Source organism: Chrysemys picta, chromosome 20, assembly GCF_011386835.1.
Source record: "Chrysemys picta bellii isolate R12L10 chromosome 20, ASM1138683v2, whole genome shotgun sequence".
Taxonomy (NCBI): domain Eukaryota; kingdom Metazoa; phylum Chordata; order Testudines; family Emydidae; genus Chrysemys; species Chrysemys picta.
The window spans coordinates 3,800,507-3,869,775 of record NC_088810.1 but is presented as its reverse complement, the minus strand read 5'-3'; the positions used below and the strand labels follow the sequence as shown (position 1 = coordinate 3,869,775).

Genomic DNA, 69,269 nt, shown 5'->3' with positions numbered 1-69,269 from the left:
ACTCCCCACCCCCTAGTGGTACCTTGGAATAGCTGGGGGTCGCTCCTGTTAGCTCTGGAGATGGTGATTTCCGGAGTCCTCACTGGAGGTGAAATACCCACGGCAACGTATTAGATCAGAGCATGCTCGCCACTGACCCCATGCTCCACAGGCAGCACCGCCCAATGACCCCCCCCACCCCTACCTGAAGCCCAGCACCCTCCCCTGCCCCCCTGCAGCACAGCGCCCCTAATGACAACCCGCCCCCCAGGACCCTCCACTGAGGCCCCTCCCTGTGCACAGCACCCCCTAGAGCCTTACACTGCACGTGCACACGCAGGGCCCGGCTGGCCGATCCGTAGGAATTCTTCGCCCAGCACCGATACTCCCCAGCATCCCCTCGGCTGAGATTCAACAGCTCCAGGCACCCGGCCCCTCCCTGGCCAGGGCTCAGGGACCCATTTGTCCTGGCCCAGCTCAGGGTGGCCTCGGGTTTGCTCACAGCCTCACAGCTCAGACTCAGGGAGTCGCCCTCCTGGGTCTCCAGAGACATGATATCGCCCTCAGCTACCAATGGAGCCAGCACTAGAAGAGACAAGCAAGCGAGTTTGGTCCCCGCAGAGATTCCCCACCTAGGAGCCAAGACGCAGCCACCTTTGGGGTGAGCCACGGGTGCTCTTTATACAGGGACCCTGCGCCTGGTGTGGAGACACAGCCCCCCTCTGGGGTTGATGCACAATCTCAGTGCCAGGCCATGGCAGCAGCAGGTCTCCGTTGCAGACATCGGTCCCTAACCCATCTCCTCCCCGCTGCCCAGCGCCCCCTTAATGCCAACCTGGGGTCCGGAGACAGAAAGAACTGGGCCCACTGCTCCCACCACCCTCCCCACAGCCCTGCGGCTTCCTCGGGCTCTCCCCTCCAGGGACGGACCAGCCTCGCCTCGCTGAGCCTGGCGCCTGGCCCTGAGCGCGGGCAGAGCGTGACTAGGAGGCACTCATTGGTTCCCGGGGCTCACAGCGCGGCCTCTCACCGGGGCGTCCGTTCCTGGTCAGAGTCCCGGTGATGTTGGGGGGCCCGGGTGGGTCTGTAACACAAACCAGACAGGGGGGATCAGGGGGACTGGACAGCACCGGAGGGGGGGTCACTAGTGATCACTGAGACTAGACATGGCCCCTTGCTGTGAGCTCAGCTGGGGGACAGGAAAGTCCCTGATGTGACACAAGACCCATGGGCGGGGAAGGGAAGTGACAGACCCGACCGAGCCCAACCCAAGAGGTGTCCGACGGAACCCAGGGGCCGGGTTAGAGCCGCACCGGGGAACCAGAACCGTGTGAAATGGAAACCCAAGGGACCAAAACCGGTGAGTCAAAATTTGGCCTAATTTGCAGAGTCATTAACAAGGGGCTGGGCTGTTAAGGCCTGGGTACTGGAGCGAGCGTCACCATCTCAATGCCACCGTGTGCTGGGTGCCCGGGCGTTCAGCGTCCTGCTCCCCAAATGTCTCCTCCCCAGGGCAGGTCGGGGCCAGGGGTCTAAATAACCCCACTCCCACCCCCGCCCCAGACCCGGCCACCAGACATCAGAAACCCCCATCCTGGGTCCTTTGCCTCCCCACCCAATTCCCCTCCCCAGCCCTCTTCTTTTGCCCACAGGCTTGGCCTGCCAGGCCTGGATATTTTGCAGCCCGACTGTGCCCAGAGGGGTGGCTGAAAGCAAAACCTGGAACAGCCGGACGCTGATACTGGCTGGCCAGGCCTGGCAGGGTCCATCCACGCTGCCCTCAAAGCCCCACGGCACCGAGACTCAGAGCCTGGGTCCGTTGGGTCAGGCTCGCGGGGCTCGGGCTGTGGGTCTCTGATTGCAGCGCGAACATTTCCTCCGAGGTCTGTGTAGACATTTGGGATCAGGCTGGGGCCTGGGCTCAGACATGGGGGGGGGACTGGGGGGTGGGTTCCTTCTAAATCTCCCTCCGGCTGAAGGGAACAAGGGCCGTCCTTACACTGATGCCTGATTTGATCCTTCAAATCGCAAAGGCGGCCGCTGATTTCCCCTCTGGCCTGGATCTGCAGCGCAAGGGTCACGGGCCATTTAACGTGGGTTTCCCTGGGGCAGGGTGGGCCGGGGTCTCTGGGCACTGAGCCCGGAGCATGTTTAGTGCCGGACAGTGACTGGGTCTGGGTGTCATTAAATTTCTGCCCCATATAGAGCATCCACCAATCCCGGCAGAAAAGGGAGGGGATGGAGGAGACGTGGTGGGACAGCCCGGGGGGATCTCAGGGGGAACTGGGATCACTGTTGTGAGGGGGGAATCCCAGCAAGGGGGGACTGGAATTGGGGAGGTTGGATACCAGCACAGGAGGATTCTGGGGCAGGGCAGGGCAGGGGTAGAAAAGATCTCAAAAAAGAATGGCTTGGGGACCTGGGGATGTGGATGGGAGGGGGGAGCCATAGCCAAGGGGGGCAGGAAGGGGTGAAGATCCCGAGGGAGAAGGGGCTGCAAGGTGTGGAGGGAAGGGGCCTGGAGTAGAATTGGCTGAGTGTGCATGGTGGGGGGTGGGGAGCCCAGAGGTGGGGATCCTAGCATAGGGAGCTTGGGACCGGTGTGGAGGGGCTGGTTGGGTCACTCACAGCCAACGTGGAGCCGGATGGTTCTGCTGGTGGAAGGTCCCTGTGCTGAGCTGTAGGTGACGGTGCAGACGAGCTCTTTGCCATTGTCTCCCAGGCCGGGCGTGAAGCTGAGCTCGGAGCTGTGGGCCCAGGTGCCATTCGCCAGCTGGGCTGAGACGTTCCGGGCTGTGTCGCTGAACGGCCCCATCCAGGTGACTCGGGGAGGGGACCCGGAGCAGCGCCCAGGGGCCGTGCAGGTCACAGTCACTGGCTCCCCGGCCAGCAGCATCCCTGGCACCCTCTGCGCCGGCGAGATCTGGATCTCTGGCTCCTCCGTGAGCCCTGAGACACGAGGAGAGGGAAAAGAATCACCCAGGGACACGGGGCCTTTCCCCTCTAGAGAAGCGTCTCCGATCTGGCCCCAGGGTGGGGACTGGCTGACTCAGGGGGGGCTGATAAGCAGTGACTGCGGCTGCTCTTACCTGGCACGGAGATCTCTAGCATAGGGTAAGTGTGATCGTTATTGGTGCGGTAACTGTATTTAAAGTCTCCTTTCTCGACTCTAAGGAAATATCTCCCCGCATCCGTCCGTCGGGCGTCGCTGATTTGCAGGGAGCAGTCGCTGGGCGCCGGATCCCCCGTCAGCCGGAACCGGCCCTGGGTGTCTTGCGACATGTTCCGGCTGGGGTCACTGCTGGCCACGGGTGGATCATTGTGCACATCGGCCAGATCCTTGTACCAGTATCTGTAGAGCTGGGCCCGGGGATTGTCGGTGTCATACGAGGCTGGATATGTGAAGGTGCAGGGAACAAGAACACAGAGACCCTCCTGCACTGACACCAACTGTGGCACCGTCAGGGTAAATCCGGGCTGCTGGGACAGGGACCCTGCAGGGACAGACAAGGATTGAACTGGGACCCATAGAGAGCAGAGACCAACCCTGAGCTGCACCCCACAGCTCTGCCGGTGCCCCTCACTCCCGACCTACAGCCCCATGCGAGCCCAGCCCTGGGTCCTTGACCAAATCTCACTCCATTTAGTTTCCATTCCTCCCTCCATTGAGCCCCCTGCCCACTCGCTGTCACTCAGCGCCCCCTAGCACCGCACTGGGGCACTGGGCTCCCCTCCCCCTCTGGCCAGTCTCCCTTTCAAGTTCTGGGACAGACCTGGCCCCGCGTAGTGCAGGTTCTGCCCTTCCCCCTGCACTGGGGCTGCAGGTGCTGCTTACTTACCTCTCCAGAGCAGGGCGAGGATCAGGAACCTCAGCATGGCTGCAGGGGGGGCAGCACCCCATCCTCTCCAGGGAGTGCCTTGAGATGGGTGGTCCCGTTCCCCAGATTCCTGCTGTGGCGGCAGGGTTCTGCCCATGGGTGCGGCGTCCGTCTGGGACAGACCTAGAGACAGATGGGGGGTGGGTACTGTGAAAGCGGAGGCTGTGCGGGGGACGACATATCTGCCTGGGGGACCATCAATATTGCCGGGATCTGCAGGCATCTGATCTGAGGCTGCTGGCAGCGCAGTGACACCCCAAGTCACCAGACGGTCCCAAGAGATCGTAGGCTAAAAAATTCCATAAATTGGCAAAAAAAAACCTCTGTGATTTTTCTCTCAGAATCATGTGATCAGCCAGAAAATCCCAAGCTGGTGACAGAAGATGGTGGGAAGGCAGTGCTGCTCAGTGCCTGCTTTGCTTCAGTCTCCCCACAAAAAACAACATGCGAGCGGGCGACCAGCGAAGTTACCTCGTACAGCAAAGGGGAAGAGTTGCAAATTTGGATAAGGAAAGAACATGTCAGAGAAGTTCAGACCAATTTGAATAAATTCAAATCAGTGGGGCAGGATGCTGTTCAACCCAGAGTGCTGAAGGAATTAGTTGAAGAAATCTTGGAGCCACTCATGGATGCCAGGAGACATCCCAGAAGATGGGAGAAGGGCTAACAGTATGGTCATCTTTAAAAGGGGGAAAAGGAGGAGCCAGGGAACTACAGATCAGTCAGCCTGACCTTGACACCTGAAAAGCTACTACAGCAACGTATAAAACCTTCAATTTGTGAGGACAAAGGGGTGGTCACCAGGATGGATTTACCAAGAACAAATCCTTCCTAACCAGCTTGATTTCCTTCTTTGACAAGGTAACTGGTTAGTAGCAGGGGGAACGCAGTGGACATATATACATGGACTTCAGGAAGGCTTTTGACACAGTCCCACATGACATTCTCATAAGTAAGCTGGAGAAGACTTCTGACGGAATCCAAATGTGAAATTGCAGAACTACTAATTGTGGTATGTAACCTATCATTTAAATCAGCTTCTGAACCAGATGACTGGACGATAGCTAATGTGACACCAATTTTTGAAAAAGGCTCCAGCGGTGATCCCAGCAATTAGAGGCCACTAAGCCTAACTTCAGTGCCGGGCAAACTGGTTGAAACTATAGTAAAGAACAGAATTATCAGATGCATAGATGAACATGATTTGTTGGGGAAGAGTCAACATGGTTTTTGTAAAGAGAAATCATGCCTCACCAATCTACTATAATTTTCTGAAGGAGTGGACAAGGGTGACCCAGTCAATGTAGTGTACTTAGATTTTCAGAAAGTCTCTGACAAGGTCCCTCCTGAAAGGCTCTTAAGCAGTATGAGCTGTCATGGGATAAATGGGAAGGTCCTTTCCTGGATCAGTAACTGATTAAATGATAGGAAACAAAGGATAGGAATAAATAGTCAATTTTCACAGCGGAGAGAGATAAATAGTGGTATCTCCTAGGGGTCAGTACTGGGACCAGTACTGTTCAAGATATTTATAAATGATCTGGAAAAAGGGGTAAACAGTGAGATGGCAAAATTTGCAGATGATATAAAACTACTGAAGGTAGTTAAGTTCAAATCTGACTGCGAAGAGCTACAAAGGGATCTTACTAAAATGGATGACTGGGTAACAAAATGGCAGATGAAATGCAGTGTTAATAAATGCAAAGTAATGCACATTCTGAAACATAATCCCAACTATCCATATAAGGTATATAATATAGATACAAATATTTACTCTTTCTAATAACACAAGAACTAGGAGTCCTGAAATGAAATTAATGGGCAGCAGGTTTAAAACAAACGTAAGGAAGTATTACTTCACACAACGCACAGTCAAACTCTTTGCCAGAGGATATTGTGAAGGCCAAAACTATAACAGGGTTCAAAAAGAACTGGATAAATCCATGGAGGATAGGTCCATCAATGCCTATTAGGCAGGATGGGCAGGGATGGTGTCCGTAGCCTCTGTTTGCCAGAAGCTGGGAATGGGCGACAGGGGATGGATCATGTTCTGTTCATTCCTTCTGGGGTGCCTGTCATTGTCCATGGTCAGAAGTCAGGATACTGGGCTAGATGGACCTTTGGTCCGACCTAGTATGGCCGTTCTTATGGAGAAATGTGGGCTCGGTGGAACTACCCTTAAGTGGATACGTAACTGGTTAAACAACCACAAAAAACGAGTAACTGTTAATGGAATGATGTGGGATTGGAGGGAGGTCCCAAGTGGGGTTCTACAGGGATCTGTTCTAGGTCCCGTGTTGTTTAACATCTTTCTCAATGACCTGGATGTAGGACTAGAAAGCAGACTGATAAGATCTGCAGATGACACAAAGCTGTGGGGGTTGCCAACACTTTGGAGGATGCAGCTAAAACTCAGAGGGACCTCGATAAATTGGAGAACTAGGCTGTAGATGACACAATGAAATTCATCAAGGGAAATGGAAGGTACTCCACTTAGAGAAGAAAAACCAAATGCACAAATACAGGATTGGGAAGAACTGGCTTGGCAGCAGCACTGCTGAAAAGGAGCTGGGAGTTGTGGCGGATCACAGCTATGACATGAGTAAGCAATGCGATGCTGGTGCAAAAAAACCCAACAAATGCAATTTTAGATTACATTAACAGAGGCTGAGCATACAAGTCACGGGAAATGACAGTACCGCTCTACTCGGTACTGGCTAGGTCTCAGCTGGAGGATTGTGTCCACTTTTGGTCACCAATGTATAGAAAGGATGTAGAGAAACTGGAAAGGATCCAGAGACGAGGGATGAAGATGATCAAAGGGATGGAATGCAAGCCCTAGGGACACAGCCTGAGGGAACTGGGTTTGGTTAGTTTGGAAAAGAAATTGGCAGGGTGGGAGGGGACATTATCGCGGTTTTCAAATACTGGAAAGGCTGCCATAAAGAAGATTGTTCTCTCTCACCCCAGAGGGTAGGACGAGGGACAACTGTGAGCAATTGGACAATGGACCAGACGCACATGGAGGTCATGAAAGCACCTTCACTGGAGGTTTTCGAGAGGAGGCTGGACAGTATTTCTCTAGAATGAGTTAGTCCAAAGAAATCCTGCATCTTGGCAGAGATTCGACTAGGTGACCCCTGCGGTCCCTTCTCACCCTGTGGGTCTGTGATTCCAGGATTCGCTGAAAAATCCCGAGATTTAATGTGAAGGTCATGACATCGGCAACCCCCCCCGTCCGAAATTCACTTATAAATCCTGAGATTAGAGATTTCCTCTAAGAATCATGTGATTGGCTGAAAAAGGTTTCAAAATCCTGAGATTGGCTTTTAAAATCCACAGATTTGTGCTTTGCCTCCGAACACCCCATTGTTTGCAGCCCGTTGGCTCAGAGCCCCCGCCCCCAGTTATGGTGTCGCCCCCGCATGGTGAGGGGCTGGTTCTGCAGGGACCGAAGGGAACTGGATGTGGGTAAATCATCCCGGGGGGGTGTCTGCTGCAGAGAGCTCATGGCTTCCCACTCTGCAGACAGGGTGGAGCGCTAATGCTGCCCTCCCTGCCCCACAGCTGCATTCCCCCTCCCCCGCTCCACCCTGCTCCTTCTGCAGCTGGGACTCTCCTCCTTGTCAGTGTTACGGATCCTCCATCCTCTTCATTCTTGTGAGAATGGTAGGAACCACTCCCTCCTTTCCCCTCCTCGCATGTGAGTTGGGCCATTCACACCTTCCCCCCGTCTTTACCTGTTAAAATGGTACGGGCCTCTCACTCCTGCCTCCCCCTCCCCCATCCACTGCTGTGGGCTGGGTGGGTCTCATCTCAGATCCCCCATGACCCATGCACCATCCCCTGCCAGAGCAGGGTGGGATGGGCCCCATTGCCCAGGGCTGGAGGGGAAGGGGCCAGCCCCAAGAGATCCAGACTCCATCGGCATCCCTGGGGGGATGCCCTGCCCCCACAGAGTATCTGGGAGCCCCAGGGGGTCTGTGCCCCACCCCCACCCCTACTTTTGCTGACCCAACTCCATGGGGGGCAATGGAGTGAGCGCAATTGTACTATGGGTGATGCCCTCAAGTGTTCTCGGGAAGGAGGCTGAGAGATGAGATCTGGGGAACCCCCTGCTGTACGTGGCCACCTGAGCCAATGCCTCCAGTGTGGTCCCCATGGTGGAGAAGCCCTGGGGCAGGACTCTGCTCGGGCTTGAGGAGCGCAAGCACAGCTGTGGGGGAGCCGAGCCCAGGGCTGGGATAGCAAGCGGCTGCGGGTCGGGATTGAGGGGCACCCCAGTCTCCACAGACCTTCCAGCTCCCTCCCCCCTATTTCCACTCACCCCTAGACCTGCAGGGGGGGCTCAGCGCCTGGCTCTCCGACCCTGCAGCCCGGGTTCCTCAGGGTTTGTGACTCGGAGCCTGGGGAAGCAGCATGCACAGGAACCTGAAAGTAGAAGTGGGCGCTGGCAGGGGCCGTTGGGGGGAGATGCTTTCTCAGAAACCCCAGAATCAGCACCCGGCCAACTTCCCCTCCCTCTGGCTGGGGCTGCCAGCGGCTTCCCTGCAACGGGGGCAGGCTGCATATTGCTTGTGGGGCTGGAAATAGAACCCAGGAGTCCAGACTCTGAGCCCCCTGAACCCTCACTCCCCTCCCAGAGCTGGGATAAAACCCAGGAGTCCTTGCTTCCAGCCCCACTACTCTAACCTGCCAGACTCCCCTCACCTCCAAGAACCAGGGATAGAACCCAGTAGTGGTGGGGCGCCCAGCCCCTGCATCGGCTCTAACCCTTTATTACAGCTATCTCCAGTTACAAAACAATATTTGAACACTAGCAGTTTGCACCTCTTATCATATTGTACATGCTGCAGATCCTAATCACTTACCCGGAGCTGAGATGCGTTTGCCTCTGGGGTGGGGCGGCTGCAAAGAGCGCACTGGCGGCCGCTCAGAGAATTCCTCCTAAATACTAAATCCTAAAATACTGAATTAACTTTAAGAAAAACAAAGAAATATGCACAGATCCATGTCAAAATCATTGTCATTCAATTATTTAGGGGGTTTTGCTGACTCAATAATAAAAATAATGTTCAGGTCTCTCTATTCTTTCCTGGACATACACAGACTAGAAACACAAATAAGGGGCTTTGAACATTCCTGTCTTCTGTTCTTGTTACTATTTTTTCCCATGGGTGTTCCAGCCCGGGGGCACCCACAGAGTTGGCCCTGAGCTTTTTACAGCCTCCCAGCTAGCCCCTAAGTCTGCTGTGAAAAGGGACAAACATACACGGATCCTTTTTCCCAGCAGACTTACTCAGCCCCGGATGTGCAGGGGACAAATTAAGCCCCAGATGGGGAGGTCAGTAGGGAGGCAGTGGGGGCCAGGGGTGATATGGGGATAAGCCTGGGGCCAGAACCTACTGCTGCGTGGCCAGGGTCCAGGGCCAGAGCCCACCGCTGCGTGGCCAGGAGAAAGAGCCCAAAACCCATGGGACGGGGCCCAGGGACAGACCCCGGGGCCCGGAGTTAGAGCCCCAAACCCCACAGCCGGAGCCCACCACCCCAGGGCTGAAGACTGACACGACCACCCCTGGGAAGGTGGGGAACTCACTTGCCCCTGCTCCTCCAGTGTTTGTGTCTCCAGAGGGTCAGGGCCAAACCCCTGCTGGTGGCCTCAGGGGAGGGGCCTCTGCTTTGACCCCCCAATAACCACCCAGGAGGCTCTGGCCACAGTAAAAGCCGCATTTGAGAAACACGGCCCTAGAATGTCTTGCTCAACCTGGATCCGCTGGCTGGAGATCTCGGTGCCATCAACGCAAGGAGAGAGATTGTCACAGATACAGGCCAGCTCCCACAGACAGACAGCTTCTGACCCCACTATGGTGGGGACTGGCTGTGGGATGGGGGAATTGGGACATGGGTATTTCCCCTCTGGGGTCTCTTACCAGGGGAAACGTCAGCAGATCGGAACTGGTCCATTGAGCGCAGACGTTTGTTTTCTGACTCTCGGTTCCTCAAACGCCTCCCAGGTCCCGGGTCACTGAGGACTCCCTAGTGATGAGAGATGGGTCAGCGGGTCTCAGGAAAGGCAGATGGATTCCAGGGTCCGCTGACTCCAGCCTTCGATTTAAGAGCTGAGATGCAGCTGAATCTGGGGTGGGGCGCAGGGGTTGTTTTTTTAAGGGCTCCATCACCCTGTGCTGAGCTGCAGAAGTGTCTGGGAAAAACCTATAACTAAAAGAAACGCAGCGCCCCCTAGATGCATTGAGGCCAGCCCTGACGGCCAGGCCCTCCTGATTCTCCCACTCTGGCCCAGTCTGCCCCAGGCCAGCGGCACATCAGCTCCGCGCCCCTGCGTGTGGGCATCAGTGGCTGTGCTGGGAGGCTGGTTGCTAAGCAGATCTCGTACAACAGGAAGTTTTCAGTCGGTGAGTTTGCTCCACCTCCAGTGATCAGCCCCACTTTGGGGCTGGGCAAGAGCCGCGGAGAGCAGGGGAGCGGGTGTGATGAAGCAGGATTTTTTGTTTTATTTTTTCAATGGTTTGCATGCAGAGGGGTTGGGATTCAGTTTCCCTGGGTGTTACTGGTTTAGCGAGGTGGTGGGAGAGGGCGTTTGATGTTACAGGGAGCCAGCGAATGGACTGGAGAATGGATACCACAGCTACTGGTGACCGGGAAGCTCAGCTCGGGAGTCACAGCCGGTTCTGGCCATTGGGAGGACAATGGGCTGTGGAGAGAGAACCCTGGAGACCTGACCAGCTGGTTCCATCCAGAGGGGAAACAATGACAGATAGATTCATAGATTCATAGACTTTAAGGTCAGAAGGGACTATTATTATCGTCTAATCTGACCTCCTGCGCAATGCCGGCCACAGAATCTCACCCACCTACTCATTTAATTTCAAGTCTAAACTTCCTGATGGCCAGTTTATATCCATTTGTTCTTGTGTCCACATTGGTTCTGAGCTTAAATAATTCCTCTCCCTCACTGGTATTTATCCCTCTGATATATTTATAGAGAGCAATCATATCTCCCCTCAGCCTTCTTTGGGTTAGGCTAAACATGCCAAACTCTCCTTTCATAAGAAAGGTTTTCCATTCCTCGGATCATCCTAGTAGCCCTTCTCTGTATCTGTTCCAGTTTGAATTCATCCTTCGTAAACATGGGAGACCAGAACTGCACACATTATTCCAGATGAAGTCTCACCAGTGCCTTGTATAACAGTACTAACACCTCCTTATCTTTACTGGAAATACCTCACCTGATGCATCCCAAGACCGCATTAGCTTTTTTAACGGCCATATCACATTGGCGGCTCATAGTCATCCTGTGATCAACCAATACTGCGAGATCCTTCTCCTCCTCTGTTACTTCAAACTGATGAGTCCCCAGCTTATAACAAAAATTCTTGTTATTAATCCCTAAATGCATGACCTTGCACTTTTCACTATTAAATTTCACCCTATTTCTATTACTCCAGTTTACAAGGACATCCAGATCTTCCTGTATGATATCCCAGTCCCTCTCTGTATTGGCAATACCTCCCAGCTTTGTGTCATCCGCCAACTTTATCAGCACATTGCCAGTTTTTGTGCCAAGGTCAGTAATAAGAAGAATAAATAAAATTGGTCCCAAAACCAATCCCTGAGGAACTCCACTAGTAACCTCCCTTCAGTCACTTGTAGTCTCCCCTTTAACCAGTTCCTTAGCCACCTTTGAATTTTCATATTGATCCCCATCTTTTCCAGTTTAACTAATAATAATAATGCCATTCCTTACTGGAACACATTTACAAAACTTTTCTTAACATGACATGAATATATTGTCTCATACTATAGAATTAGAATTTATAATAATTTATCAAAAATAATTCAATTTAAATTAAAAAAATCCGATTTTTTTTTTAAATCATTGATTTTTATCCATCCTGTTTTGTATTTTAAGCAAATACATAGCTGTGGGTGAGAAAGATGGTAAAGTTAAGTTTTGTAAAATGTGTTTTCCCCCAATCAGGCATGTACAACTCTCCTGACAATGCTGTAGTCAGAGCTACAGGGACACCTCCACCGGAACAGCCAAAGAACCAGGAATCTGCTTTGAGACCTTTAACAACACCAACGCAAAACAGCACAGGAGTGCAGATGAAGCATCAGGGCAGTCCAAACCTCCTATACATCAAACTCAAGGACAAAACAAAAAACTCTGGTAAAAACCAACCACGCAAACACAACTCCAGTTCCTCAGCGGTCACCACCACACAGAATCTGACCTGCAGGGTGGTGGTGATTCTCACACAGAGTCTGATTTAGAAAATCCCCCAGAAGACTCTCTAGAGGGGTCCCCGTCTGCTCCTGATGATCCTCGCGGAGGATCCTCGAAGTCTGACTCTCAAGTAGCATCTGACGTAGAAGATGTCACTGATGGTCCCATAGAGGAACCCCCAAGTAACCCCGAAAATGCAGAGGTGTATATGGAGAGTGAGACGTTGGCAATGTGAATTACCTAGATTTGGGGGGTCAATGTATTGTGAGGAATTTTGTTTTGTCAATCTTAAGTGAATAAATTCAGCTCAGCAGGTTGTTGAAGCCATGCCCAGGGGGAGACAGTAAGTTCTCGATGACGTTCATGGCAGGGTAGGCCCTGATGATTCTGTTCAGTTACGTTTAGAGAGCAGTAATTGAACTAACCCTTTGTTTTCAGTCAGAAGAACCAGGATTGAGCTGTCTGCTGAGGATTTCTTAAATCAGACCTCAAAGCTGCTACAGAGCAGTAGAGAGAGGCATATCGATGAGACGTTGCGCCTCGGTGTTACGGTTGTAAAAAACAGGGGTGGGGGCCGTCGTAGAGTTTTAATTCTATCCTCAGTAGTCAAATCGTCCATAAAAAGAGACAGTGTTTGGTAGATCTGACTTATACCGGTACCAATCTGTGTTTTGCGGGTGGGCTCTTGGCTGTCATGTCCGACCATAAACATATGGACGTAGAATTGTTAGCAGGGGTGAGAAAGTTGCATGAGAAACTGGGGTGGTCTGATCAAAAAAAGGTTCTGCTCAGGGACGTAGCAATGTTTAAAAAGCATTTAGGAGTCAATATACAGGTGGTGCTGTATGTGGTGAAAGGCGGATGGGGCATTTTTAAAACGAGGAGCCCGGTGTACCCCAAGACTTTTTTCATCCTGTTGCACGATGAGCATTACTATGGGGTTCTGGATGTGAAAAAGTTGTTCGGGGTGGAAAATTATTGTGAGTTTTACCACGTGGCGTACAGTCAAAACCACCCTTGCAAGTATCGCTGCTGCCGCTGCTTGAGCGTAACGTGCTCGGACGGCGTGGCTGTGCTGCTGAGGTGTCCTAGCTGTAGACTGTATTGTCGCTCCAAAGAGTGTTTAGACAGACACGTCGACTGTGCATTGAAAAACCAGTGGAATGCCTGTCTAAAACTTTGTGTGATCAGTGTCAGTCTGACGTGGATGAGGGGCACAGGTGTAAAGGGAGGCTCTGTAAGCAGTATCAGGGTTTGATCACCGGTGATGGAGACAGCCACCTCTGTTTTATGGAGAGCATTAGAAAGCCCAAATCATCGGAAAAATGTATCTTTTATGATTTTGAATGCACGTAGGAGGTGAGGCTGCACATGCCCAATTACGTTGTTGTAATGTCCCTAAAGCTGGACAAATCCTGGGAATTTAAGGGCAGTGAGTGTCTTTCTACCTTTGTTAAGACCTTTCTTGGCAAAGAGTTCCAGGACTGCCCGTTCCTAGCACACAGTTCCAAAGGTTACGATGCGCACGTCATCGTTAGACAGTTACCGAAGGAAAAGATGTGCACTCTGAGGCAGGTTTTCTAACCATTTCATCATTCTCCTGCCTCCCCTCTGAGCCCTCCCCGATGACTCAATGTCCTTCTGGAACTGCGGGCACCAGAACTGGACACAGGAGCCCAGCAGTGGTCGCACCAGGGCCAGATCCAGAGTGAAAATCACCTCCCCGCTCTGACTCCAGAGCGCACTGTTGATGCACCCAGGATGGCCACAGCTGTTTTGATTGCAGCATCGCACCGGGAGCTCATGTTCAGCTACTTATCCAGCATCACCCCCGAATTGTTGTCAGAGTCCCTGCTGCGCAGGAGAGCGTCCCCCATCCTGTGAGTCCGGCTGACACCCTGTGTTCCCAGGTGTACTTGTTGACATTTAGCCCTATTAAAACACACACTGTTTGCTTGTGCCCAGTTTACCAAGCGACCCGGAGTGCTCTGCAACTGTAACTTGGTCTTGTCATTATTTTCCACTCCCCCCATCTGTGTGTCATCTGCCAACTTGATTAGGGCTGATTTTATGTTGTCTTCCAGGTAGTAGAAAAAGGTGTTAACGAGCGTTGGGCCAAGGACAGTTCCCTGTGGGATCCCCCTGGAAACACGCGCTCACTGCTGATTCCCTGGTGACAGTTACTTATGGAGATCTAGCAGCTAACCACTTAGCCAGGTACGACGAGGCCCTGAGCTCAGCCAGGGTTTCAAAAGCACTATTGCAATACAAATCACACGCACGCATAGGGTCTTACAAGTCCTCCGTCCTGATTTTCACACTGTTGCTAAAGGCAATGGCAGTGATGTAATATCCATCGCCGTCCGTAGGGAGTTTCACTTGGCACCACTCAACATTTTGAGTAAAAAACTAGAAGGATGCGAAATTACTGTGACCCAGATTTAAAACTGGCTAACTGTTAGCGAGAATGAGTTCTGTGAGTCCGTGACAGCTGGGGGCTGCCCAGACACAGCAAGAGACAGGCCTTGCCCCAGCTGGGATCAGGGCTGTCAGGATTCCCTCCCCACTCTGAACTCTTGGGTACAGATGTGGGGACCCGCATGAAAGACCCCCTAAGCTTATTTCTACCAGCTTGGGTTAAAAACTTCCCCAAAGCACAAATCCTTCCTTGTCCTTGGACGGTATCACTGTCACCACCAAGTGAGTTAGACAAAGATTCAGGAAAAGGACCACTTGGAGTTCCTGTTTCCCCCAAATATCCCCCCAAGCCCTTTCACCCCCATTGCTGGGGTGTCTTGAGAATAATATACCAACCAAATAGGTAAACAAGGTGAGCACAGACCAGACCCTTGGGTTTTAGGACACTAAAAAACAATCAGGTTCTTAAAAGAAGAACTTTATTATAAAGAAAAAAGTAAAAGAAGCACCTCTGTAAAATCAGGATGGAAGGGAATTTTACAGGGTAATAAGATTGAAAACACAGAGGATTCCCCTATAGACAAAACTGCAAAGTTACAAAAAAACAGGAATAAACCTCCCTCTTAGCATAGGGAAAATTCACAAGCTACAACAAAAGATAATCTAATGCATTTCCTTGATTTACTTACAATTTTTGTAACCTTTGATGCTTATTTCAGGTAGGGTTTTAGGAGAGGTTTTTTTCCTGCCCTGGTCCCTCTCCATCCTGAGGGAGCACACATAAAGAGCACAAACAAAACCTTCCCCGGCCCCAGATTGGAAAGTATCTTCCTTCCCCATTGGTCCTTCTGGTCAGGTGCCAACCAGGTTATTTGAGCTTCTTAACCCCTTAGAGGTAAAGGAGGGATTTTATGCTCCCCTTAGCTGTATGTTTATGACAAGGGCCCTATTGTGCCAGGTGCTGCTCAGACACAGCGAGAGACAGGCCCTGCCCCAGCTGGGATTGGGGCCGTGTTATGCCCGGCCCTGCCCAGAAACCAGCTGCAATCAGGGCCTTCCAGGGGAAAGGCAGATTTGAAAACTGATTCTTTACTGGACACAAATAAGTCAGAGTTGTTATTGGCTCTTTGTTGAAAAAGTAGCAGTGACAAAAAATGACACATGAAAATCTATTTCAAGTAACAGCTTGTGAACTGGACATTTGACAGTCAGATGCTTTTGGCTTTGGAATGAACAAGTTACCTTCAATAGAACATTGTTATTAAGAAGTTATAATCACATGGCACTGATTGACCTAGACAGAGACCAGGGTCCCTTTGTGCTCCGCTTGGCTCCCGTTAGCTGTCTCCCCGGCCTCGGCACTGGGGGGTGTCGTCTTCCGGCACCGCACTCTGCAGGGAATCGTATCAGGATTGATGCATGAGACTTTGGGGCAGGGGCGTAGAATAGCCCCATGGGGAGGGAGAAAGGGGGACACCAGTGTGGGAGGCTAGAGTGCAGGGGACTTGGATAGGACAGGGAGAGGGGTTGAGGGGAGATCTTACTGGGGGTTGGGGAGGCTGGAATACCCCAGGGGAAATGGCGAGGGATCTCAGTGGGATCTGGGAGGGGCAGTTGGGGGTCAGGGTGGGAGGCCTCAGACTTACTTGATCACATAGAGCCCGAGAAGGAAGAAACCAATGGTGACCCTGATCCCATAGGCCATCACACCAGCTCAGAAGCTGCAAAAACAGAGAGCATGTGGCACGGCTGGAAGAGAACCCAGGAGTCCTGGCTCCCAGCCCCACCACTCCAGTCCCAGAGCTAGGGATAGAATCTAGAAGTCCGGGGCCCCAGCCCCCAACTCCCAGCCCCAACATCCCTCCCTCAGCTGGTTAAAGTATCCAGCTCAGGAGGTCATCTAGTTCAAGCCCCTGCTCAAAGCAGGACCAATCCCAACTAAATCATCCCAGCCAGGGCTTTGTCAAGCCATCACCACCTCCCTAGGTAACCCATTCCAGTGCTTCACCACCCTCCTAGTGAAATAGTTTTTCCTAATATCCAACCTAAACCTCCCCCCACTGCAACTTGAGACCATTATTCCTTGTTCTGTCATCTGCTACCACTGAGAACAGCCGAGCTCCATCCTCTTTGGAACTACCTTTCAGTTAGTTGAAAGCTGCAATCAGATCCCCCCTCATTCTTCTCTTCTGCCGACTAAACAATCCAAGTTCCCTCAGCCTCTCCTCATAAGTCATGTGCTTCAGCCCCCTAATCATTTTTGTTGCCCTCCCCTGATCTCTTTCCAATGCTTCAAAATCCTTCTTTAAGTGTGTCCAGTTTTGGGCCCCACACTACCCCACATAAGGCCTCAATGTCGAATAGAGGGGAACGATCACATCCTTCGATCTGCTGGCAATGCCCCTACTTATACAGACCAAAATTCATAGATTCTAGGACTAGAAGGGACCTCAAGAGGTCATCGAGTCCAGTCCTCTGCCCACCTGGCAGGACCAAATACTGTCTAGACCATCCCTGATAGACATTTATCTAACCTACTCTTAAATATCTCCAGAGATGGAGATTCCACAACCTCCCTAGGCAATTTATTCCAGTGTTTAACCACCCTGACAGTTAGGAACTTTTTCCTAATGTCCAACCTAGACCTCCCTTGCTGCAGTTTAAACCCATTGCTTCTGGTTCTATCCTTAGAGGCTAAGGTGAACAAGTTTACTCCCTCCTCTTTATGACACCCTTTTAAATACCTGAAAACTGCTATCATGTCCCCTCTCAGTCTTCTCTTTTCCAAACTAAACAAACCCAATTCTTTCAGCCTTCCTTCATAGGTCATGTTTTCAAGACCTTTAATCATTCTTATCGCTCTTCTCTGGACCCTTTCCAATTTCTCCACATCTTTTTTAAAATGCGGTGCCCAGAACTGGACACAATACTCCAGCTGAGGCCTAACCAGCGCAGAGTAGAGCGGAAGAATGACTTCTCGTGTCTTGCTCACAACACACCTGTTAATACATCCCAGAATCATGTTTGCTTTTTTGCGACAGCATCACACTGTTGACTCATATTTAGCTTGTGGTCCACTATAACCCCTAGATCCCTTTCTGCCGGTGTGAACTCCTTCCTAGACAGTCTCTTCCCATTCTGTATGTGTGAAACTGATTGTTCCTTTTTAAGTGGAGCACTTTGCATTTGTCTTTGTTAAACTTCATCCTGTTTACCTCAGCCCATTTCTCCAATTTGTCCAGATCATTTTGAATTATGACCCTGTCCTCCAAAGCAGTTGCAATCCCTCCCAGTTTGGTATCATCCGCAAACTTAATAAGCCTACTTTCTATGCCAATATCTAAGTCGTTAATGAAGATATTGAACAGAGCCGGTCCCAAAACAGACCCCTGCAGAACCCCACACATTATGCCTTTCCAGCAGGATTGGGAACCATTAATAACAACCCTCTGAGTACGGTTATCCAGCCAGTTATGCACCCACCCTATAGTAGCCCCATCTAAGTTGTATTTGCCTAGTTTATTGATAAGAATATCATGCGAGACCGTATCGAATGCCTTACTAAAGTCTAGGTATACCACATCCACCGCTTCTCCCTTATCCACAAAGCTCGTTATCCTAACAAAGAAAGCTGTCAGATTGGTTTGACACGATTTGTTCTTTACAAATCCATGCTGGCTGTTCCCTATCACCTTACCACCTTCCAAGTGTTTGCAGATGATTTCCTTAATTACTTGCTCCATTATCTTCCCTGGCACAGAAGTTAAACTAACTGGTCTGTAGTTTCCTGGGTTGTTTTTATTTCCCTTTTTATAGATGGGCACTATATTTGCCCTTTTCCAGTCTTCTGGAATCTCTCTTGTCTCCCAGGATTTTCCAAAGATAATAGCTAGAGGCTCAGATACCTCCTCTATTAGCTCCTTGAGTATTCTATGATGCATTTCATCAGGCCCTGGTGACTTGCAGGCATCTAACTTTTCTAAGTCATTTTAACTTGTTCTTTTTTTATTTTATCTGCTAAACCTACCCCCTTCCCATTAGCATTCACTAGGTTAGGCATTCCTTCAGACTTCTCGGTGAAGACCGAAACAAAGTCATTAAGCATCTCTGCCATTTCCAAGTTTCCTGTTACTGTTTCTCCCTCTTCACTAAGCAGTGGGCCTACCCTGTCTTTGGTCTTCCTCTTGCTTCTAATGTATTGATAAAAAGTCTTCTTGTTTCCTTTTATTCCTGTAGCTAAATTGAGCTCATTTTGTGCCTTTGCCTTTCTAATCTTGCCCCTGCATTCTTGTGTTGTTTGCCTATATTCATCCTTTGTAATCTGTCCTAGTTTCCATTTTTTATATGACTCCTTTTTATTTTTTAGATCATGCAAGATCTCATGGACCACCTTGGCTTAACTTTTGCCACATTTTCTATCTTTCCTAACCAGCGGAATAGCTTGCTTTTGGGCCCTTAATAGTGTCCCTTTGAAAAACTGCCAACTCTCCTCAGTTGTTTTTCCCCTCAGTCTCGATTCCCATGGGACCTTACCTATCAGCTCTCTGAGTTTACCAAAAATCTGCTTTCCTGAAATCCACTGTCTCTATTTCGCTGTTTTCCCTTCTACCCTTCCTTAGAATTGCAAACTCTATGATTTCATGATCACTTTCACCCAAGCTGCCTTCTACTTTCAAATTCTCAACAAGTTTCTCCCTATTTGTTAAAATCAAGTCTAGAACAGCTTCCCCCCTAGTAGCTTTTTCAACCTTCTGAAATAAAAAGTTGTCTGCAATGCAGTCCAAGAATTTATTGGATAGTCTGTGCCCCGCTGTATTATTTTCCCGACATATATCTGGATAGTTGAAGTCCCCCATCACCACCAAATCTTGGGCTTTGGATGATTTTGTTAGTTGTTTAACAAAAGCCTCACCCACCTCTTCCACCTGGTTAGGTGGCCTGTAGTAGACTCCTAGCATGACAACACCCTTGTTTTTTACCCCTTTTAGCCTAACCCAGAGATTCTCAACACTTTTGTCTCCTATGTCCATCTCTACCTCAGTCCAAGTGTGTATAATAGCTAGATACGGTGCTCCTGTCAGCTAATCCTTAAGTTATTATCTGTAAAAACCCGAGAGTTTTCAGGTGCTTAAGTAGTCCCTGGAATCATGTTTAAAGTTTCCCTCCCCACTCCAAATCCGAACTGCTGGCCCCACCCTGGGTGATCCAGGAGTGGCCAGAGGGCTTCAGGAGGGCCATTTGCCAGCTGGGCTGAGACGTCCCAGGCTGTGTCAATGAACAGCCCTTTTCAGGTGATGGGGAGGGGTCCCATCCCGGAATAGCGCCCGGGGGCCGTGCAGGTCACAGTCCCCATCTGCCCGGCCTGCAGTATCCCTGGAAGCTCCTGTGCTGGCGAGATCTGGATCTCTGGCTCCTCTGTCAGCTCTGAGACATGGGGAGAGAATCACTTGGGGACACGGGGCCTTTCCCCTCATGAGGTGCTGGCCCAGATCTGACTCCAGGGTGGGACTGGCTGGTTCAGGGGGGATGATTAGCGGTGACTGCGGCTGCTCTTACCTGGCACAGAGATCGCGAGCATAAGATCAGTACCATCAGAATTGGAGACTAAATTGTATTTCAATTTTCCTTTCTTGATTGTAAGGAAATATCTCCCTGCATCCGTCTGTCGGGCATCGCTGATTTGCAGGGAGCAGTTGCCATGTGCCGGATCCCCCATCAGCTGGAACCGGCCATGGGTGTCCTGCGACACCTTCACGCTGGGGACACTGCTGGCCTGATCCTTGTACCAGTATCAGTAGAGCTGGGCCTGGGGATTCTCATCGTTGTACCGGGCTGGGTATGTGAAGTTGCAGGGGACGAGAACGCAGAGACCCTCTTGCATGGACACCGACTGCAGCACTGTCAGGGTAAAGCCAGGCAGCTGTGACCGGGACTCTGCAGGGGACAGAGAGGGACTGAAGTGGGACCCACAGAGAACAGAGACCAACCCTGAGCTCACCGCACCCACCTCTGCCTTTGGCCCTCTCTCAACCTGCAGCCTCTTGTAGTCCAGCCCTGAGCTCAAATCCCGCCACCACAGCTCTGCCGGTGCCCCTCACTCCTGACCTGCAGCCTCCTGCTAGCCCAGCCCTGCCCTCAAACCCCACCACCACAGCTCTGCCGGTGCCCCTCACTCCCGACCTGCAGCCCCCTGATGGCCAAGCCCTGAGCACTTGACCAAATCTCCCTCCATTTAGTTTCCATTCCTCTCTACATCAAGCCCCTGCCTGCTCCCTGTCACTCAGTGCCCCCTAGCACCACACTGGGATATTGGGGTTCCCTCCCTCTCTGGCCAGTCTCCATTTCAAGTCCTGGGACAGACCTGGACCTGTTTATGTCGGGTTCTGCCCTTCCCTCTGCACTGGGGCTGCAGGTGCTGCTTACTTACCCCTCCAGAGCAGGGCGAGGATCAGGACCCTCAGCGTGGCCACAGTGGAGGCAGGACCCCCTAATCTCCAGGGGACACCCTCAGCTGGAAGCTTCCCTTTTCCAGCATCCTGCTGTGGCAGCAGGGCTCTGCCCATGGCTGGGGCGTCCGGCTGGGACAGACCTAGTGACAGACGGGGGGTGAGAAGTGTGAGAGCGGAGGCTGTTTGGGGGGGACAGATCTGCCTTGGGCAGATCGTGGGCTAAAAAAACAATCTAGAAATTGGTGAAAAAATCCTGAGATTTTCTCTAAGAATCATGAGATCGGTTATAAAATCCCGAGCTGGTGACAGAAGATGGTGGGAAGGCAGCGCTGCTCAGTGTCTGTTTGCTTCAGTCTTCCCACAAAAAACAACATGGACAACAAAGGGGAAAGGCTGCAGATTGGGATAAGTAAAGAACACGTCAGAGATGTTCCGAACAATGTGAATTAATTCAAATAATTGGGGTGGGACGCTGTTCAACCTAGGGGGCTGAAGGAGTTAGTTGGAGCCACTGGCAATAATATTTGCAAACTCCTGGATGCCAGGAGAGGTCCCAGAAGACGGGGGAAGGGCTGACAGAGGGACTATCTTTAAAAGGGGGAAATGGAGGAGCCGGGGAACTATAGACCAGTCAGCCTGACCTCCGCACCTGGAAAGCTACCAGAGGAGGATTGTGGTTGCAGAGGTCCAGGTGTGACCTCACCTGGCAACAGGGACTCTGGATATTGCGGAACTTAGCAACCATCCAGAGGCCCAGCCCATCATGGGAGCCAGCCGGTTCTGGCCAGTGGGAGGACAAAGGGAGGAGAAGAGAGGGCCCTGGTGACCTGGCAAGCTGGTTCTGGCCATTGGGGACAAAGGATGGAAGAGAGGGGGCCCAGGTGACCTGTTCACCTGGGATCGAAGACAAAGGGTGGAGGAGCGGCTGTGGGGGAGGGCATATAGGGGGCTCGGCTGGAAGGAGGTCGCTTCTGGACTGGGGACAAAGAGGGGCCTGAGATACCGGAAAGGGGTGAGACCCAGCTGGCCGGTGCTGAGACTGTCCAGGCCCGAGGGCCCTGAGAACTGCCTGTGCTGGGTTCAGACGTTCCATAAACCTCCTGTGTGATGCTGGCTGAGAGTCACTGCAGGGTAGAGATCGGGGGCCGTTACTTCCTGTGGGGGAGCAGGCCCAAGGGGTAAAGAGCTTGGGGACTCCCTGAGGGGGCCCATGGCAGAGCCAGGCTGCTGAAGGCTCAGAGGTGTGGTCCCAGGAGGGGGCGGGGCCAAGGGTCTAACCCCACAGGGGAGTGCACCACCGAGACGGGCTGTCACCCTGCAGGGGGTTCCTCCCAGGGGCAGTACGGAGCCGAGAGACCCGGCCTGGGAGTCCGGGACAGCTTGGGGTCCCTGGGTTGTAATTGCGGCACACAGTGAAGGAGCTCGAACCCACCAAGGCATTCCGGGGTCGGGACTCAGGGAAACCCGGAGGTGGAGGAGAGGCTGAGGGGCTGGACGTCTCCAGGGGATGTCAGAGACCGGAGATGTGATCACTGCAGGCAGAGAGGGCAGGGGTGCAGGGCCCACAGACACAGGAAATCTTGGCCCAGGACAATCTCAAAGGGTTAACATGGCAGAGGGGAGACAGCGGGTAACGTGGTTCCGAGTTGTGACCAGCCCTGGGGAGGAAGCAGCCACCCACCACCCCATGGGCAGAGCTGGCCAGGGGAGGGAGGGTGGCAGACGGGTCCCCTCTGAGCCCAGTGGATATGTCTGCCTGTACCCCTGGGGCAGGCCCCTCTGGCCCCCAGTGGGAGCGGACAGGGGTGGTCAATGGGGAGACATTCCAGTGGTGGAGAGATTCTGGGAGCGACAGGCTCTTGTTGGGGTGGGGCAACCCCCCCAGATGTGAGGGGCCGCGTGACAGGGGGCCATTCCCCTGCGCAGGGCTCAGATCCCTGGGCAGACACAGGAAGCAGGAGGGAAGAGCTGCCCAGCTCGGGGTCCCTGCCTGTCTATAGCCAAACCCCTGGAGCTGAGCACGGGGAGGGGAGATGCTCCCACATGGGGGAGGTGTCTCACGCTGGCTCTGATGCTGAGACCAAAGCCGCGGGCTCGCTGCCTGCCCTCACTGGGACAGTGCAGACTGAGCGGAGCCCGGTGGGAGCTGGGACCCCAGCTGAGCGTGGGCACAACCAGCAGGGCAGGACGGCTGTCAGCCAGGTTGACTTGCCCAGAGGTGTGAGTGGCGCGGGGAAGGGGAAGCTGCTGGCTGGGTGCTGATGGGGACAGAGAGGCCTGAATCTTGGTCCTCCAGACAGTGGGGAGACAGGAGAAGAGGCGAGGGCAGTGGCAGGGCAGAGCCCGGTGAGACAGTTGTCACCTCATCCCCATTGAAGTAGATGGAAGGCAGGTCCAGGGGCAGTGAGACATGGACACGGAGGTGATGCTGGCATGGCAGAGGTGGTGGACCCGGACCAGATAGTACCCAATACATGCCTAACCCTGAAGGGGGTGGTCGGACCCCAGTTAAGGTGCCTATAGTGAGGATCCATCTGAAATGCAGGGGCAAGGAGAGCCCCAAGGAGTTTGGGGTGCAGGATCATCTACCTGAGGAGGTGCTGATGAGGGATGGTTTGGAGAAATGGCCAGACCGTGCCCTGAGTAATAGAAGGATTTCTTCTAGCAGCAAGAAGTTGGTCAAGGAAAGTGTGGGTCCCTTACTGAATAAAGGAGGCAACCTAGTGACAGAGAATGTGGAAAAAGCTAATGTACTCAATGTTTTTTTTGCCTCTGTCTTCACGAACAAGGGCCCTGGGCAGCACAGCATGGGGAGGAGGTGAGCAGCCCTCTGTGGAGAAAGAAGTGGTTCAGGACTATTTACAAAAGCTGGACGAGCATAAGTCCATGGGGATGGATGCGCTGCATCCGAGGGTGCTAAAGGAGTTAGTGGATGTGATTGCAGAGCCATTGGCCATTATCTTTGAAAACTCATGGCGATCAGGGGAGGTCCCGGAAGACTGGGAAAAGGCTATTGTAGTGCCCATCTTTTAAAAAGGAATGAAGGAGGATCCGGGGAACTACAGGCCAGTCAGCCTCACATCAGTCCCTGGAAATATCATGGAGCAGGTCCTCAAGGAATCAATTTTGAAGCACTAAGAGGAGAAGAAGGTGATCAGGAACAGTCAGCATGGATTCACCAAGGGCAAGTCTTGCCTCACAAACCTAATCGCTTGCTCTGCTGAGATAACTGGGTCTGTGGATGCAAGGAAAGCAGTGGATGTCTTATTCCTTGACTTTAGCAAAGTATTCTTGTTGGCAAGTTAAAGAAGTATGGGCTGGATGAATGGACTATAAGGTGGATAGAAAGCTGGCTAGATCTTCGGGCTCAATGGGTAGAAATCAATGGCTTCATGTCTAGTTGGCAGCCAGTTTCAAGTGGAGTGCCCCAAGAGTCGGTCCAGGGGCCGGTTTTGTTCAATATCTTCATTAATGATCTGGAGGTTTGCGTGGACTGCACCCTCAGCAAGTTTACAGATGACACTAAACTGGGAGGAGTGGTAGATACATTGGATGGCAGGGATAGGATACAGAGGGACCTAGACAAATTAGAGGATTGGGCCAAAAGAAAGCTGATGCGGTTCAACAAGAACAAGTGCAGAGTACTGCACTTAGGATGGAAGAATCCCATGCACTGCTACAGACTAGGGCTCGAATGGCTAGGCAGCAGTTCTGCAGAAAAGGACGTAGGGGTTACAGTAGACGAGAAGCTGGATATGAGTCGACAGTGTGCCCTTGTTGCCAAGAAGGCTAATGGCATTTTGGGCTGTATTGCCAGCAGATTGAGGGACGTGATCTATTTGACATTGGTGAGGCCTCATCTGGAGTACTGTGTCCAGTTTTGGGCCCCACACTACAAGAAGGATGTGGAAAAATTGAAGAGAGTCCAGTGGAAGGCAACAAAAATGATTAGGAGCCTGAAGCCCATGATTTAGGAGGAGAGGCTAAGGGAGCTGGGATTATTTAGTCTGCAGAAGAGAAGAGTGAGGGAGGATTTAATAACTGCTTTCAACTATCTGAATGGGGGTTCCAAAGAGGATGGATCGAGACTGTTCTCAGTGGTAGCAGATGACAGAACAAGGAGTAATGGTCTCAAGTTGCAGTGTGGGAGGTTTAGGTTGGATATTAGGAAAACCTTTTTCACTAGGAGGGTGGTGAAGCACTGGAATGGGTTCCCTAGGGAGGTGGTGGAATCGCCTTCCTGAGAGGTTTTTAAGGTCACGCTTGACGAATCCGTGGCTGGGATGATTTAGTTGGGGTTGGTCCTGCTTTGAGCAGGGGGTTGGACTAGATACCTCCTGAGGTCCCTTCCAACCCTGATATTCTATGATTCTATGATACCTGGTGTGTGGGCTCCCTTCTGAGGGCTCCAAACACCACTTTGATCTCTCCTCTCTCCACGGTATAATAACAGAGCTAACTTTGACTCCATTAGGAGTCTTCTTACATGCTGCAGAGCTGAACTCACTGTTTCCTACGTCTAAGCATTAGATCTATTTTGGGAGAGAGGTTCTGAGTGTGCCAGCACTCCCCTACTGAGAGCTGAAATCATTAAAGAGCTGAAGTTACTAAGAGCTGTGTTAAGTATGGGGGGGGGGGGGGGGGCTGAAGACAAGTTGATGAGTGGCTAGCAGGACGTCTGGTGAAGAGGAGCGGCTGGCGGAGAGGCGTGGCTTGCGGATAGGAGCAGATAGCAAGGTGGCTGGTGGACAGCAGAGAAAGAGGTAGGTTTACAGCTACATAAAAATACTGAACACAATCAATCCAGCATTTCTCCAAAGACTAAACACTTGCTCACACACTAAGTTTATGTCTGGCTTTGTGTAACTGCATCATCCGGTGGTTCCCTCCAGAATAGCCTGTTCCTCCCATCCCACCTCTCTTATGAAGGATTCTATGCCCAGAGCCCACACCTGGACCCGAGGGTCCCAAAATTGGTGTGAGCCTGGGTAGTTCTTTGCTTCTTTGTCCCCTGCATGTTCAGGCCACTGACAGGATGGGGGGGATCTGTGGGCCTTGGTTCATTGGGTAAAGGAGACATCTTCTGAGGGAAAGGTGTCACTGCCAAAATCCCTTACCCAGAGGTGTTGGGGGAGGTGCAGAGCCACTTCGGGATGCTGGGGTACCTGGAGAAGGGGGCTGCTCCTTGGGCATCGAGGACGTGTGAGCCAGGGATGGGGGCTGCTATTATCTGCACATCACCAAGGGGAAATTGTTCAGCACAGCTACCGAGCGACACAGCCTGCACTCATTGTCACCGGTATCCCACCTCTGCCAGTCAGTCCCCCGCCCTGGGGCTGGATCCAAGCCATCGCCCACAAGAGGGGAAAGGCCCAGTGGCCCATTCCGCGCCTGGCTAGTGGCTTGAAAAAAAAATTGTCAACAATTTTTAGCAAACAGAAAACCGATTGGGTTGAAACAAAAAGAAAAAATGTTCAAATTTTTGGTGAACCAAACATTTGAAAAAAAAATATTGGGGCATCAATCTGAAAGCATAATTTGATAAATTTTGAGGGAAGCAAAAGTCAGGGGGAAAAAATCTTTTCATGTAAAACTGAAAATGAAAATTAGTCTCAACATTTTCAGCGAACTAGACGGTCAGAAATAGATTTGGATTGAGGATAAAACTTTTTTTTTCTTCAATTTTTAGCATTTGAGATTTAATTAAGAAAAATCAAATTACAGGAAATTTCAACCCATACAGTGCTTTTGAATAGATAGAATGAAACGTTTCTTTTTGATAATGCCTAAAAAATATCTTTCCATTTTGGGGAATTTGGGGAGTTTTTTCACCAAATGAACAATTCAGCAAAATCGACCTGGATTCACACAAAGTTTTGGTATTGCCGAATTTGCATTTTGCACCAAAAAAAGTTTCTCTGTGAAACTTTCTCCCTGCGCTGGCTGGGAACAGCTGTCAGAGCTGCTGGGTTGGGCGTTGTCTTGCAGGGACAGGTAACTAGCATCAGCTGGTCTGCTCTGTTCTCTAGAGGGTCTCATACTGTGATTGTCACTGGGGTATCTGGGTGCCTTGCGGTCAACTCAGAGCAAACAAAGTCATAACCATCAGGGCAACAAACAGATCATCTACTGGTCTGTAAAGATGTGGCCTCTGGCGGGACACAACTGAGAATATCAATTCAGGATCAATTGCTTAGAGCAGGGCAGTCACAGCCCAAGGCTGGGTATCCTTTATTACCAAGGCACAGCAAACCAGCCAAAGAGAGAGGACTTTGGGTTCACCCCACTGGCTAACCAGAAATCATACACTCCCTCGGACACTCCAGTTTCCCAGTATCACCACCAGCACCGCTCTTTATGGGGATGGCTGGTTATTTAAACCAATACCCCAGTAAAAGAAAAAGGTTCTCCCAATCGCAAAGGACCAAGCCCCAGACCCAGGTCAATGTACAAATCAGATCTTACCCACAAATCACGCTGTTGCCAATCCTTTAGAATCTAAAATCTAATGGTTTATTCATAAAAGGAAAGAAATACAGATGAGAGCTAGAATTGGTTAAATGGAATCAGTTACATACAGTAATAGCAAAGTTCTTGGTTCAGGCTTGCAGCAGTGATGGAATAAACCGCAGGCTCAAATCAAGTCTCTGGAGTCCATCCCCAGCTGGAATGGGTCATTCAGTCCTTTGTTCAGAGCTTCAGTGTAGCAAAGTCCCTCCAGAGGTAAGAAGCAGGATTGAAGACACAATGGAGATGATGCAGCTGCCTTTTATAGTCCTTTTGTCATGTGGGTTCTGCTTCCTTTGTTCCAAACACAAGCTACCCAGCACAGTAAACTTTAGATTTCTGTCCCTAGGCATGTCCCTGCATGCCTTGCTGAGTCACAAGGTGTATCTGCCTTCTCTCAATGGGTCAGTTGTGTAGCTGATGGTCCTTAATGGGCCATCAATCAGGCTAGCTAGTGCTGATGCCAATTTGTCTGGGGTGTCACCCAGTAGCACGGCACAAGTTTGAAACACAGACAGGATAGAGCCAATATTTATAATTTTAAATACAAAAACGACACCTGCATACAGAAAGCATAATCATAACCAGGAAATCCTAACCTCCTCATAGACACCTTACTTGACCTCCTTTGTACAAGATTTGATGCCACTATATGACCTTGGTTGCAACAATGATCTGTATGGTCGCAATTCATATTAATAACGTCACATGGTCATATAAATATTACAGGCAGTTTCCACGTGCTTCGCAGGCCCATGGGTCTGATTCAGAGGGTTAGGGAGGGGGCAGGATATCAGGCTAGATGGGCCCGTTGGCCTCACCTGGGATGGCAGTCCCCCCAGCTGAGGTCTCATCCTCCATGTCCTCAGTCCCGTGAGATTCCAATTTCTTGTCGGCTCTTCGGGGGATGAGGAATGTCCTGTTCTACACGCCGGACTCAGGCACCCTGGATTCCCAGGCTCCCTGCCGGTCCTTCCTTCTGCTTCCATGACAGCAACAGGGTCTCCTGGGAGAGAGAGATTCATGGGTATTTATGTGTCTGGCAGTCTGGATAGATAGATAGAGAGATAGATAGATAGATGGGTGGGTGGGTAGGAACATAGTTGGGTGGGTGGGTGGATAGACGGTAGGTAGGTGCGTATGTAGGTGGGTAGATTGGTGGGTAGGTATATGGGTAGGTGGGTAGATGGATGCATGGGTAGGTGGGTCAGTAGCTGAGTTACCATCTGTAATAGAGCAGGGTGAGGTAATAAGCCAGGAAGAATCCAGTCGCCACGAAGACGAGTTTGCAGCTGAATTCAATAAATGCCAGAGTGAGGCCAGCTGATGGAGCTAGAAGAAGTTGAGAGTCTGGGATAAATCCCTGCAACCCCTGTCCTGAGCCAGCCACCCCCACCCTGAGGCCGTGTTGGAGCCAGCACCCCCTAGAGGGGAAATTCCCCAGCCCCTGAGCCACCCAGCGCTGCCCTGGGGTCAGATTGTAGGTGATGTTCTCTGAGAGGAAAGGTCCTGTGGCCCAATCCCCGTCCCCCCCTAAGCCAGCCAATCCCCACCCTGGGGCCAGTTCGGAGCTCGCGCACCCTAGCAGGGAGGGGCTCTCACCTGTGTCTGGTGGGCTCAGCAGTACAGTGTACATCCTGTGGGTGTTGAAGCCGAGGCAGAAGATCTGGGGGCCCCCATCCCCACTCCCCGTCCAGCTCAGGGTGCTGATGGCCTCGTCCCCCTGGGCCCAGGAGCTGACCTGCAGGGCCCCCCCATGAGCTGTTCCCAGCCAGGGGCTCCCCGTCCACCTGCCACTGGAGCCAGGGCGGGGGTTGGGAGCGCAGAGAGCAGCTGCAGCTGATGTTGGGCCCCCTACGCTGGCAGGATGCGTTCAGCCTGGTCCCCAGCAACCCAGTGGCAGGGAGTCGCACAGGTTAACCGTACTAATACTCAGGAGCTGGGAGTCCCAAAAATTAACCTGCTAATATCCAGTGGCAGGGAATCCTGTGGGTTCTTCTGCCCTCGGGTGTCTATTCGGCTGCCCCCCAGGCCCTGATCCGGCCCCACCATCAGCCAGCTGCACTTCACACGAACTCACCTGCTTTTCCACCCTCAGTCTGGGCGCTCACCACCCTTGTAGATGGCCCAGGAGTCCGTTCAAGCCTCAGCTGCCCCCCTTGGGGCTGCCCTCAAAGCAGCTAATTAACTATGGCACAGGAGGGGTTGGCTCTGTCTCCGTTTACAGGGGCTGGACACCCTATGACACCTGCTAGAACTCAATGGCGAGGAGTCCCATGGATTAACACTGCTACTTTCCAGTGTCAGCGTCCCAGGGGTTAACACCACTCACACCCAGTGGCAGGGGCCACTCACGTTTGCGGAGCAGCTGGAACTTCCCCTGGGACATCCCACCATAGACTCCTGCCCCACTCCCTGCAGTACAGCGTCACCTATGGATGCCCTGCCCGACCCCCTGCAGAACAGCACGCCCCACTGAGGTCCCACCCTGCTCCCTGTGGCACAGCGCCCCCTAGAGCCTTACACTGCACGTGCACATGCAGAGCCCGGCTGACCCACCCGTAGGAATTCATGGCCCAGCACCGATACTCCCCAGTGTCCCCTCTGCTGAGATTCAGCAGCTCCAGGTGCCCGTCCCCTCCCTGGCCAGGGATCAGGGACTCATTCCCCTTGGCCCAGCTCAGGGTGGCCTCGGCTCTGCTCCCAGCCTCACAGCTCAGGCTCAGGGAGTCGCCCTCCTGGGACACAAATTCTCCAGAGACACAAATTCATGCTCAGCCTTCAATGGGACCGGCACTGGAGGAGACGAGCAGGCAGGTTTCGCCCCCGCAGAGATCCTCTGCCAAGGAAGTGAGATTCAGCCACTTCTGGGGTGGGAAACGGGGGCTGTTTACATGAGAAGCCCTCGTCCAGTGTGGAGATGTAGCCAGCTCTGGGGTTGGAGCACAATTTTGGTGACTTTCTATGGCAGCAGGTCTCTGTCGCAGAGATTGGTCCATGACCTATCTCATCCCCACTGCCCAGCGCCCACTAGTGCCACTCCTGGGACTGGAGACAGAGGGAACCGGGCCTGCTCCCTGCTCCCCGCAACACCACCACAGTCCTGTGGCTGCCTCGGACTCCCCCCTCTGGGCACGGACCAGCCTGGCCCGGCTGAGCCTGACGCCTGGCCCTGAGCGCGGGCAGAGCGTGACTAGGAGGCGCTCACTGATTCCCGGGGCTCGCAGCGCGGCCTCTCACCAGGGTGTCCATTCATGGTCAGGTTCCCATTGGTGTTGGGAGGCCTGGACAGCTCTGTAACACAAACCACAAAGGGGGGATCAGGGTGGCTGGACAGCACAGGTGACTATCCAGGCACCCCTCACCCAGCATGGGGACGAAGCCAGCTCTGAGGTGGGTGCACAATCTCGGTAGCTTTCTATGGCAGTAGGTCTCTGTCGCTCAGTTAGGTCCCTAACCCATCTCCTCCCCACTGCCCAGCATCCCCTAGTGCCGCCCCGCGGGCTGGAGACAGAGGGAACCAGGCCTGATCCTCCCACCATCCTCCCTACAGCCCTGAGGCTTCCTCGGGCTCTCGCCTCAGGGCATAGACTAGTCTGGCCATGGGCAACATATGAACTGCCAGCTCAGGGAGGCTAGCCCCTGGCCCCGCCTCTTCTGCCCAAGGCCCCACCCCCACTGGATCCCAGCACCCCCCCACCATAGCCACTGCCCCCCCGAGCCAGCCCTGGGCCACCAGATCATTCCAGCCCCAGAGCACTGGGCGGGAGGAAGGCATGGCATTAGCCTCCTCAATTCCCAGGCCGCAGGTTAACCCCCTCTAACCCTAGCCCCAGCGCCGCCATGGGGGAACAGCATGGGCAGTGAGCAGGAGAGGACCTGGGGGCAGAGCATGGGTGGGGCCACGTAGGGCTATTTGGGGCAGCTCAGCCTCCCCTAGCCTGCGATACCCGCCACCCATGAGCCTGGCCCGGCTGGGCCTGGCGCCTGGCCCTGAGCGTGGGCAGAGGGTGACCCGGGGCTCGCAGCGCGGCCTCTCACCGGGGCGTCCGTTCCTGGTCAGGATCCCGGTGATGTTTGGGGGCTCGGTCGGGTCTGTAACACAAACCAGACAGGGGGGATCAGGGGGACTGGACATCACCGGGGGGGGGGGGGTCGCTAGTCATCACTGAACCTAGACATGGACCCTCGCTGTGAGCTCAGCTGGGGGACGGGAAAGTCCCTGAAGTGACACAAGACCCAGGGGCCGGGTTAGGGCCGCGCTGGGGAACCAGAACCGTGGGAAATGAAAACCCAAGGGACCAAAACTGGTTGGTCAAAATTGGGCCTAATTGGCAGAGTCACTAACGAGGGGCCGGGCTGCTTCCGCCTGGGTACTTGAGCAAGCGTCACCAGCACCACCGTCTCCCGGGCACCTGGGCATTCAGCGTCCTGCTCCCCAAATGTGTCCTCCCCAGGGGTCTAAACAACCCCACTCCCACCCCCAGCCCAGACCTAGGCCTGGTCTACACTAGGCGTTTATGTCGAAGTTAGCGCCGTTACATCGAATTAACCCTGCACCCGTCCACACTGCGATGCTATTTAGTTCGACATAGAGGTCTCTTTAATTCGACTTCTGTACTCCTCCCCGACGAGGGGAGTAGCGCCAAATTCGACATGGCCATGTCGAATTAGGCTAGGTGTGGATGGAAATCGACGCTAATAGCTCCGGGAGCTATCCCACAGTGCACCACTCTGTTGACGCTCTGGACAGCAGTGCGAGCTCGTATGCTCTGACCAGCCACACAGGAAAAGCCCCGGGAAAATTTGAATTGGAATTCCTTTTCCTGTCTGGCCAGTTTGAATCTCATTTCCTGTCTGGACATCGTGGCGAGCACAGCAGCACTGGCAACGATGCAGAGCTCTCCAGCAGTGATGGCCGTGCAGTCTGTGAATAGAAAGAGGGCCCCAGCATGGACTGATCGGGAAGTCTTGGATCTCATCGCTGTGTGGGGCGATGAGTCCGTGCTTTCCGAGCTGCGATCCAAAAGACGGAATGCAAAGATCTACGACAAGATCTCTAAAGACATGGCAGAGAGAGGATACAGCCGGGATGCAACGCAGTGCCGCGTGAAAATCAAGGAGCTGAGACAAGGCTACCAGAAGACCAAAGAGGCAAACGGACGCTCCGGATCCCATCCCCAGACATCCCGTTTCTATGAGGCACTGCATTCCATCCTCGGTGCGGCCGCCACCACTACCCCACCAGTGACCGTGGACTCTGAGGATGGGGTAGTGTCCACGGCCGGTTCCTCGGACATGTTAGGGGACGTGGAAGATGAGGAAGGAGATGAGGAGGGCGAGGCAGTCGGCAGCGCTCACAACGCTGATTTCCCCGACAGCCAGGATCTCTTCATCACCCTTACAGAGATCCCCTACGAAGCGTCCCCAGCCGTTACCCCGGACACAGAATCTGGTGAAGGATCAGCCAGTAAGTGTTGTAAACATCTAAACATTTATTTTTAACAAAACAGGAATATTAACAATTTAAAGAATGGGTTGTTCATGATTAGTGTGCCCTATGCGCTTAACGGTTTAGTCATGGGCAGTGCAAGTTTTGAAAAAAAATCTAGCAATGTCCGGTTTTCAGTGATTGTCCTGCACAAGCCGCTCTACTGTTTATTCCCTGCTACTGCAGCTACAGTAAAATGCGGTCTATATGTCCGGGGATAGAGCAGTAGTCCTCCTGGGATATCTCCACGAAGCTCTCCTGGAGGTAACTTGAAAGCCGTTCCATGAGGTTCCTGGGGAGAGCGGCCTTATTGGGTCCTCCGAAGTACGAGACGTTGCCGCGCCACGAGACTATCACGTACTCGGGAATCATTGCTCTGCATAGCAGGGCGGCATACGGCCCTGGTCTTTGGAGGCTTTCCCGGAGCATTCTCTGTCTGTCGCTCTCAGAGATCCTCATCAGGGTGATGTCGCCCATGGTGACCTGCTTTTAATTAGGTAGGGGAATGTTAGTGTTGGGACTGCTTTCCCGTTCCTTGACAGAACTGTAACCGCTGGTTTTTAGCCACGCGGTGGAGGCGGGAGAGGGGCAGCCGAAAGGGATCGTTCCCGGGGACAGCTGCGAGGGGGTGGGACAGGGGCAGAGTTCCCGCTTGCCGGATTGCTGGCTGCAGGAACTGACATAGCTTTAAATGTGAAATGAGGCCAGTGGTAATCTAAAAGTTTTAAACTGCCACAAGTGTACGGCTTACCATGTCTGCCTGCAACAGAAATTCCGTTGTGCTGCCCCGCTTCTCAAATGTGCTGTGCAAGACCCCAGGCACTGAATGCGAAGGCCGAAAATTCGACCTTGTGCTGAGTGCGCATGTGATAGGTGCTGTGCATGGTCTTGTTCACAGAGAAAGACTATGTTCTTTGTTCACAACTACATTTTTCTTTCTGAGGAATTCACTCCCTTTTTCCCATTTCCACAGCCCCATCTGTGACTGTCTCACAACCTAGCCTGGAATCACACTCCCAGAGGCTAGCGCGGATTAGGCGTAGGAAGAGGAGGACACGGGAGGACATGTTCTCTGAGCTTATGGCCTGTTCCCAAGCCCAGGCAGCACAGCAGACCCAGTGGCGGGAGAACTTGACCCGAATGCACCAAGCCAACATGGATCGGGAGGAGAGGTGGCGGCAGGAAGACCAGCAGGCGACTCAAACGCTGCTTGGACTACTGAGGGAGCAAACGGACACGCTCCGGCGCCTTGTGGATGTTCTGCAGGAACGGAGGCAGGAGGACAGAGCCCCGCTGCAGTCCATCTATAACCGCCCTCCCCTGCCACCAAGTCCCATACCCACCTCACCCAAAGTGCAAAGAAGGAGAGGCGGCAGAGTCCCTGCTAACTCTCACTCCACCCCTGCAGAGAGCTCTAGTAGCAGAAGGCTCTCATTTCCCAAAATTTGAACAGTTCTTTCCTTCCCGCCTGACACAAGCCCCCGTCCAAGTTTCACCTCCCAATGCCATGTGTAGTTGATAATAAAAAATATGTTTCTGTAAACTACTGTTTCAATCATGTTCTTTTGGAGGAGGATGGGAAAGGGGGTTGGTAATTGGACAGGACAGTCTCCTTTGGCAGGGTACATAGTCGGGGGCAGGCACAGCAGCAGGGCACATACACAGTGCAGTGATGCAGTGACTAGTTACCCTGGTTAGTCTGGGAGGTTGTTTTCATGTTATGTGGTGGGGGGTGGGTTGCTCTGTGACTTTGTGGCAGGGGAGGGCAGTTACAGATCTTAAGCGGCGATCCTTAGGCAGGATCACAGAGCCACACAGCAGGGGATCTGTAACCGTCCTCCCCCTGCCACAAAGTCACATAGACCCCCCCATACACACAGTCCCGATCAGGAGGGGTGACAGGCTCCGTTGAAACAACCATCCCACTGCAGCGGAGCCTGTCAATCCTTGAGTTTAGAAGCTGCATTCGCGTCACTACACTACACCCGCTCCGCACCACAGTCTGCGTCCCAGTTTTAAAAAATTCCCGCGAAAACAGTATTAAAGAAAACGGTGTGCTTTAACAAAGTTGAACTATTTTTATTTCGCAACGTGTGTTGGAAGGGGGGTGAAGGGGGTATGTAACTGGATAGGATAGTCAACATTACCTGGGTAAAGAAACGGGGGCAGGTTTAGCTTCTCAGTACACAAACTTTAAAGTCACAGGTTACCCTGCTCACTGAGGAACTTTGCTTTCAAAGCCTCCCGGATGCACAGCGCGTCCCGCTGGTCTCTTCTAATCGCCCGGCTGTCTGGCTGTGAGTAATCAGCAGCCAGGCTATTTTCCTCAACCTCCCACCCCGCCATAAAGGTCTCCCCCTTGCTCTCACAGAGATTGTGGAGCACACAGCAAGCTGCTATAACAATGGGGATATTGGTTTCGCTGAGATCACAGCGAGTCAGTAAGCTTCTCCATCTCCCCTTGAGACGGCCAAAAGCACACTCCACCACCATTCTGCACTTGCTCAGCCGGTAGTTGAAGAGTTCTTTTTCAGTGTCCAGGGCGCCAGTATAGGGCTTCATGAGCCAGGGCATTAGCGGGTAGGCTGGGTCCCCGAGGATGACTATAGGCATCTCCACATCCCCAACAGTTATTTTGTGGTCCGGGAAGTAAATACCTTGTTGCAGCCGTCTAAACAGACCAGAGTTCCTGAAAACACGAGCGTCATGAACCTTGCCCGGCCATCCCACGTAGATGTTGGTAAAACGTCCCCTGTGGTCCACCAGTGCTTGCAGCACCATGGAAAAGTAGCCCTTTCGGTTAATGTACTGGGTGGCCTGGTGGTCCGGTGCCAGGATAGGGATGTGAGTTCCATCTATGGCCCCACCGCAGTTTGGGAATCCCATCGCTGCGAAGCCATCTATGATCGCCTCCACGTTTCCCAGGGTCACTACCTTTGGCAGCAGTACATCAACGATTGCCTTGGCTACTTGCATCACAACAACCCCCACGGTAGATTTGCCCACCCCAAACTGGTTCGCGACTGACCGGTAGCTGTCTGGCGTTGCAAGCTTCCAGAGGGCTATGGCCACTCGCTTCTGTACACTCAGTGCAGCTCGCAACCGGGTGTCACTGCGCTTCAGGGCAGGGGACAGCAACTCACAAAGTTCAAGGAAAGTTCCCTTCCGCATGCGAAAGTTTCGCAGCCACTGGGATTCATCCCAGACCTGCAGCACTATGCGGTCCCACCACTCAGTGCTTGTTTCCCGTGCCCAGAATCGCCGTTCCACGGCATCAACATGACCCATTGCCACCGCGATGTCCTCGGCGCTGGGTCCCCTGCTTTCTGACAGGTCCGTGCTACTCTCAGACTTCAGGACATCACCGCGGTGCCGTAGCCTCCTTGCCTGACTTTTCTGCATCTGCCTCAGGGAAACCTGTATGATAAGCTGCGAGGCGTTGAGAGCGGCCACAACTGCAGCGATGGTCGCAGCGTGCTCCATGCTCGCAGTGCTGTGGCGTCCGCGCTGTCAATGACTGGAAAAGTGCGCGAAATGATTTCCCGCCGGCGCTTTCAGGGAGGGAGGGCAGGAGTGATGGACGGATGACGACAGTTACCCAAAAGCACCCTCGACACATTTTGTTACCCAGAAGGCATTGCCGGCTACACCCAGAATTCCAATGGGCAGAGGGGACTGCGGGAACTGTGGGATAGCTGACCACAGTGCACCGCTTCGAATGTCGACGCTTTCACCATTAGTGTGGACGCACAAAGTCGAATTACTGTCCTTAGTGTGGACACACACGTTCGAATTTGCAATATCGATTACAAAAATTCGATGCAAGTAAAATCGAACTACTCTCGTAGTGTAGACAAGGCCCTAGGCACCACCAGGGACATCAGACACACCCGTCATGGGTCCTTTCCCTCCCCCCCTCGGTTCATCTCTCCGCAGCCCTCTCCTTTTGCCCTCTGGCTTAGCTGGCCAGTGTCCGTCCACGCTGCCCTCAAAGCCCCGCGGCTCCGAGCCTCAGAGCCTGGGTCCGTTGGGTCGGGCTCGTGGGGCTCGGGCTGTGGGTCTTTGATTGCAGCGCGGACGTTTCCTCCGAGGTCTGTGTAGACGTTCGGGGTTGGATTGGGGCCTGGGCTCAGACACGGGAGAGGCACTGGGGGGCGGGTTCCTTCTAAATCTCCCTCCGGCTGAATGGAACAAGGGCCGTCCTTACACTGATGCCTGATTTGATCCTTCACCTTCCAAAGGCGGCCGCTGATTTCCCCTCTGCCCTGGTCTGCAGTGCTAGGGTCACAGGCCGTTTAATGGGGGTTTGCCATGGGGTAGGGGGGGCCGAGGTCTCTGGGCACCGAGCCCGGAGCATGTTTAGTGCTGGACAGTGACGGGGTCCCATTAACACTCTGCCCCATATAAAGCATCCACCGATCCCGGCAAAAAGGGGAGGGGTGGAGGAGACGCGGTGGGACAGCCTCTTTTAGCTTGTTTTAGCTTGTGAATTTTCCTATGCTACAGATGTAGTTTGATTCCTGTTTTTGTAACTGGGAAGCTGAGTGAGAAGGGAATCCTCTGTGTTTTAAATCTTTGATTTACCCCGTGAAGTTACCTTCTGAACTGATTTTGCAGCTGTGATTCTTCTATATTTTATATAAAGTTCTTCTTTTAAGAACTTGATTGATTTTCAGTGTCCTGAAGAGAAAGAGTCTGGTCTGTGCTCACATTGCTAACCAATTGGTTGGTATATTATTCTCAAGGGTCCACAGGAAAGGGGGTGAAGGGGCTTGGTGGGATATTTGGGGGGGATAGGGATTCCAAGTTACCCTGCCCTGAATTTTTCTATAGATCATGTGGTGGTGACAGCAACACCGTCCAAGGACAAGGGAAGGAATTTGTGCCTCGGGGAAGTTTTTAACCAAAGCTGGTAGAATATAACCTTAAGGGGTCTTTCAAGCGGGTCCCCACATCTGTACCCCAGAATTCAGAGTGTGGGGGGGCAATCCTGTCCGGGCACGGATCAGCCTACCATGGCTAAGCCTGGTGCCTGTCTCTGAGCACAGGCTGAGCGTTACTAGGTGGTGCTCACTAATTCCTGGAGTCGCAGCCAGGGCGTCCGTTTCTGGTCAGGTTCCTGGTGATGTTGGGGGCCCTTGGCGGGTCTGTAACACAAACCAGACAAAGCTGGATCGGGGGGCTGGACAGCACCGGGGGGGGGGTCACTAGTGATCACTGAGCCTAGACATGGCCCCTCGCTGTGAGCTCAGCTGCGGGACAGGAAAGTTCCTGAAGTGACACAAGACACGTGGGCAGGGAAGGGAAGCGACAGACCCGACTGGGCCTGACCCAAGAGGCGCCCGACTGAACCCAGAGGCCGGGTTAGGGCTGCGCCGGGGAACCAGAACAGTGGGAAATGGAAACCCAAGGGACCAAAACTGGTTGGTCAAAATTGGGCCTAATTGGTGGAGTCACTAACGAGGGGCCGGGCTGTTTCAGCCTGGGTACTTGAGCGAGCGTCAACAGCGCCACTGTCTCCCGGGCACCTGGGCATTCAGCGTCCTGCTCCCCAAACGTGTCCTCCCCAGGGTGCGACAGAGCCAGAGGTCTACGTAACCCCATTCCCACCCCCACCCCAGACCCAGCCACGACCAGGGACATCAGACATGTCCCTCATGGGTCCTTTCCCTTCCCCCGTCAGTTTGTATCTCTGCAGCACTCTCCTTTCACCCTCTGGCTTAGCTGGTCAGGACTGGATGTTTTGCAGCCTGGCTGCGCCCAGAGGGGTGGCAAAAAGTAACACACAGAACAGCCGGACATTGATACTGGCTGACCAGGCCTGGCAGGGTCTGTCCACGCTGCCCTCAAAGCCCCGCGGCGCCGAGCCTCAGAGCCTGGGTCCGTTGGGTTGGGCTCGAGGACTTGGGCTGCAGGTCTTTGATTGCAGCACGGACGTTTCCTCCGAGGTCTGTGTAGACGTTCGGGGTCGGGCTGGGGTCTGGGCTCAGACACGGGCGGGGGACTGGGGGGCGGGTTTCTTCTAAATCTCCCTCCGGCTGAAGGGAACAAGGGCCGTCCTTACACTGATGCCTGATTTGATCCTTCACCTCGCAAAGGTGGCCGCTGATTTCCCCTCTGCCCTGGATCTGCAGCTCGAGGGTAATTTAACGGGGGTTGCCCTGATGGAGTTTGGGCCGAGGTCTCTGGTCACCGAGCCCCGAGTGTGTGTAGTACCGGACAGTGACTGGGTCCCATATAGAGCATCCACCAATCCCGGCAGAAAGGGGCGGGGGGGAGGAGATGCGGTGGGACAGCCTGGGGGGATCTCAGGGGGAACTGGGGTGGCTGGTGTGAGGGGAAATCCCAACAAGGGGGGATTGTAATGGGGGGTGTGGAACGCAGCACAGGAGGATTTTGGGAGCAGGGTAAATCGGGGTAGAGAGGGGAGCCTGCTGCCCCTACTTATACAGCGCAAAATGCCGTTAACTTTCTTGGCAACAAGGGCACACTGTCAACTCATATCCAACTTCTCATTCACTGTAACCCCTAGGTCCTTTTCTGAAGAACAGCTGCGTAGGGCCACTCGGTCCCTAATCTGTAGCAGTGAATGGGATTCTTCCGTCCTAACTGCATTACTCTGCAGTTCTCCTTGTTGACCCTCATCAGATTTCTTTTGGCCCAAGACTCTAATTTGTCTAGGCCCCTCTGTATCCTATCCCTACCCTCCAGCGTATCTACCAGTCCTCCCAGTTTAGTGTCATCTGCGAACTTGCTGAGGGTGCAGTCCACGCCATCCTCCAGATCATTGATGAAGATATTGAACAAAACCGGCCCCAGGACCGACCCTTGGGGCACTCCGCTTGATACCAGCTGCCAACTAGACATTGAGCCATTCATCACTACCCGTTGAGCCTGACAATCTAGCCTCTGGCCTGGATCTGCAGTGCTAGGGTCACAGGCCATTTAATGGGGGTTTGCCCTGGGGCAGGGCGGGCCGAGGTCTCTGGGCACTGAACCTGGAGCATGTTTAATACCGGATGGTGACTCGGTCCCATTAATGCTCTGCCCCATATAAAGCATCCACCGATCCCCACAGAAAGGGTAGGGGGTGGGGGAGACGCGGTGGGACAGCCTGGTGGGATCTCAGGGAGAACTGGGGTGGCTGTTGTGAGGGGAAATCCCAACAAGGGGAGATTGCAATGGGGGGTGTGGATCGCAGCACAGGTAGATTCTGGAGACAGGGCAGGTCGGGAGTAGAGAGTGAAGCCATAACCAATGGGGACAAGAAGGGGTGAAGATCCCAAGGGAGAAGGGCTCCAAGGTGTGGAGGGAAGGGGCCTGGAGTAGAATTGGCTGAGGGTGCATGGTGCGGGGTGGGTATCCCAGCACAGGGCTGAGTTCGCGGATGGGCTGGAGAGCAGGGATGGGGAGCCCAGGGATGGGGATCCCAGCATAGGGAGTTTGGGGCCGGCATGGAGGGGCTGGGTGGGTCACTCACAGCCTACGTGGAGCCGGATGGTTCTGCTGGTGGAAGGTCCCTGTGCTGAGCTGTAGGTAACAGTGCAGACGAGCTCTTTGCCATCGTCTCCCAGGCCGGGCGTGAAGCTGAGCTCGGAGCTGTGGGCCCAGGTGCCGTTCGCCACCTGGGCTGAGACATTCCGAGCTGTGTCACTGAATGGCCCCGTCCAGGTGACTTGGGGAGCAGACCCGGAACAGCGCCCAGGGGCCGTGCAGGTCACAGTCACCGGCTCCCCGGGCAGCAACGTCCCTGGCAGCCCCCGCGCCGGCGAGATCTTGATCTCTGGCTCCTCCGTCAACTCTGAGACATGGGGAGAGGAGAGAGAATCACTCGGGGACATGGAGCATTTGCCCTTTATGGGTGCCGGGTCCGATCCGGCCACAGGAAGGGGACTGGCTGGCTCAGGGGGGCTGATAAGCAGTGTCATAAATATAGAGGGAAGAGTAACAACTTTCTGTATGTAGTAGCATAAAATTGCTCTTTGGCAGCTGTACTAAATCGCCTTCCCTGTAAGGGATTAATCTGCTCAAATAACCTAGTTGGCACCTTACCAGAAGGACCAATGAGGAAAGAAGATACTTTCAAATCTGTGGGGGTGGGGGAGGATTTGTTTGTTGCTGTCTGTTTGTTGTTCCCTCTCTGGACGGAGGGAGAGACCAAGCAGGTACAACATCTCCTGAAAATATACCTGTAATAATAGATCTAAACCCACAGAAATTGTAAGGAGGCAAGGAAAGGCGTTAGATTATCTTTTGTTTTAGCTTGTGAATTTTCCTATGCTACAGATGTAGTTTGATTCCTGTTTTTGTAACTGGGAAGCTGAGCCAGAGGGGAATCGTCTGTGTTTTAAAAAGAGTCTGGTCTGTGCTCACATTGCTAACTCATTGGTTGGTATATTATTCTCAATCCTGCGCAGGAAAGGGGGTGAAGGGGCTTGGGGGGATATTTGGGGGATAGGGATTCCAAGTTACCCTGCCCTGAATTTTTCTATAAATCACGTGGTGGTGGCAGCAATACCATCCAAGGACAAAGGAAGGAATTTGTGCCTTGGGGAAGTTTTTAACCTAAGCTGGTAGAATATAAGCTTAAGGGTCTTTCATGCGGGTCCCCACATCTGTACCCCAGAGTTCAGAGTGGGGGGAACCCTCACAAGCAGTGACTGCGGCTGCTCTTACCTGGCACGGAGATCGTGAGCGCAGGGTCAGTGCCATCAGAATTGGAGCGGTAAGTGTATTCAAACATGCCTTTCTCGATGTAAAGGAAATATCTCCCTGCATCCGTCTGTCGGGCATCACTGATTTGCAGGGAGCAATCGCCGTGTGCTGGATCCCCCGTCAGCCGGAACCGGCCCTGGGTCTCCTGCGACAACTTCATGCTGGGGATACTGCTGGCCACGGGAGGATCCTGGCCCACAGTAGCAGGCTCCTTGTACCATTGTACGTATAGCTGGGCCGAGGGATTGTCGGTGTCATACAAGGCTGGGTACGTGAAGTTGCAGGGGATGAGAACGCAGAGACCCTCCTGCACGGACACTGACTGCGGCACTGCCAGGGTAAATCCCGGTGTCTGGGACAGGGACCCTGCAGGGGACGGGAAGGGATCGAAGTGGGACCCATAGAGAGCAGAGACCAACCCTGAGCTGCAGCCCCCAGCCCTGCCGGTTCCCCTCACTCCCAACCTGCAGCCCCCTGCGAGCCCAGCCCTGAGCTCAACCCCCCCTCGAGGTCTATCAGTGCCCCTCACTCCCGACCAAAAGCCCCATGTGAGCCCAACCCTGGGTCCTTGACCAATTCTCACTCCATTTATTTTCCATTCCTCCCTCCATCGAGCCCCCTGCCCGCTCCCTGTCACTCAGTGTCCCCCTAGCACCACACTGGGGCACTGGGCTCCCCTCCCCCACTGGCCAGTCTCCCTTTCACATTCTGGGACAGACCTGGCCCCGCTTAGTGCAGGTTCTGCCCTTCCCCCTGCACTGGGGCTCCAGCAGCTGCTTACTTACCCTTCCAGAGCAGGGCGAGGATCAGGACCCTCAGCATGGCAGGACCCCCTGCTCTCCAGAGGGGGCCCTGAGCGGGGAGCTCCCTTTCCCCGGCATCATGCTGTGGCAGCAGGGCTCTGCCCATGGCTGGGGCGTTGGGCTGGGACAGACCTAGAGACAGACGGGGGGTGAGAAGTGTGAGAGCAGAGGCTGTCTGGGGGGACAGATCTGCCTCGGGGACCATCAGTATTGCTGGGCTCTGAAGGGGGCTGATCTGGGGCTGCTGACAGTGCAGTGACCTCCCCCCCCCCACAGAAAACCCCAAATCACCAGACGGTCCTGAGAGATCGTGGGCTAAAAAAATCCTTAAATTGGCGGAAAAAACTGAGATTTTCTCTAAGAATCATGAGGGCGGCCAGAAAATCCTGAGCTGGTGACAGAAGATGGTGGGAAGGCAGCGCTGCTCCGTGTCTGCTTTGCTTCAGTCTTCCCACAAAAAACCAACATGTGAGCGAGCGACCAGTGAAGTTACCACGGACAACAAAGGGGACGGGCTGCAGATCGGGATAAGTAAAGAACACGTCTGAGATGTTCCGACCAATTTGAATGAATTCAGATCAGTGGGGCTGGAAGCTGTTCAACCCAGGGTGCTGAAGGAATTAGAAGAAGAAATCTTGGAGCCACTGGCAATTGTATTTGCAAACTCCTGAATGCCAGGAGAGGTCTCAGAAGACAGGAGAAGGGCTAACAGAGGGGCCATCTTTAAAAGGGGAAAAAGGAGGAGCCGGGGAACTATAGGCCAGTCAGCCTGACCTCAACAGATGGAAAGTTACTAGAGCAATGTATAAAACCTCCAGTTTTGTAAAGGGAAATCATGGCTCGCCGAACTACTAGAATTTATGGACGGAGTCAACAGCATGTGAACAAGAGTGACCCAGTCCATGTACTTAGATTTTCAGAAAGCCTTTGACAAGTTTCCCCCCAAAAGGCTTTTAAGCAAGGTAAGGTGTCCACCAGCGTTCTGTATTGTTACCAGTGCTGTTCAGCATGTTCATAAATGATCTGGAAAAAGGGGTAAACAGTGAGGTGGCAAAATTTGCAGATGATACAAAACTACTCAAGATAGTTAAGTTCAAAGCTGACTGCGAAGAGCTACAAAGGGATCTCACAAAACTGGGTGACTGGGTAACAAAATGGCACATGAAATTCAATGTTAATAAATGCAAAGTTATTCACATGGGGAAACATAATCCCAACAACACATATAAAGTGATGGGGTATAAATTAGCTGATAATGCTCAAGGAAGAGATCTGAGAGTCACTATGGATAGTTCTCTGAAAACACCCAGTCAATGTGCAGCAGCCATCAAAAATCATTAAGAAAGGGATAGCTAATAAGACAGAAAATATCATATTGCCTCTATATAAATCCATGGTCCACCCACATCTTGAATACTGCGTGCAGTTCTGGTGGCCCTATCTCAAACTGGAATTGGAAAAGGTTCAGAAAAGGGCAACAAAAAGGATTATGGGTGTGGAACAGCTTTCATAAAAGGAGAGATTAATAAAACTCGGACTGTTCCGCTTGGAAAAGAGACGACCAAGGGGACTATGATAGAGGTCTATAAAATCCTGACTAGTGTGGATGAAGTAAATAAGGTAGTATGATTTGCTCCTTCCCATAACACGAGAACTAGAACTCCCCAAATGAAATTAATAGGTGGCAGGTTTAAAAGAAATGTAAGGAAGTGTTTCTTCACACAACGCAAAGTGAATCTATGGAACTCTTTGCCAGAGGATTTTCTGAAGGCCAAAACTATAACAGAGTTCAAAAAGAACTGGATAAATTCATAGAGGATAGGTCCATCAATGGCTATTAACCATGATGGAGAGGGATGGTGTCCCTAGCCTCTGTTTGCCAGAAGCTGCGAATGGGTGACAGGGGATGGATCACTTGTTGATTACCTGTTCTGTTCATTCCCTCTGGGGCACCTGGCATTGGCCACTGTCAGAAGACAGGATACTGGGCTAGATTGTCCTTTGGTCTGACCCAGTATGGCTGATCTTATGGACAAATGTGGGCTTGGTGGAACTATTAAGTGGAGGTCCCAAGTGGGGCTCCACAGGGATCTGTTCTGGGTCCCATGTTGTTGAACATCATTATTCATGACCTGGATGTAGGACTAGGGAGCAGACTGATCAAAGCTGCAGATGACACAAAGCTAGTGGGAGTGGCCAACACTTTGGAAGATGGAGCTAAAATTCAGAGGAATCTTGAAAAATTGGAGTATTGAGTTGTAGACGACAAAATGAAATTTGTGAAGGACGAATGGAAGGTGCTCCATTTAGGGAAGAAAAAACAAATGCACAAATACAGGATGGGGAAGAACTGGCCTGGCAGCAGCACTGCTGAAAAGGAGCTGGGAGTTGTGGCGGATCACAGCCATGACATGAGTCAGCAATGTGATGCTGTTGCAAAAAAGCAAATGCAATTTCAGGTTGCATGAACAGAGGCAGAGCATGCAAGTCACGGGAGGTGACAGTACCACTCTATGCCTCAGCTGGAGGACTGTGTCCAGTTTTGTCCACCAATGTATAGAAAGGATGTAGAGAAACTGGAAAAGATCCAGAGGCGAGGGATAAAGATGATGAAAGGGATGGAATGGAAGCTCTAAGGGCTCAGACTGAAGGAACTGGGCATGGTTAGTTTAGAAAAGAGATTGGCAGGGTAGGAGGGGACATTATCGCAGTTTGCAAATACTGGAAAGGCTGCCATCAAGAAGATTGTTCTCTCTCGCCCCACAGGGCAGGACGAGGGGCAACAGGTTCAAACTACAGCAGAGACAATTCAGATTAAATCTCACAGAAAACTTCCCAGCTGTGAGAGCAGTCGGACAATGGACCAGCCACCCATGGAGGTCATGAAAGCTCCTTCCCTGGATGGTTTCGAGAGGAGGCCGGACAGCATCTGCCTAGGATGGGTTAGACCCAACAAATCCTACATCTTGACAGGGGTTGGACTAGGTGACCCCTGAGGTCCCTTCTCACCTGTGGATCTGTGATTCCAGGATTCACTAAAAAATCCCAAGATTTAATGTGAATGTCACGACATCGGGAACCCCCCCCCTTCCGAAATTCACTAATAAATCCTGAGATTTCTCTAAGAATCATGTGATTTGCTGAAAAAGGTTTCAAAATCCTGAAACAGGCTTTTAAAATCCACAGATGTGTGCTTTGCCTCCAAACACCCCATTGTTTGCAGCCTGTTGGCTCAGCTCCCCTTCCCCAGTGATGGTGTCACCCCCGCACGGTGAGGGGCTGGTTCTGCAGGGACCCAGTGGAACTGGATGTGGGTAAATCACCCCGGAGGTGAGGTGCTGCAGAGAGCTCATGGCTCCCCCCTCTGCAGACAGGGTGGGGCGCTAATGCTGCCCTCCCTGCCCCACAGCTGCCTTGCCCCCTCCCCCGCTCCACCCTGCTCCTTCTGCAGCTGGGACTCTCCTCATTGTCAGTGTTACGGACCCTCCATCCTCTTAATTCATGTGAGAATGGTAGGGACCACTCCCTACGTTCCCCTCCTCACATGGGAATTGGGTCACTCACACCTTCCCCCGTCTTTACCTGTTAAAATGGGATGGGCCTCTCACTCCTGCCTCCACCTCCCCCATCCACTGCAGTGAGCTGGGCGGATCTCAGCTCAGATCCCCCATGACCCATGCACCATCCCATGCCAGAGCAGGGTGCGACGGCCCCCATTGCCCAGGGCTGGAGGGGAAGGGGCTGGATCCGAGAGATCCAGACTCCATCCCAATGTCTGGGGGACTGCCCTGTCCCCATAGAGTATCTGGGAGCCCCAGGGGGTCTGTGCCCCACACACACCCCACACTTTGCACTGACCCAACTCCATGGGGGGCAATGGAGTCAGCGCAGTTGGACGATGGGTGAGAAGTTTGCACGTATATGCTCAGCCTTGAGTATCTATAACTATCTCCTCTGGAATGCCTGTCCTCCCTGAACCCCAAGCCCACCCCAGAAGTTCCATTTCCCTCCATCCCTCTGATGCCCTCAGATGTCCTCGGGAAGGAGGCTGAGAGATGAGAGCTGGGGATCCCACTGCTCTATGTGGCCCCCTGAACCAATGCCTCCAGTGTGGTCCCCATGGTGGGGCAGCCCTGGGACAGGACCCTGCTCGGGCTTGAGGGGCCATGGTAGAGCTGTGGGGGAGGGGAGCCCAGGGCTGGGATAGCAAGGGGCTGTGGGTCGGGATTGAGGGGCACCCCAGTCTCCACAGAAGATCCAGCTCCTTCCCCCTGTATTTCCACTCACCCCAAACCTGCAAAGGGGCGCTCAGCACCTGGCTTTCTGACCCTGTAGCCCGGGTTCCTCAGGGTTTGTGACTCGGAGCCTGGGGAAGCAGCATGCACAGGAACCTGAAAGCAGAAGTGGGTGGAGATGGGAGGGGGTTGTGGGGAGATGCTGTCTCAGAAACCCCAGAATCAGCATCCTGCCAACTTCCCCTCCCTCTGGCTGGGGCTGCCAGCGGCTTCCCCGCAACAGGGGCAGGCTGCATATTGCTTGTGGGGCTGGAAATAGAACCCAGGAGTCCAGACTCTGAGCCTTGCTAAACCCAAATCTTCTCCCAGAGCTGGGACAGAACCCAGGAGTCTTGGATTCCAGCCCCCCTACTCTAACCTGCCAGACTCCCCTCATCTCCAAGAACCAGGGATAGAACCCAGTAGTGGTGGGGCGCCCAGCCCCTGCATCCGCTCTAACCCTTTATTACTGCTATCTCCAGTTACAAAACAATATTTGAACACTAGCAGTTTGCACCTCTTATCATATTGTACATGCAGCAGATCCTAATCACTTACCCGGAGCTGAGATGTGTTCGCCTCTGGGGTGGGGCGGCTGCAAAGAGCGCCCTGGCGGCCGCTCAGAGAATTCCTCCTCAATATTAAATCCTAAAATACTGAATTAACTTTAGGAAAAACAAAGAAATATGCACAGATCCATGTTGAAATCATTGCCATTCATTATTTAGGGGGTTTTGCTGACTCAATAATAAAAACAATGTTCAGTTCTCTCTCTTCTTTCCTGGACCTATACAGAATAGAAACACAAATAAGGGGCTTTGAACGTTCCTGTCTTTTGCTTGTTTTTTTTTACTTTTGCTTTTTCTGGTTCCTTTTTTGTTGTTGTTTTGTTTAGTCTGGCTGGCGAATGAGTCTGCTGCTGTGAAAAGTGATCCCTGTATGTCAATATCTCTTTCCACTGTAGGCGCAGACTTTTATTTTTCCCTGGGGAATGCTCCACCCCGGCTCCGCCCGAGGCCCTACCCTCCACTGCACCCCTTCTCGCACCCTACCCTGAGGCCCGACCCTTGCTCCACCCACTCCCCTGAAGCCCCGCCTTTTGTCCGCCTCTTCTTGCCCTCTCCACTGAGGCCTGACCTTGCACTGCACCTTTCCCAAAGCTCCCCTCCCCTGCTGATCGCTGCGCTCCGTCCTCCCCCAGACCCCTCCCCGAGCCACCAAACAGCTGTGGTAGGTAGGTGCTCAGCACCCACTATTTTTGCCCATGGCTGTTCCAGCTCAGGAGCACCCACAGAGTCGGCCTGTGTGCTTTTTACACCCCCCAGCTAGCTCCCAACTCTGCTGCGAAAGGGGATATTAACAAACATACACGTATCCCTTTTCCCAGCAGACTTACTCAGCCCCGGATGTGCAGGGGACAAATTAAGGCCTGGATGGGGAGGTGGGTAGGGAGGCAGTGGTGGCCAGGGGCAATAGGGGGACTGGATGGGGGGCTTGAGGAGGCAGTGGGGGCCATGGGTGATGGGGGGTGAGCCTGCGGCTGGAGACTACTGCTGCATGGCCAGGGTCCAGGGCCAGAGCCCACTGCTGCGTGGCCAGGAGACAGAGCCCAAAGCCCACAGGACAGGGCCCAGGGATGGAGCCCAGGGCCCGGAGGTGGAGCCCGAAATCCCACAGCTGTAGCTCACCACCCCAGGGCTGAAGACTGACTCCACCACCCCTGGGAAGGTGGGGAACTCACTTGCCCCCTTCTCCTCCAGTGTTTGTGTCTCCAGATGGGGCAGGGCCAAACCCCTGCTGGCGGCCCTGGGAGAGAGCCCTCTGTTTTGCCCCCCCAATCACCACCCAGGAGGCTCTGGCCGCAAGAAAAGCCGCATTTGAAAAACTCGGCCCCAGAAAGTCTTGCACAACCTGGATCCAGTGTCTGGAGATTTCAGTGCCATCAACGCAAGGAGAGAGATCGTCACAGATAAAGGCCAGCTCCCACGGACAGCTGGCTTCTGACCCCACCACAGGGGGGACTGGCTGTGGGGAGGGGGAATGGGACATGGGTAGTTCCCCTCTGGGGTCTCTTGGCAGGGATACATCAGCAGATCAGAACTGCTCCATTAAGTGCAGATGTTTGTTTTCTGTCTCTCAGGTCCTGAGTCACTGAGGATTCCCTAGTGATGAGAGCTGGGTCAGCGGGTCTCAGGAGAGGCAGCTGGATCCCAGGGTCTGCTGACTCCAACCTTTGATTTAAAAGCTGAGATGCAGCTGAATCTGGGGTGGGGCGCAGTGGTTGTTTTTTTAAGGGCTCCATCACCCTGTGCTGAGCTGCAGAAGTGTCTGGGGAAAACCTATAACTTAAAGAAACACAGCACCCCCTAGATGCATTCAGGCCAGCCCTGATGGCCAGGCCCTCCCTAGTCTCCCACCCTGGCCTGGTCTCCCAGCCAGACCCTGTCCCGCTCTGGCCCAGGCACGTCAGCTCTGCGCCCCTGCGTGTGGGCATCAGTGGCTGTGCTGGAAAGCTGGTTGCTAAGCGGATCTCATAGAACAGGAAGTTTTCAGTCAGTGAGTTTGCTCCACCTCCGGCCTGTCGGCCCCAGTTCGGGGCCAGGCAAGAGCCGCGGAGAGCGGGGAAGGGGTGTGATGAAGCAGGATTTTTTGTTCTGTTTTTTCAATGGTTTGCATGCAGAGGGGTTGGGATTCAGTTTCCCTGGTTTAGCGAGGTGGTGGGAGAGGGAGTTTGTTGTTACAGAGGGCCAGCAAATGGCCTGGAGAGTGGATACCGCAGCAACTGGTGACCTGGTGACCAGGAGGCCTAGCTCATGAGTCATAGCTGGTTCTGGCCAGTGGAAGGACAAAGGGCTGTGGAGAGAGAACCCCGGTGACCTGATGTGACGTTATTGACATAAACTGGGACCGTATAGATCATTGTTGCAACCAAGGTCCTGTAGTGGCACCCAAATCTTGTATAAAGTGGGTCAAATGGGGTGTCTAGGACAAGGTTTTGGTTTACTGGTTATGATTATACTGTCTGTATGGCGAATATTGGCTCTATACTGTCTGTATGGCAAACTTATGCTATGCTTCTGGGTGACATCCCAGACAAGCTGAGATTAGCTCTGCCTAGCCTGCTTGATGGCCCATTAAGGACCATCAGCTCTACAATGGACCCATTGAGAGAAGGCAGATAAGCCTTGTAACGCAGCAAAGTATGCAGGGACTGGCCCATGTGACTCCAGACTCCATTTTGCTGTAATTTTGCACAGTAGGAACAAAGAGGTGTTCTTACACCTGGAAAAGACTATATAAGGCTGATGCCTCATCTCCATCTGGTCTTCAATCCTGCTTCATACCTCTGGAGGAACTTTGCTACAAGCTGAAGCTTTGAACAAAGGACTGAGGACCCATCCCAGCGGGGGATGTATTCCAGAGACTTGATTTGAACCTGCAGTTTATTCCATCGCTGCTGCAAGCCTGAACCAAGAACTTTGCCATTACTGTATGTAATTGATTCCATTTAACCAATCCTAACTCTCATCTCTATCTTTTTCCTTTTACGAATAAACCTTTAGATTTTAAATTAATGGAGATATCCCATCTCCTAGAACTGGAAGGGACCTTGAAAGGTCATTGAGTCCAGCCCCCTGCCTTCACTAGCAGGACCAAGTACTGATTTTTGCCCCAGATCCCCAAGTGGCCCCCTCAAGGATTGAACTCACAACCCTGGGTTTAGCAGGCCAATGCTCAAACCACTGAGCTATCCCTCCCCCCCCCCAAATTTTAGATTCTAAAGGATTGGCAGCAGCGTGATTTGTGGGTAATACCTGATTTGTATATTGACCTGGGTCTGGGGCTTGGTCCTTTGGGATCAGGAGAACCTTTTTTCTTTTACTGGGGTATTGGTTTTCATAACCATTTGTCCCCATAACGAGTGGCACTTGTGGGAGTACTGGGAAACTGGGGTGTCTAAGGAGACTTGCGGTTAGCCAGTGGGGTGAGACCGAAGGCCTCCTAGTCTGGCTGGTTTGGTTTGCCTTAGAGGTGGAAAAAACCCCAGCCTTGGGCTGTAACTGCCCTATTTGAGCAATTTGTCCTGAGTTGGCACTCTCAGTTGGGTTCCTCCAGAACCGCATTGTCACACCTGACCAGCCGGTTCCATCAAGAGGGGAAACAAAGGATGGATAGATTCATAGATTCATTGACTTTAAGATCAGAAGGGACCATTATGATCGTCTAGTCTGACATCCTGCACAACGCAGGCCAGAGAATCTCACCCACCCATTCCTGTAATAAACCCCTAACCTATGTCTGAGCTATTGAAGTCCTCAAATCATGGTTTAAAGACTTAAAGGTGCAGAGAATCCTCCAGCAAGTGACCCGTGCCCCATACTGCAGAGGAAGGTGAAAAACCCCCAGGGCCTCTGCCAATCCAAATATGGCAATCAGCTAAACCCTGAGCATGTGGGCAAGACTCGCCAGCCAGACACCCAGGAAAGAATTCTCTGTAGTATCTCAGATTCCACCCCATCTAACATCCCATCACAGGCCATTGGGCATATTTACTGCTTAGTCAAAGATCAATTAATTGCCAAAATTAGGCTCTCTCATCTCCTTTCATAAGATAGGTTTTCCATTCCTCAGATCATCCTAGTAGCCCTTCTCTGAACCTGTTCCAGTTTGAATTCATCCTTATTACACATGGGAGACCAGAACTGCACACAATATTCCAGATGAGGTCTCACCAGTGCCTTGTATAACGGTACTAACACCTCCTTATCGCTACTGGAAATACCTCGCCTGATGCATCCCAAAACCGCATTAGCTTTTTTCATAGCCATATCACATTGGCAGCTTATGGTCATCCTGTGATCAACCAATACTGCGAGATCCTTCTCCTCCTCTGTTACTTCCAACTGATGAGTCCCCAGCTTATAACAAAAATTCTTCTTATTAATCCCTAAATGCATGACCTTGCACTTTTCACTATTAAATTTCATCCTATTACTATTACTCCAGTTTACAAGGTCATCCAGATCTTCCTGTATGATATCCCGGTCCTTCTCTGTATTAGCAATACCTCCCAGCTTCGTGTCATCTGCAAACTTTATTATCACCTTCCCACTTTTTGTGCCAAGGTCAGTAATAAAAAGATTAAATAAGATTGGTCCCAAAACCAATCCCTGAGGAACTCCACTAGTAACCTCCCTCCAGCCTGACATCACCTTTCAGTATGAACCATTTACTCTCCCCTTTAACCAGTTCCTTATCCACCTTTCAATTTTCATATTGATCCCCATCTTTTCCAGTTTAAGTAATAATAATGCCATTTGTTATTGGAACTCATTTACAAAACTTTTCTTAAACATTACATGAATATATTGTCTCATACTATAGAATTAGATTTTATAATCCCTAATCCAGGATGAGATATTTTGGGGCTATAATGTATTTTAATTAAAACAATCTTTAGATAGATTTTTTCCTCAAAAAGCATTATATTAAAAAAACAATTTAAATAAAAAAATCCGATTTATTTATTTATTTATTAAAAATAATTGATTTTTATCCACCCTGTTTTGTATTTTAAGCAAAGACATAAGTGTTGGTGAGAAAGATGGTAAAGCTAAGTTTTGTAAAATGTTTTCCCCCAATCAGACATGTGCAACTCTCCTGACAATGCTGTAGTTGGAGCTACAGGGACTCCTCCACCAGAACTACCAAAGAACCAGGAATCTGCTTTGAGACCTTTAACAACGCCAATGCAAAACAGCACAATAGTGCAGTTGAAGCATCAGGGCAGTCCTAACCTCCTATACGTCAAACCCAAGGACAAAACAAAAGACTCTGGTAAAAATCAACCACGCAAACACAACTCCAGTTCCTCAGCGGTCACCACTACACCAAGCCCGGAGAAAACTGTGAGCGAAAATGCCCACGTTCACAAACCTGGAGCACACACATTAGGGATTGTGAATAAAAAAACAAGGACTGACAAACCATTCCCCCAACACCATAAACTCGTCACAGCTCCCCCATATTCTAGTATGTGGGAAAAGTATGATGCTTCGTTCAGAATAGTGGTGGACGCTGTATCCTCAGGGGGTCTAAAAGAAAGGAGGGCTGGAAACTACATCAAAAATGCAAAAGCTCTTGTGGGTGACTTTTTGAAAAATACTTCAATTTTTCCAAAGGGTGGCTCTGAGCAGGTGTGACTAGTAGTGGAAAGGGGCCTGGGTAAAAGGGACGCCCTCAAGGGTACACGTCAGCTCAGGTGTAAACAAAAGGGGGAAAGCGCTTGGGGGATAAACAGATGGCTGCCAAAAAGTTTCAGGCCAGGGTCACTGTAAAATTTTTTAAAAAGGCTAAAGAGGTAATGAGGAAAAAAAAGAGATGCTCCCTAGTGGAGGCTCTCCAACTAGAACATCTGAAAATGGGGATGCAGAATCTGACCTGCGTAGTGGTGGTGACTCTCACACAGAGTCTGATTTAGAAAATACCCGAGAAGACTCTCTAGATGGGTCCCCGTCTGCTCCTGATGATCCTCACGGAGGCTCCTCGAAGTCTGACTCTCAAATAACATCTGACGTAGAAGATGCTGCTGATGGTCTGTAGTGAGGCGGTGTGGCGCCCCTCCATCCCGCATAGGGCCGAACTTCCCCTAACCCCAATGTGGGCGGAGCCACTGGGTCCGGCGCCCGCCCCTCCGAGGTCACGGCCCCGACCCGGAAGTATAAAAGCCCACCGGCAGAGCTCAGTGGAGCCCAGGCCGGCAGAGAGAGCAGACGTCCCGGGCCGAGCTCCCGCTTGGGAGACAGCCGCAGGCCGCAAGCCGCCTGCTACCCCACCGCACCGGTCCAGCCTACCTCTCGCCCAGTACCCCGAGGAGGACTGGCCAAGCCTGCCCCGGGCCCGCTACCCTGAGGAGGAGCCAAGCCTGCCCCGTGCCAGCTACCCTGGGGGAGAGCTGCCGGACCAGCCCCCAAGCCCTGCACCAGAGGAACCAATGCTCCTGGACTGGCCCAAACCCGGCGTCACCAACGAGGTAGGCCCCGAGGGGGAACACGGAAGTAGCCCGGGGGTAGCCGACCCCGGTCAGGCTGCAGAGACATGTGAGCCAATGTCAGTGTGTTGCGGTCTGGATACCCCACTGACCGGCAGCGGCAGTAACCGCTGCTAGGGCCCCGGGCTGGAACGCAGTGGAGTGGGTGGGCCTGCGTCCCCCCTGCCACCCTCCGCTCACGGGTGGCAGGCTTCCCCCTCACCCGACGCTCAGGTAGGAACCTGGGCCTCCCCCAAGTGCATTGTTGCTCAGGCCCCGCACCAGAGGGCCTGAGCCCCTTAACTGACTGTTGCTCAGCCCCTGCACCAAAGGGGCCTGAGCGGTGACTGTTTGTGCCCCGCCCTGATCCAGGGCTTGGGCCTACTTTAAACTGTTGATTATTGCTCAGCCCCTGCACCAAGGGGCCTGAGCTGTGACTATTTGTGCCCTGCCCTGCCTGAGGGCCTGAGCTCCCTGAACTGGGGGTCGCTCAGCCCCTGCGTAAAGGGGCCTGAGCTTTGACTGTCTGTGCTGTAGTGAGTCGGTGTGGCGCCCCTCCGTCCCGGAGGGTAGAGCCCCGGCGCGAACCGACTAAACGGTCCCATTGAGGAACCACCAAGTAACCCTGAAAATGCAGAGCGGTATATGGAGAGAGTGAGACGCTGGCAACGTGAATTACCTAGATTTGGGGGGTCGATGTATTGTGAGGAATTTTTTGTCCAATCTTGTGCGAATCAATTCAGCACAGCAGGTTGTTGAAGCCAAACCCAGGGGCAGATACGAAGTTCTCAATGATGTTAATGGCAGGGTAGGCCCTGATGATTCCGTTTAGTTACGTTTAGAGAGCAGGAATTGAACTAACCCTTGGTTTTCAGTCAGAAGAACCAGGGATGAGCTGTCTGCTGACGATTTCTTAAATCAGACCCCAAAGCTGCTACAGAGCAATAGAGAGAGGCATGTCGATGGGACGTTGCGCCTCGTTGTTACGGTTGTAAAAAACAGGGGTGGGGGCCGTCGTAGAGTTATAAATTCTATCCTCAGTAGCCAATCGTCCATAAAAAGAGACAGTGTTTGGTAGCCCTGACTTACACTGGTACCAATCTGTGTTTTCCAGGTGAGCTCTTGGCTGTCATGTCTGACCATAAACCCGTGGACGTAGAATTGTTAGCGGGGGTGAGAAAGTTGCCTGAGAAACCGGAGTGGTCAGATCAAAAAAAGGTTCTGCTCAGGGACGTAGCAACGTTTGAACAGCATTAAGGAGTCAACATACAGGTGGTGCTGTATGCGGTTAAAGGTGGATGGAGCTTTTTTAAAATGGGGGGCCCGGTGTACCCAAAGACTTTTTCCATCCTCTTGCACAACAAGCATTATTATGGGGTTCTGGATGTGAAAAAGTTGTTTGGGGTGAAAAATTATTGTGAGTTTTGCCACGCGGTGTACAGTTACGACCACTCTGGCAGGTATCATTGCTGCCTCTGCTTCAGCGTAACGTGCTCAGACAGCGTGGGCGTGCAGCTGAGGTGTCCTAGCTGTAGACTGTATTGTCGCTCCAAAGAGTGTTTAGACGGACACGTCAACTGTGCATTGAAAAACAAGTCGAATGCCTGTCTAAAACTTTGTATGATCAGTGTCAGTCTTACGTGGACAAGGGGCACAGGTGTAAAGGGAGGTGCTGTAAGCAGTGTCAGGGTTTGATCACCGGTGATGTAGACAGCCACCTCTGTTTTATGGATAGCATTAGAAAGCCCAAATCATCAGAAAGGTGTATTTTTTTACAATTTTCAGTTCACGCAGGAGGTGAGGCTGCACATGCCCAATTACATTGTTGTAATGTCCCTAAAGCTGGAACAATCCTGGGAATTTAAGGGCAGTGAGTGTCTTTCTACCTTTGTTAAGACCTTTCTTGGCAAAGAGTTCCGGGACTGCACGTTCCTAGCACACAGTTCCAAAAGTTACGATGCGCACGTCGTCGTTAGTTACTGAAGGAAAAGATGTGCACTCTGAGGCAGGTTTTCTAACCTTTTAATCATTCTCCTGCCTCTCCTCTGAGCCCTCCCCAGTGGGTCAGCGACCTTCTGGAACTGCAGGCACCAGAACTGGACACAGGATCCCAGCAGTGTTCGCACCAGGGCCGGATCCAGAGGGAAAATCACCTCCCTGCTCTGACTCCAGAGCCCACTGTTGATGCACCCAGAATGCCTGCAGCATCGCACCGGGAGCTCATGTGCAGCTACTTATCCAGGATCACCCCCGAATTGTGGTCAGAGTCCCTGCTGCCCAGGAGAGCGTCCCCCATCCTGTGAGTCCGGCTGACACCTTGTGTTCCTAGGTGGACATGTTGACATTTAGCCCTATTAAAACACACACTGTTTGCTTGTGCCCAGTTCACCAAGCGACCCGGAGTGCTCTGTAGCAGTAACCTGGCCTTGTCATTATTTGCCGCTCCCCCCATCTGTGTGTCATCTGCAAACTTGATCAGGGCTGATTTTATGTTGTCTTCCAGGTTGTAAAAAAAGGTGTTAATGAGCATTGGGCCAAGGACAGTTCCCTGCGTGATCCCTCTGGAAACACGCGCTCGCTGCTGATTCCCTGGTGACAGTAACCTCTGGAGGTCTAGCAGTTAGCCAGTTAGCCAGGCACGACGGGGCCTGAGCTCAGTCAGGGTTTCAAAAGCTCTATTGCAATACAAATCACACGCACACATAGGGCCTTACTAGTCCTCTGTCCTGATTTTCACACTGTTGCTAAAGGCAATGGCGGGGATGTAATATCCATCGCCATCCGTAGGGAGTTTCACTTGGCACCGCTTGACATTTTGATTCAAAAACTAGAAGGATGCGAAATTACCGTGACCCAGATTTAAAACTGGCTAACTGTTAGCAAGAATGAATCCTGTGAGTCTGTGACAGCTGGGGGCTGCCCAGACACAGCAAGAGACAGGCCTTGCCCCAGCTGGGATCAGGGCTGTCAGGATTCCCTCCCCACTCTGAACTCTGGGGTACAGATGTGGGGACCTGCATGAAAGACCCCCTAAGCTTGTTTTTACCAGCTTGGGTTAAAAACTTCCCCAAGGCACAAATCCTTCCTTGTCCCTGGACAGTATCGCTGCCACCACCAAGGGAGTTAGACAAAGGTTCAGGAAAAGGACCTCTTGGAGTTTCTGTTTCCCAAAAATATCCCCCTAAACCGCTTCACCCCCTTTCCTCGGGAGGCTTGAGTATAATATACCAATCAAATCAGTAAACAAGGTGAGCACAGACCAGACCCTTGGATTTTTAGGACACTAAAAACCAATCAGGTTCTTAAAAGAAGAACTTTATTATAAAGAAAAAAGTAAAGAAGCACCTCTGTAAAATCAGGATGGAAGGTAATTTTACAGGGTAATAAGATTGAAAACACAGAGGATTCCCCTACAGACAAAACTGCAAAGTTACAAAAAACAGGAATAAACCTCCCTCTTAGCATGGGGAAAATTCACAAGCTACAACAAAAGATAATCTCACGCTTTTCCTTGCTTTACTTACAATTTTTGTAACCTTTAATGCTTATATCAGGTAGGGTTTTAGGAGAGGTTTTTTTCCTGCCCTGGTCCATCTCCATCCCAAGGGAGCACACACAAAGAGCACAAACAAAATCTTCCCTCCCAGCACAGATTTGGAAGTATCTTCCTTCCCCGTTGGTCCTTCTGGTCAGGTGACAACCAGGTTATTTGAGCTTCTTAACCCCTTAGAGTTAAAGGAGGGATTTTATACTCCCCTTAGCTGTATGTTTATGACAAGGGCCCTATTGTGCCAGGTGCTGCTCAGACACAGCGAGAGACAGGCCCTGCCCCAGCTGGGATCGGGGCCGTGTTATGCCCGGCCCTGCCCAGAAACCAGCTGCGATCAGGGCCTTCCAGGGGAAAGGCAGACGTGAAAATTGATTCTTTACTGGACACAAATAAGTCAGAGTTGTTATTGGCTCTTCGTTAAAAAAGTAGCAGTGACAAAAAATCTATTTCAAGTAACAGCTTTTAAACAGGGAATTTTACAGTCGGATGTTTTTGGCTTTGGAGTGAACATGTTACCTTCAATAGAACATTGTTATTAAGAAGTTATAATCACGTGGCACTGATTGACCTAGACAGAGACCAGGGCCCTGTTGTGCCAGGCGCTGCCCAGACACAGGGAGAGACACTCCCTGCCCCTAAGAGTTTATAATGTAAGTAGCCCAGGGCACCATTATTATCCTGATTTTTGGGGTAAGGAAACTGAGACTAGACAGATGCAGCAACTGGCCTAACCTCAGCTACAGTATTTTTACAAAGCAGAGATTAGAACCCAGAGTACCTGGCCAACAGCTTAGACACAAGCCCATACCTCTGCTCCTGCCATCTGCTACCTCTGAGCTTGAAAATCCTGTCCATTTGTGAAACGAGGGGGTGAGGACTCAGGCAGGGTAGAAGAGAGATGATCTATGGCTGAGGGGTGAGAGGCTCTTCCCCCTGGGGCAGTGGGGTTTGGGAGGGGGCAGGCTTTGAGACCTGGCTGCAGAGGACTCTGGGATACCTCCCCACAATGCAGTGCTCCAGCATCTCCAAGGTTTAGTTGACTCCACCCTGAGTCCAGGCCGGAGCAGGGATTTGCACCCAGGTTTCCCTCATCGCGGGTCCAGCCCTGGGCCAATCCCTTCCCCCTTCCCTCCATGCTGTGACCGACCCCCCTGCACTGGACGGGACGGAGATGCCCAGCCTGGGCCCATGGCGCGAGGGGGCTATTTCCGCCGGACCTCAGAGTATTCCGTGGCTGGGGCCTCTGAAGGCTCCCCCCCTTTGCGCTGCGGCTTGGAGAATTCGATGGAGGCGTACTGCAGCTCGTCCGGGGCCTGTGCTGTGGCAGCCCTGTCCTGGGCGCCTTTGGTCCGGTGGGTGGCTGGAGTCTTGTGACGCTGAGTGAGAAGCAAGGCAGAGACACCAGGCAGAGACTTGCATCCACCCTGCTGAGCTGATTGCATGGACTTCCCCAGGCCTCGTTTCCCCCACCCTCCGTGCAAATGCATTTCCTGCATTGGGCGTGCACTAGCAAGAGGCGTGGGATTGGCTGTGTTTCACACTCTGCATGCATGAGCCAATCCCATGCCAGCACCAGCTCAGTTAATGCCTTCACTGCTTCACCTGCAAGGCCATGCATTAGCAACATGCATGTGGGTGTGTTCATTTCATGAACTACGAATGCAGGATTTTATCTCATGCAGAACAGGTTCAGGAAATGTATTTTCTGCATTTCATGCACTGAGCACTTGGCCAGCACTGGTTAAGTTAATGCGTTCTCTGCATTCCCTGCACTGGCCATGCATTAGCAATATGCAAGGAGTTGTGTACATTTTATGCACTGTGCATGCATGATTTGATCCCATGCATGTCGTGGTTTCATAGACGATGCTGATGCGTTCATTGCATTTTCTGCAGGGTGCATATATTTGCAACAGACAAGGTGCACCCTGCATGCATTGTCTGATCATGTGTACCTAATACCATAACAGGCAGCCGCAGAAATGCATTTCTTTCCCAGCTGGTGCATTCGGGAGATGCCCAGGGACTGGCAGCATTGCAGCCCCAATCTAGTCCCGTGCACTTTGTGAATGCACGTGAATGCATTCGCTGCATGTCCTCCCCTCTGAGCAAGACCCGAGGGATGAGGTGCATTTTCTGCATGCAGGAGCTGATCCCATGCAGTTTGGGGAGCCCAGGGTGGTGGCAGGGGTGCATTTCTTGCACTGGGCATGCGTGGGGGGTCAGGTGCCCTGGTGAAAGCCTGGCTTATATTCATGCATTCATTAAGGGGGTAGGAAAAAGAAGAAGTGGAGGGGGCAGAGAAGGGTGGAGTGGGAAGGGCACATGGGCTTTGTCCCCTGCTCCTCCCAGGTACATACCATGGGGATGCTGGTGACGATACTGTAGATCACGCTTGTCTCGTCGGCCATGTGCTCCGCTTGGCTCCCGTTAGCTGTCTCCCCGGCCTCGGTGCTGGGGGGCGCCGGCTTCCGGCGCCGCAGTCTGCAGGGAAACATATCAGGATTGATGCATGAGAATTTGGGGTAGGGGCGTAGAATAGCCCTGTGGGGAGGGAGAAAGGGGGACACCAGTGTGGGAGGCTAGAGTGCAGGGGACTTGGATAGGACAGGGAGAGGGGTTGAAGGGGGATCTTACTGGGGGCAGGGGGGGCTGGAATACCCCAGGGAAAATGGCGAGGGATCTCCGTGGGATCTGGGAGGGTCAGTTGGGGGTCAGTGCGGGAGGCCTCATACTTACTTGATCATATAGAGCCCGAGAAGGAAGACGCCAATGAGGACCACCAGCCCACAGGCGATCCCGCTGCCCATCAGCACCTTCGAAGCTACAAAAACACAGAGCACGGGGCACAGCTGGAGGAAAACCCAGAAGTCCTGGCTCCCAGCCCCTCCCCATTCCCGTCCCAGAGCTGGGTATAGAATCTAGAAGTCCTGGATCCCAGCCCCCAACTCCCAGCCCCAACTCCCCTCCCTGAGCTAGGGACAGAATTGAGGAGACAACGGTCTCACCTCTCTGCAGGGGGCTGAGTTCAAAGTGCAGGGCGGCATAGCTCCCATGGGGGTTGGATCCGAGACAGAAGATCTGGACACCCCTCTCTCCACTCCCAGTCCAGATCAGGGCAGAATCATAGAATATCAGGGTTGGAAGGGACCTCAGGAGGTCATTTAGTCCAACCCCCCTGCTCAAAGCAGGACCAATCCCCAAATAAATCATCCCAGCCAGGGCTTTCTCAAGCCTGACCTTAAAAACCTTGAGGGATGGAGACTCCACAACCTCCCTAGGTAACCCATTCCAGTGCTTCACCACCCTCCTAGTGAAAAAGATTTTCATAATATCCAACCTAAACCTCCCCCACTGCAACTTGAGACCATTATTCCTTGTTCTGTCATCTGGTATCACTGAGACCATTCTAGATCCATCCTCTTTGGAACCCCCTTTCAGGTAGTTGAAAGCAGCTATCAAATCCCCCCTCGTTTTTCTCTTCTGCTGACTAAACAATCCCAGTTCCTTCAGCCTCTCCTCATAAGTCATGTGCTCCAGCCCCCTAATCATTTTTGTTGCCCTCTGCTGGACTCTTTCCAATATTTCCACATCCTTCTTGTAGGGTGGGGCCCAAAACTGGACACAGTACTCCAGGTGAGGCCTCACCAATGTCGATTAGAGGGGAATATGCTGGCAATGCCTCTACTTATACAGCCCAAAATGCCATTAGCCTTCTTGGCAACAAGGACACACTGTCGACTGATATCCAGCTTCTCATCCACTGTAACCCCTAGGTCTTTTTCTGCAGAACTGCTACCTAGCCATTCGGTCCCTAGTCTGTAGCAGTTCATGGGATTCTTCCGTCCTAAGTGCAGGACTCTGCACTTCTCCTTCTTGAACCTCATCAGATTTCTTTTGGCCCAAGCCTCTTATTTGTCTAGGTCCCTCTGTATCCTACCCCTTCCCTCCAGCATATCTACCACTCCTCCCAGTTTAGTGTCATCTGCAAACTTGCTGAGGGTGCAGTCCACGCCATCCTCCAGATCATTAATGAAAATATTGAACAAAACCGGCCCCAGGACAGACCCTTGGGGCACTACGCTTGGTACCGGCTGCCAACTAGACATGGAGCCATTGATCACTACCAGTTGAACCCAACGACCTAGCCAGCTTTCTATCCACCTTACAGTCCATTCATCCAGCCCATACTTCTTTAACTTGGCGGCAAGAATACTGTGGGAGACCGTATCAAAAGCTTTGCTAAAGTCAAGGAATAACACATCCACTGCTTTCCCCTCATCCACAGAGCCAGTTATCTCATCATAGAAGGCAATTAGGTTTCTCAGGCATGACTTGCCCTTTGTGAATCCATGATGACTGTTCCTGATCACTTTCCTCTCCTCTACGTACTTCAGAATTGATTCCTTGAGGACCTGCTCCATGATTTTTCCAGGGACTAAGGTGAGGCTGACTGGCCTGTAGTTCCCCGGATCCTCCTTCTTCCCTTTTTAAAGCTGGGCACCACATTAGCCTTTTTCCAGTTATCCGGGACCTCCCCCGATGGCCATGAGTTTTCAAAGATAATGGCCAATGGCTCTGCAACCACATCCGCTAACACCTTTAGCACCCTCGGATGTGGCGCATCCGGCCCCATGGTCTTGTGCTCGTCCAGCTTTTCTAAGTAGTCCCGAACCACTTCTTTCTCCACAGAGGGCTGGTCACCTCCTCCCCATACTGTGCTGCCCAGTGCAGCCGACTGGGAGCTGCCCTTGTTCGTGATGAGAGAGGCAAAAAAGCATTGAGTACATTGGGTTTTTCCACATCCTCTGTCACCAGGTGGCCTCCCTCATTCAGTAAGGGGCCCACACTTTCCTTGACTTTCTTCTTGTTGCTAACATACCTGAAGAAACCCTTATTGTTACTCTTAACATGTCTTGTAGCTGCAGCTCCAAGTGTGATTTCACTCCTGCATGCCTGAGCGATATTTTTATACTCCTCCCTGGTCATTTCTCCAATCTTCCACTTCTTGTAAGCTTCTTTTTTGTGTTTAAGATCAGCAAGGATTTCACTGTTAAGCCAAGCTGGTCACCTGCCATATTTACTATTCTTTCTACACATCGGGATGGTTTGTTCCTGCAACTGCAATAAGGATTCTTTAAAATACAACCAGCTCTCCTGAACTCCTGGATTCCTTTTCCGTTCATGTTATTCTCCCAGGGGATCCTGCCCATCAGTTCCCCGAGAGAATCAGATTCTGCTTTTCTGAAGTCCAGGGTCCATATTCTGCTGCTCTCCTTTCTTCCTTGTGTCAGGATCCTCAACTCGACCATCTCATGTCATTGTCTCCCAGGTTCCCATCCACTTTTGCTTCCTCTACTAATTCTTCCTGGTTTGTGAGCAGCAGGTGAAGAAGAGCTCTGCCCCTAGTTGGTTCCTCCAGAACTTGCACCAGGAAATTGTCCCATACACTTTTCTGACAGTCTCATCCCCCTGGGCCCACAAGCTGAACTGCAGGGTCCCCCGTGAGCCGTTCCCAGCCAGGGGCTCCCCATCCACCTGCCACTGTAGCTGGGGTGGGGGGTGGGAGCGCAGGGAGCAGCTGCAGTTGAGCTGAGGCCCTGGTGCTGGCAGGACGAGTTTAGCCAGGTCCCCGGCCGGGGGCTGTCTGGGGAGAGCAGGAGACACAGTGACAATACTCAGAGAATGAAATCCAGTGGCAGGTAATGTCCCGGGTTAACCCCACTCACATCTGGAGGCAGGGAGTCCCGTGGATTAACCCCATTCAATCTCGATGATCAGCTGGAACGTCCCCTGTGTAAAACTCTCTTTCTGGGCCCAGCACCAGTACAGCCCCCTGTCCTCAGCCATCATGTTGGGCAGCTCCAGCCAAGCTGATTCACCCCCATGGGGTGGGCACCCCCAACAGCTCGGCTCCCCCTCACCCAGTCCAGCTCCGCAGGGGAGCTGCTGGCGACGGAGCAGAGGAACCGCAGGGAGTCGCACTACCGGGCCGTGAGCTTTGAACCGTTGGCCACCAGGGTGCCGGGATCTGGTAACAGGAATAACAACAAGCCACTCGCTCCCTGAGCCAGCCAGTCCCTGTGGGGGCAAAGGCGGATTGGGCCCAGCGCCCCCTAGAGGGGAAAGTCCCCGTGCCCCACTCCCCACCCCCTAGTGATACATTAAAATAGCTGGAGGTCGTTCCTGTTAGCTTTGGGGACGGCAATTTGCAGAGTCCTCACTGGAGCTGAAATACCCACTGCAACATGTTAGATTGGAGAGCGCCCCCCACTGACCCCCTGCCACACCGCCTGCAGAACGGCGCCCCCCTAGAGCCTTACACTGCACATGCACATGCAGGGCCCGGCTGGCTGACACATAGAAATTCTTCGCTCAGCACCGATACTCCCCAGAGTCCCCTCTGCTGAGATATGGCAGCTCCAGGCGCCCGTCCCCTCCTTGTCTGGAGCTCAGGGACTCGTTCCCCTTGGCCCAGCTCAGGTTGGCACCGGCTCTGCTCCCAGCCTCACAGTTCAGACTCAGGGAGTCACCCTCCTTGGTCTCCAGGGACACAATGTCACTCTCAGCCTTCAATGGGGCCGGCACTGGAGGAGACGAGCAGGCAGGTTAGGCCCCCCCAGAGATCCTCTGACGAGGAAGTGAGATTCAGACACCTCTGGGGTGGGAAACAGGGGCTGTTTACTTGAGGAGTCCTCGCCCAGTGTGGAGACGTAGCCAGCTCTGGGCTCAAAGCACACTCTTGGTGACATTCCATGGCAGCAGGTCTCTGTCACAGAGATCGGCCCCTGACCCATCTCATCCCCACTGCCCAGCACCAACTTAATGCCACCCCTGGGTCTGGAGACAAAGAGAACTGGGCCCGCTCCCCCGCCCCCCCCCCCCCCCGCCCCCTCCGCACAGTCCTGTGGCTGCCTCGGGCTCTCCCCTCCAGGCACGGACCAGCCTGGCCTGGCTGAGCCTGGTGCCTGGCCCTGAGCGCAGGCAGTGTGTAACTAGGAGGTGCTTGCTGATTCCCGGGGCTCGCAGCGCGGCCTCTCACCAAGGAGTCCGTTCGTGGTTAGGTTCCCAGTGGTGTTGGGGGGCCCAGTCGGGTCTGTAACACAAATCAGACAGGGCGGATCAAGGGGGCTGGACAGCACCGCGGGGGTGGGGGGGAAGGGTCACTAGTGATCACTGAGCCGAGACATGGCCCTTCGCTGTGAGATTAGCTCCGGGAGGGGAAAGTCCCTGAAGTGACACAAGACCCGTGAGCGGGGAAGGGAACCGACAGACCCGACTGAGCCTGACCCAAGGGGCGCCCGATGGAACCCAGGGGCCAGGTTAGGGCCACGTCTGGGAACCAGAACAATGGGAAATGGAAACCCAAGGGACCAAAACTGTTTGGTCAAAATTGTGCCTAATTGGCAGAGTCTCTAACGAGGGGCCGGGCTGCTCCAGCCTGGGTACTGGAGTGAGCGTCACCAGCCCCACTGTCTGTCGGGCGCCTGGGCATTCAGCGTCCTGCTCCCCAAACGTATCTCTGCAGGGCGGGACAGAGCCAGGGGTCTAAATAACCCCACTCCCACCCCCACCCCAGACACAGCCACCACCAGGGACATCAGACACCTCCGTCATGGATCCTTTGCTTTCCCTCTTCAGTTCATCTCTCCCCAGCCCTCTCCTTTTACCTCCTGGCTTAGCTGGCCAGGCCTGGTTATTTTGCAGCCCGGCTTCGCCCAGAGGGGCGGCTGAAAGTAACACGCAGAACAGCCTGACACTGATACTGGCTGGCCAGGCCTGGCAGGGTCCGTCCACGCTGCCCTCAAAGCCCCGCGGCGCCGAGCCTCAGAGCTTGGGTCCGTTGGGTCGGGCTCGTGGGGCTCGGGCTGCTGGTCTTTGATTGCAGCGCGGACGTTTCCTCCAAGGCCTGTGTAGACGTTGGGGGTTGGGCTGGGGCCTGGGCTCAGACATGGGGGGGAGACTGGGGGGCGGGTTCCTTCTAACTCTCCCTCCGGCTGAAGGGAACAAGGGCCATCCTTACACTGATGCCTGATTTGATCATTCACCTTGCAAAGGCGGCCGCTGATTTCCCCTCTGGCCTGGATCTGCAGCCCAAGGGTCACAGGCCATTTAATGGGGGTTTGCCCTGGAGCAGGGCAGGCCGAGGTCTCTGGGCACCAAGCCCAGTGAATGTTTAGTGCCGGACAGTGACTGGGTCCCATTAACACTCTGCCCCATATACAGCATCGACCGATCCCGGCATAAAGGGGAGGGGATGGAGGAGACGTGGTGGGACAGTCTGGGGGAATCTGAGGGGGAACTGGGGTGGCTGTTGTGAGGGGAAATCCCAACAAGGGGGGACTGGAATCGGGGGGTGGATCCCAGCACAGGAGGATTGTGGAGGTAGGGCAAGTCAGGGTAGAGAGGGGAGCCTACTGCCCCTACTTATACAGGGCAAGATGACATTAGCCTTCTTGGCAACAAGGGCACACTGTCAACGCATATCCAGCTTCTCGTCCACTGTAACCCCCAGGTCCTTTTCTGAAGAACAGCTGCGTAGGGCCACTCGGTCCCTAGTCTGTAGCAGTGCATGGGATTCTTCCGTCCTAAGTGCAGGACTCTGCACTTGTCATTGTTGAACCTCATCAGATTTCTTTTGGCTCAAGCCTCTTATTTGTCTATGTCCCTCTGTATCCTATCCCTACCCTCCAGCGTATGTACCACCAGGGCCGGCTCTGGCTTTTTTGCCGCCCCAGGCAAAAAAGCCTCCCGCCGCCCCCCGCCCCTGGCGGGGAGCGTGGCAGGGGAGGGTGCCAAGCCTGGCCGCGGGCCTGCTCTCCCCAACCGTCCAGATCACCGGGAGGAGGGCAGAGAGCCTGGCCGCGGCTCCACTCTCCCCAGCGGCCAGAGCGCCGGGGGAGGGCGGTGAGCCTGCTGCGGCGCTTCTCTCCCCGGCGGCTGGAACGCCGGGAGGAGGGTGGAGAGCCCGGATGGAGCTCCGCTCTCCCCGGCGGCCAGAGCGCTGGGGGGAGGGCGGGAAGCCTGCCGCGGATCCACTCTCCCCCACCGGCCGGAGCGCCAGGGGGAGGGCAGCGAGCCTGGCCAGGGCCCCGCTCTCCCTGACCGGCCGGAGGGCCAGAGGAGGGCGACGAGCCCGCTTCGGCTCCACTCTCCCTGGCGGCCAGAGCGCCACTGGGAGGGCAGCGAGCCCAGTCGCGGCCCCGCTCTCGGGCCGGAGTGCCGCCCCGCACCGCCCCCCTCCAGGTGCCGCCCCAAGCACATGTTTGGTGGGTTGGTGCCTGGAGCCGGCCCTGTCTACCACTCCTCCCAGTTTAGTGTCATCTGCAAACTTGCTGAGGGTGTAATCCACGCCATCCTCCAGATCATTAATGAAGATATTGAACAAAACCGGCCCCAGGACCAACCCTTGGGGCACTCCGCTTGAAACCGGCTGCCAGCTAGACATGGAGCTATTGATCACTACCCGTTGAGCCCGACGATCTAGCCAGCTTTCTATCCACCTTATAGTCCATTCATCCAGCCCATACTTCTTTAACTTGTTGGGAAGAATACTGTGGGAGACTGTAGCAAAAGCTTTGTTAAAGTCAAGTAATAAAACATCCACTGCTTTCCCCTCATCCACAGAGCCAGTTGTCTTGTCATAGAAGGCAATTAGGTTAGTCAGGCATGACTTGCCCTTGGTGAATCCATGCTGACTGTTCCTGATCACTTTCCTCTCCTCTAAGTGCTTCATAATTGATTCCTTGAGGACCTGCTCCATGATTTTCCAGGGACTAAGGTGAGGCTGACTGGCCTGTAGTTCCCCGGATCCTCCTTCTTCCCTTTTTTAAAGTTGGGCACTACATTAGCCTTTTTCCAGTCATCCCGGAACTCCCCTGATCACCATGAGTTTTCTAAAATAATGGCCAATGGCTCCGCAATCACATCCGCCAACTCCTTTAGCACCCTCGGATGCAGCGCATCCAGCCCCATGGACATGTGCTCGTCCAGTTTTTCTAAATAGTCCCGAACCACTTCTTTCTCCTCAGAGGGCTGGTCACCTCCTCCCCATGCTGTGCTGCCCAGTGCAGGAGTCTGCGAGCTGGCCTTGTTCATGGAGACAGAGGCAAAAAAAGCATTGACTACATTAGCTTTTTCCACATCCTCTGTCACTAGGTTGCCTCCCTCATTCAGTAAGGGGCCCACACTTTCCTTGACTTTCTTCTTGTTGCTAACATACCTGAAGAAACCCTTCTTGTTACTCTTAACATCTCTTGTAGCTGCAACTCCAGGTGTGATTTGGTCTTCCTGATTTCACTCCTGCATGCCTGAGCAATATTTTTATACTCCTCCCTGATCATTTGTCCAATCTTCCGCTTATTGTAAGCTTCTTTTTTGTGTTTAAGATTAGCAAGGATTTCACTGTTTAGCCAAGCTGGTCGCCTGCCATATTTACTATTCTTTCTACACATCTGGATGGTTTATTCCTGCAACCTCAATGAGGATTCTTTAAAATACAGCCAGCTCTCCTGGACTCCTTTCCCCCTCATGTTATTCTCCCAGGGGATCCTGCCCATCTGTTCCCTGAGGGAGTCAAAGTCTGCTTTTCTGAAGTCCAGGGTCCGTATTCTGCCACTCTCCTTTCTTCCTTGTGTCAGGATCCTCAACTCAACCATCTCATGGTCACTGCCTCCCAGGTTCCCATCCACTGTTTCTTCTCCTACTAATTCTTCCTGGTTTGTGAGCAGCAGGTCAAGAAGAGCTCTGCCCCTAGTTGGTTCCTCTGTCACTTGCACCAGGAAATTGTCCCATACACTTTTCTGACAGTCTCGTCCCCCTGGGCCAATGAGATCATGTGCAGGGCCCCCCGTGAGCCATTCCCAGCCAGGGGCTCCCCGCCCACCTGCCACTGGAGCTGGGGTGTGGGGTGGGAGTGCAGGGAGCAGCTGCAGCTGATGCTGGGCCCCTGGTGCTGGCAGGACGAGTTCAGCCTGGACACCAGCCAGGGGCTGTCTGGGGAGAGTAGGAGACTCAGCGACAATAGTCAGAGAGAGAAACCCAGTGGGAGGAAGTCTCGTGGGTTAACCCCATTCACACTCGATGGGCAGCTGGAATGTCCCCTGGGTAGATCTCTCGTTCTGGGCCCAGCACCCGTATAACCCCCTGTCCTCAGCCATCAGGTTGGGCAGCTCCAGCGACAGCTGATTCACCCCCATGGGGCAGGCGCCCCCAGCAGCTTGGCTCCCCATCACCGAGCCCAGCACCGTGGGAGGTTGCTGGCGAGGGAGCAGAGGAACCGCAGGGAGTCGCCCTTCTGGGCCGTAAGCTGTGAACCATTGGCCACCAGGTTGCCGGGATTTGGGAACAGAAATAACAAGAAGCCACTCGCACCCTGAGCCAACCAGTCCCTGTCCCAGGGGCCAGATCGGAGCCAGAGCCCACTAGAGGGGAAAGGCCCCATTGCCCCACTCCCCACCCCCTAGTTATAAGTTGGAATAGCTGGGGGTCGCTCCTGTTAGCTCTGGAGATGGTGATTTGCAGAGTCCTCAGTGGAGCTGAAATACCGACGGCAATATGTTAGATTGGAGAGCGACCCCCACTGACCCCCACCACACTGCCTGCAGCACAGCGCCCCCTAGAGCCTTACGCTGCACATGCACACGCAGGTTCCGGCTGGCTGATCCATAGGAATTCTTCGCCCAGCACCGATACTCCCCTGCGTTCCCTCTGCTGAGATTCGGCAGCTCCAGGCGCCCGGCCCCTCCCTTGCTGGGGCTCAGAGACTCGTTCCCCTTGGCCCAACTCAGGTTGGTGTTGGCTCTGCTCCCAGCCTCACAGCTCAGACTCAGGGAGTCGCCCTCCTGGGTCTCCAGAGACACAATGTCGCACTCAGCCTTCAATGGGGCCAGAACTGGAGGAGACGAGAAGGCAGGTTTTGCCCCCCC

The 69,269-nt window shown here is 53.0% G+C and overlaps 4 protein-coding genes and 1 long non-coding RNA gene across 5 annotated transcripts in view; 1 reads left to right on the top strand and 4 right to left on the bottom strand.

The window, feature by feature from the left end:
* LOC101943642 (sialic acid-binding Ig-like lectin 13) overlaps positions 1-3,855 on the bottom strand; it is a 6,102-nt gene extending 2,247 nt beyond the window's left edge. Inside the window, exons 1-5 of the mRNA XM_024112772.3 lie at positions 3,819-3,855; positions 3,069-3,473; positions 2,608-2,928; positions 1,010-1,063; positions 490-564 (exon numbers count right to left, since the gene is read on the bottom strand). Coding sequence (XP_023968540.3) covers positions 490-564; positions 1,010-1,063; positions 2,608-2,928; positions 3,069-3,473; positions 3,819-3,855 — 892 coding nt within the window. The remainder of the gene's footprint in view (positions 1-489; positions 565-1,009; positions 1,064-2,607; positions 2,929-3,068; positions 3,474-3,818) is intronic.
* Positions 3,856-27,462: 23,607 nt separating this feature from the next.
* On the bottom strand, positions 27,463-29,205 carry LOC135976711 (uncharacterized). The gene is made up of 2 exons (XR_010594020.1): positions 28,703-29,205; positions 27,463-28,485 (listed from the first exon to the last, which is right to left on the bottom strand). It is a non-coding gene; the product is annotated as an uncharacterized LOC135976711 (long non-coding RNA).
* Positions 29,206-29,359: 154 nt separating this feature from the next.
* On the bottom strand, positions 29,360-46,851 carry LOC101937172 (sialic acid-binding Ig-like lectin 12). The gene is made up of 6 exons (XM_065574214.1): positions 46,776-46,851; positions 42,471-42,620; positions 41,647-42,051; positions 40,451-40,771; positions 31,521-31,574; positions 29,360-30,773 (listed from the first exon to the last, which is right to left on the bottom strand). Exons 2-6 carry the CDS (start codon positions 42,592-42,594, stop codon positions 30,673-30,675), a joined length of 1,005 nt encoding a protein of 334 aa, XP_065430286.1. The 5' UTR covers positions 42,595-42,620; positions 46,776-46,851; the 3' UTR covers positions 29,360-30,672.
* On the top strand, positions 31,995-34,513 carry LOC135976700 (uncharacterized). Its single transcript, XM_065573829.1, has 2 exons — positions 31,995-32,949; positions 33,944-34,513. Exons 1-2 carry the CDS (start codon positions 32,373-32,375, stop codon positions 34,417-34,419), a joined length of 1,053 nt encoding a protein of 350 aa, XP_065429901.1. The 5' UTR covers positions 31,995-32,372; the 3' UTR covers positions 34,420-34,513.
* A 16,866-nt stretch (positions 46,852-63,717) lies between the features above and the next one.
* LOC135976893 (sialic acid-binding Ig-like lectin 13) overlaps positions 63,718-69,269 on the bottom strand; it is a 13,818-nt gene continuing 8,266 nt past the window's right edge. Inside the window, exons 8-10 of the mRNA XM_065574640.1 lie at positions 68,972-69,235; positions 64,385-64,438; positions 63,718-63,929 (exon numbers count right to left, since the gene is read on the bottom strand). Of these exons, the coding sequence (XP_065430712.1) occupies positions 63,718-63,929; positions 64,385-64,438; positions 68,972-69,235 (530 nt within the window). The remainder of the gene's footprint in view (positions 63,930-64,384; positions 64,439-68,971; positions 69,236-69,269) is intronic.

Excerpts from the sequence above, each read along its gene's own strand:
- LOC135976700 (XM_065573829.1), top strand. The coding sequence starts at position 32,373 with ATGCAGAGCTCTCCAGCAGTGATGGCCGTGCAGTCTGTGAATAGAAAG. Across the intron at positions 32,950-33,943 it reads ATCTGGTGAAGGATCAGCCA|CCCCATCTGTGACTGTCTCA; the intron begins GTAAGTGTTGTA and ends CCATTTCCACAG.
- LOC101937172 (XM_065574214.1), bottom strand. The coding sequence starts at position 42,594 with ATGGGCAGAGCCCTGCTGCCACAGCATGATGCCGGGGAAAGGGAGCTC. Across the intron at positions 42,052-42,470 it reads CCTCGCCCTGCTCTGGAAGG|GGTCCCTGTCCCAGACACCG; the intron begins GTAAGTAAGCAG and ends CGTCCCCTGCAG. Across the intron at positions 31,575-40,450 it reads CATCCGGCTCCACGTAGGCT|ACCCGACCGAGCCCCCAAAC; the intron begins GTGAGTGACCCA and ends TTTGTGTTACAG.